The sequence below is a fragment of the Manduca sexta genome, chromosome 12, assembly GCF_014839805.1.
Source record: "Manduca sexta isolate Smith_Timp_Sample1 chromosome 12, JHU_Msex_v1.0, whole genome shotgun sequence".
NCBI lineage: Eukaryota > Metazoa > Arthropoda > Insecta > Lepidoptera > Sphingidae > Manduca > Manduca sexta.
The window spans coordinates 8,038,939-8,111,027 of record NC_051126.1 but is presented as its reverse complement, the minus strand read 5'-3'; the positions used below and the strand labels follow the sequence as shown (position 1 = coordinate 8,111,027).

The window sequence follows — 72,089 nt, the reverse complement described above, 5'->3', positions numbered from 1 at the left end:
CAAATCAATAATTAATCATTTCTACCATTGAAATACATTTATGATTCCAAAATGGAGATTAGGAAAGGTAAACAGTTAGTAAGAGGTACAGTAATCTCACTTAATTGCCGAAATTCAACAGCAAGCTTTCACTGCATGACGGTTTTCTATGACCTAAGTATGTATGTTACTATCCCGGCTCGACCGAGGCCATACATACTGTAGACAAATGCGTCCAAAATCCAACATAAATTTACCAATTTGTAAAATGTAATTAACTATGGCAATTTTTTCAGCAGATTTATTAATATACACCATTATTATAGAAAAAAATCTGTCCGTACAATAAATCAAATCCACATAATATTCTCGTATTCATAAAATCGAATGAAAACATCCAAAAAGAAGTTTTAACCTTCGAGAAAATGTGTTAGAAAAATTATCAGACTTTTTATTACTCACGCAGACAGTACCCACTCAAATTCATCTGGGGATGCTTTGGCACGTGACTTCTAAAAACTGGACCGCTTAATGCTTTTTCATGCTTAAGTTTTTTGATAGTAGAATAGTCATAAATATAAATTGCGTTTTTATGTTTAGACAGTGATTGTATATCTTCTTGGTCGAGTGACTGTATATAGGATATAGATAGCTTGAATTCAAACGAACGGCCCAACGAAAGAAAAGCGCTGGCTTCAATATCAACATATTGCTAAGTTAGAGCCTTTTTTGTAACAATCATAGTTTTAAGATCTTTTTGTATTTTTCGGTTGTTTTTTTTTATGAATGTATCGTGTGTTTGTTGCAAAATACAATTCATTCTTTCTTCTTTCTTTCTATTCGATTGCCAAGTCAGGCAATATTTTATATACATTTTTCTGGTTCCAATTTGCCCGCGATCAGATTGTTCAGAAGGAATGTACGTCAAGCTGGAGGCTAGTCGTAAAAACTAAACTAAATCAAAGAAATTGCTCTAATCAATCACTTCTATGACTTAGTCACCAGCCACTTATCAGTAACGTTCAATATCTACCATTAGACGAGTATGGTATAATAACAATCTAATTTCCATTGGCCGCGTATCTTCGAACTCATAAATCGCTCCTAGACAGGAGAACAAAAATTTATGAGCCCGCTCGTGCCAAGGACCGCCTTAGACAACTACTCGGTCTAAAACATAAGCTGACTGGAAGTGCTCAAGAATGCAATGACAGTTTGCTTGAAATGGAAATCTCAAGTGCATCATCTAGCTGAGTGCTACTTCTCATCTTGGAAATAGACTTCACTGCTGGAGCCGCGGGTAAAGTTGAAAATAAATGCAATAAAACAGTACGATTATTTTTTTTAATTAAAGCAAGATGTAATGCTTTTCCGCGTTGTCTATCTTGACTTGGACACTAGAAAGTAAAATACTTGTTACTAGATCGAGAAAACTTTCGGTATTATGCTCCAGCGTGTCAATAGCCTAGCCCTAGGCCATATAAGAAAATCTATTTTTTTTTATAGGCATGGGAAACTCAGTTGCACCTGATACCATATAAAGTAGGGTCTAGATAGAGTGTTGACTGGCGAAGGATGTTTAACCCTCGGCAGCCGGTACAATCCGCCCCTCGGCCGAAAACCTGATGAGATAACACGTATTGGAGGATGCCTAGAACCAGCAGTGGACTAAAACATAGACTGAGATGATGATGAGTCGGTACAATTATGCCGGCCTACGTGGAATTTTATATACACACATTTTCACACACTCAACCTTTAAGCAAACATATTACTAAGTTTTAATGACTTCGACTGCGTATTTCCATAAAATGTCAATCGCTTGTCATTCGCGAATATAACCGCACTGAGTAACCGCATGTCGATTCCGAGGTTACGGGAAGTTTACAATATTTCACAGCCAGATTTCATCACTTTTAGCACTGTCCGCATACACTTTGGGTAAGCTCACGCCATTTATCTTTGAGTGGGTAGATAGAAAGGTAAGTAAAGCACGTACATTTGTACGAATTTATGTATATGTATAACGCCGTATGCTTATTGCTACAAGACACAAATTCATATACCGAGAAAATTCAACTGTTTTCGGATCGAGAAACCCACATGCGAATAAAAAGCGGCGATAGCCTAGTTGGGTGTGGAACGGACTGCGAGACGAATGTCCGCGGGTTCAAATCCCAAGGGCACACACCTCTGACTTTTCTAAAAAAATCATGTGTGTATTCTTTGTGAATTTATCGTTCGCTTTAACGGTGAAGGAAAACATCGTGAGGAAACCTGCACATCTGAGAAGTTCTCTATGGGAATTTCGAGGGTGTGTGAAGTCTACCAATCCGCACTAGGCCAGCGTGGTGGACTAAGGCCTAATCCCTCTCAGTAGTAGAGGAGGCCCGTGCTCAGCAGTGGGCAAGTATATAATACAGGGCTGATATTATTATTATTATTATTAAACCCACATGTTTAGTTGTCCGATCTGGAAATTGAACCCAGAATCTAATGGTCTAAAATTAAAATACGCTGACATTGGACCCGTGAAACGATACTATCAATTTTATTAAGATTAAATTATACGAACATCTTCGTATAATTTACTTTTATAATGGGGTAGCGTAGCCGAAAGCCCGGTCCCTGACAAGGTCCATCATCCATGTTTTTGGTATTTTTTTGTGTTGAACAAAAACATACAACGATTGTTTTTTAGTTCTTGTTTTATTGCATTTTATAATATGTATTTATATTTTACAATTTAATCAAAAGCTCTTCTTTAAATTTTTTCATGAAACAATTTTGTGATGATCGATTTGAAAAGTAGGTCTTCAAGGGTTCCATTACCATATATGTAGGTTATATTTATTAAAATAGTGCCATAGTTTGCAATATTTTGAATTAATATTATACAGTATGACCACTTGTAACTTAGACCACGTCTAAAGAACCCAAAGTTATCTGTAACTTTACTATTGACGCAATGATATGACAAAGTTCAAAGTGACTTAAGGTCAATATTTCCTTGAAATTGAGCCTCTTACTATTCCTCGTACGTACGTCAATTACTCTTTTATGAACCAGGCCTATATGATGTACATTATGCATTTTCACAGAATGTACAGTCAGCCACATAAGTAGCTTAAAAAAAAAAAAATCTGAAATCGCTTTAAACTTTTATGTTCGTATTAACAATCTCTTTTTCACTAAAATAAACATCATAAGGTTTACCTACTTTATTATAGATAAAAATAAAGGATATTTCGATTAAAATTGATGTGTAGAATCTTTGAATTTGGTCAGCTACTTATGAGGCTGACTGTACATTGTGAACATTGTGATTTCAAACATTTGCAGTAGGTTTAGTTTTTACAACTACCGTGCTGGTGGTATATGATGGGGTCAAGAAGCAAGCAGCTTCTATGTTTTGACATTTTGCAACCATTATATTACTGTTAAGATTACCGATAACACTTGATAGTTCCGGTTCAAGCCACGTATTATTTGGCCACCAGGCCACGCAGCAATATGCAAGCAGTGTTATATTGCATTTTGCAGGACATTATACCTAATGCTAGTTAGAAGAAGAAGAAGAAGTGGTACGCCGTGGCGAATATTCGCAGGATCAATACCCAACAGCACTCATCTTTGTCTTTTCTAAAGTTACGTGTACACACATTCTTTGTTAATAATCTTTTGCTTTAACAGTAAAGGCCAGCGTGTGGACTAAGGCCTCATCTCTCTCAGTAGTATAGGAAGCCCATACCCAGCAGTGGGACAGCATATAACACTACTACTGCTAACACACTACAACTACTTAACATCATGGGACTCTATAAATCGTAGTCGTTTTCTGTAAATCTATAGCGTCGATTTTATGCATATATATTATATTATATTTTCTGCCTATAAGCCGCACGATCGATGCAGTTCTCCCATATCTCCGTAAGCACTTGACACCTGTATAGACTCTCTGAGTCACTACAAGCTCCCCATTCCCTGTCAATGGTAATTAAAATTTCTGCGTGGTGTTAATACTGCTGACAAGCATTCGTAACAACTAGTATATGATCGTATTTTAAATACCAACATAAGTTAAGACAAGCAAGACAAATACCAACATAAGTTAATAACCAGCGATAGCCTAGTTGGTTGTGGAACGAACTGCTGAAACGAATGTCCGCAGATTCAAATACCAAGGGCACACACCACTGATTTTTTCTAAAAAATGATGTGTGTATTCTTTGTGAAATATCGCTTGCTTTAACGGTGAAGAAAAACATCGTGAGGCAACCTGCATACCGTGGTCTCCGAGCCGTACTTTGTCCCGCCCAGGAATGACTGGGTGGAGGACCTGAGCGGCTCGGTGGCCATCATCGCGTCGGCCGCCGCCGGTACCCTGACCCACGAGAGGGTGAAGAGGGGCCAGGGTTGTGTCGCAGCCCGGTTCGGAGGGATAGTCGTAGTGGGGTGCTACTTCTCTCCGAGCCGAACTCTCGCCGAATTCCACAACTCCCTCAGGGAGTTGAGTGTCGACGTCGTCGTCGAGTACGGTTCGCTTCCCGTCGTCGTGCTGGGGGACTTCAACGCCAAGAGCCAGGCTTGGGGTTCCCGGTACACGGATGTACGGGGGCGAATGGTTGAGGACTGGGCCTTGGAGGTTGGCCTGGACGTCCTCAACCGGGGTTCCGTCGCCACGTGTGTGCGGATGCGGGGTGAGTCCGTGGTGGACATTTCGTTTGCCAGCCCCGCATTGTCGCAGCGTGTTGTCGACTGGCGAGTAATGGAGGCGGTGGAGATGCTATCGGACCACCGGTATATCCGGTTTGACGTCTCCACCGATCCCTCGAGCGCGCCAGTCCGACGGGCCCCAAGTGGTCCACGTTGGGCGTTGAGACAGCTGGACAGGGAGCTCCTCCTGGAAGCCTCCATCGTCCAGTCCTGGGCGCAAGCACCGGTCAGGCCGGACGATGTTAATAACGAGGCCGACTGGTTCCGGGAGGCTATGTCCGCTGTCTGCGACTCGGCAATGCCCCGAGTCCGCCGAAGCCAAGCGCGGCGCAAGGTGTACTGGTGGTCGCGGGAGCTGGCATCGCTCCAGGCGGCATGCTATGCCGCGCGACGCCGGTACACCAGGTACCGCCAAATCCGCATCCGGCCTGTGGATGCGGTGGCTCGAGAGGCGGAGCTATACCAGGGGTACAGAGACGCAAAGACGCTCTCTCGGGCGCGATTCTAGAGTCTAAGAATCGCGCCCACCAGGAGTTGCTGGAGTCTCTTGACGCAGACCCGTGGGGACGTCCTTACAAAATGGTGCGGAGCAAGCTCCGCATCTGGGCGCCCCCACTGACGCAGAGTCTCCGGCAGGAACTGGTCGAGGGCGTCGTTGGCGCTCTGTTCCCTGCGCGAGGGGAGCACGCTCCTCCGCCCATGGCTCCGCCTTCGGCGGCGCCCGGCATGGACCACGACGACGACGTCACTGTTCCCGCGGTGACCGGGGTAGACTTGAGGGTGGCGGTGGCCAAGATGAAGGCCAAGAACACCGCCCCAGGGCCCGACGGCTTGCCTGGAAAAGCCTGGGTCCTGGCCTTGGGGGCTCTCGGGCCTCGACTTCAGAGGTTCCTCACGGCATGTTTGGAGAGGGGCCAGTTTTCACTTCGTTGGAAGACGGGGAAACTAGTCCTCATCGCGAAGCATGGGCGCCCCGCGGACAGTCCGTCCGCATACCGGCCCATCGTCCTGCTCGACGAGGTGGGCAAGCTCTTCGAAAGAGTTATTTCAGACCGCCTCGTCGGGCACCTGACGAGGGTTGGGCCGGATCTTGCGGACAGCCAATTTGGCTTCCGCAGAGGGCGCTCTACTGTGGATGCCATCATGCGCGTGAGGTCTCTCGCGACGGGGATGCTGTTTCCCGGGGTAGGGTCGTCTTGGCGATGTCGCTTGACATCGCCAATGCCTTTAATACCCTGCCCTGGAGTTGTATCAGGGAGGCACTCCGGTATCACCGGGTGCCGGCCTACCTCCGTCGCGTTGTCGGGGCCTACTTGACGGATAGGGCCGTCATTTACCCCGGTCGCCAAGGGGAATGGATCAGGCGAGAGATGTCGTGCGGTGTTCCACAGGGTTCGGTTCTGGGGCCGCTCTTGTGGAACATCGGATACGACTGGGTGCTGCGCACCGACCTCCCGAGCGGCGTCAGCGTGGTATGCTACGCTGACGACACGCTAGTTTTGGCTCACGGGGGGTCGCATCAAGCGGCGGTCGACGCGGCTACAATTGGGGTTGCGACAGTCGTTGAGAGAATCCGGCAACTGGGACTCGAGGTGGCGCTGCACAAATCCGAGGCCATGTGCTTTCATGGCCGGGGGAACGCGCCACCTCCGGGTCTCCAGATCACGGTAGGGGGGGTTCACATCGGCGTCGGGTCGACGATGAAGTACCTGGGACTCGTCCTCGACAGCCGGTGGAACTTCAAGGAGCACATCCGCCTTTTGGCTCCCAGGTTGGTAAAATTCACCTGCATAATGCGGCGTCTTTTGCCAAACTTGGGGGGCCAAATGCTCCCTGCCGGAGGCTCTACGCAGGAGTCGTGCGGTCCATGGCCCTGCACGGTGCCCCCGTATGGTCCGCAGCTGTGGCGCGGCGGCAAGGCCGCTTTCTGAACGCGCCACAAAGAGCGATGGCCATATGGCTGATACGGGGATACCGCACGATCTCCTGTGAGGCGGCGGGCCTCCTTGCCGGACTACCGCCATGGGGTCTCGAGGCGAAGGTCCTTGCGTCACTGTATGTGTGGCGCGGGGAGGCGCAGAGCCGGCGCGTAGCTCCGCTACCGCGACAAATTGCCGCGCGGCGGACGGAGCTCCGGCAGAACCTCATGGCGGAATGGCGACAACGACTGTCGCAACCCTTGGCTGGGCACGCCACGATAGCGGCGGTAAGTCCCCTCTTCGAGGTGTGGCTGACGAGACGTCACGGCGTTCTCTCATTCCGGACGACGCAGGTACTGACCGGTCACGGCTGCTTCGGCAGGTACCTGTATCGGATCCGGGTGGAGGATACGCCCGCGTGTTTTTACTGTGCGGATCGGCCGGAGGACACGGTGGAGCATACGGTGGAGGTGTGCCCAGCTTAGGCTGAGCACCGCCGTGTTCTCACAACGGCCATCGGTGGCGGAGACCTCTCGCGTCGGGGCCTGGTAGAAGCCATGCTCCGGGGCGAGAGAGTGGGACGCAGTCACCTCCTTCTGCGAGGACGTGATGCTCGCAAAGGAGGTGGCGGAACGGATACGGCGCCAAAGCGCCCAACGTCCCATCCGCCACGGCAGACTCACAAGACGCGGGCGTCGAACGTCTGCTGAGGATCGTCGGCCTCCGTAGGCGCGGACCGTCGGGTGACGAGCATTGGTAGCTCGTCGCCCGAAACACCCCAACGGCCCATGTGTACGGCGCGTAGTGTTCCACGCGCGCCTCGAAGAGCAGTGTCAGTGTGATTTGCGGGGCCCTTTAGGGCCGGTGCCTGCCTAGGTCTCAATGCCACCGGATCTTGGACCTAGGCACATAGGCAAAGGATGGGAACACCGTAGGTTTTTAGTCAGTAAAAGTCTGACACGCCCTCCCGCCCATCCCAAGGCGGGAGATAGTCAACTGATGATTTACCTACGTAAAAAAAAAAAAAAAAAAAAAAGCAACCTGCATACACGAGAAGTTCTCTAAAGGAATTTCGAGGCTGTGTGAAGTCTACCAATCCGCATTTGGCCAGCGTAGTGGACTAAGGCCTAATCCCTCTCAGTAGTAGAGGAAGCCCGTGCCCAACAGTGGGACAGTATATAATACAGGGCTGATATTATTACATTATTATAAGTTAAGACAAACAAAAAAATGCTACCTGATACACCTCGTAAGGAGACTCAGTCGAGCCTTTACAAAACAAAGTGTCGTAAAACTACCGTCTTTACTTAACTCATAATAATACTCGCGTCGTTTTTACGCATACCCATACGTATTTTTTTACGATATTTTTATATATACTTTTATATATTATTTATAGCTTATACTCCGCAACCGTGTCTTTTTCTAACAAAACTGTCTCCCCAAATAATTATATAAAAAGATTGGTTTGGTGAAATATCATAAAACAATGTGCCATTAACTTTTTGTCTATACACAAGCTTCGAATCTATACGAGTATTCCCAAAGGAGTAGGTTGAGGTGCAACCAGAGCAATCACTTTTCATCTGTGTTCCGTCCCATGACGTGATAGAAGGAGAGCCTATCGCCACATCGAGCACAAATTCCTGACTCCGGACTAATACTGAGCAATAAAACACAATATAACTTTGCCCGAACCGGGATTCAAATTCGCGACCTCAGAGCTTTGTTGCACCGCGCACGCAATACACTACTTCCACGGCAGTCTTAATTAATTCCGTGGCGATGTATTTTATGGTATATCAATGGAAATGTCGGTAACTAGGTTTTCCTCATGGCTTCAACTACATAAAGATTCTTTACGGAATAAAAATAGAATATTTACTTTTACGGTTTAAAATAGAATAGACCTTAATAATACGGGGCATGGTCTTAAATTTCAGTGTAAAATTTTATCCTCACCCTATAACCTTACTCATCTAATAATCACCCAAAACATCATAAAAAAATTTCACAATTATAATATTAGTATGAAGTAAGATTGTATAGGTATCATTTCCATTATACCCACATGAATATTTAGGGTTGACAATGTGATCTTAGCCTCGTAATTGCTACAGTGTAGGACAAGGGTATCCTTCCATTGAATTTGTGACAGATCCTATGACTATCAAATATTCATTTTGAAACTGGTGAGCTCGCTTACCTTTGATGACTATTTAAAATACCTAACTTACAAAGTTTAGATATTGTTAGTCCTGGATTTGTAAATAGGTCGTATAGGCCGCAGCCTATAGGCGGCAGCCTATTAGAGGCGGCAGATTTTAGAGGACGCTCACTCGATTCAATTAATCATTCGTTTATTTAACTTTAGTGCCTTCCATAATACAAACAAATGGAAAATTATTATTTTAGAAACCTACATACATATATGTATGTACCTACCTACATGGGGCGGTGGAAATAAAGTGTCCTACACTTTTAAAAAATATAAATCCGGCACTGGATATTGTTATTTATATATTTTAAAGCTGAAGAGTTTGTCTGTTTAAATGCGTTAATCACAGGAATACTTAAACCGATTTTAAGAATGTATTCACTAATAGGAAGCTATATTATTCCTGAATGGTAACGACTGCTTTCTATACCGAGAAAATATTTATCCCGAAAAAAAAATTTACTCGAGTGGAGCCGCAGGCAAAAGATAGTTCGTAATATAATAGTTGTGTATACGAGATTTCAATTGTTTCAATTCTTTTATTTGAGGATTGTGCATAAGTTTTAGAATTCAAATTTTACCATGTCGCACCCTTAGAACTAATCTGACCTAACTCAAAAAAGACGATTTGTGGGAAACGAATAAAAAAGATTCGAAAAGAAGGCAATGATTTGGGCGGTTGTCGAAAGTGAAAATCTCCGTTTCTATTCTATAATTTTTTCTTTTTCTTGTCAAAAGGTATAATAAAATTGGCAAATATATAAATTTTCGGTTAGGTCTCTTTAGTTCTAAGGATGCGACGTATAAAACTAATATTGAACACTTTTTAGCATACATATATCACGCACTAGTAATTTGCAACTAACAACAAAGGAATGACGTCTGAAAGCGTCAGCTAAATAACATTAACGTTAAACGGTTGTAAATCAAAGGCGGTAAGCAACGTTCGCCTTTTCGATTAAACTCCAGCCGATGAAGCCATAAATCGTGCGGGTCGTTAGAGACCGTCCTTTTAGTGGCCTCCAATCGTCGCTGCTTTTTTGTCGCCCCTACCATGAAGTTAGCTGGACGTTTGTATACCTAGAAGTTAACTTATATTGGCTACGCTAGGTTGTCACTTGATTTATGTAATATTATGGAGCCAATTTTTTCACCCTTAAATTTTTTGGTTTTCAACACTTTTTTACAATTCTTTCATAGCAGATACATACTACGGGCACCGCAAGGTAACTCCACTGTACCTGATCTATAGTCGAATGGGGTCCAGATAGAGTGTTCACTGTCAAAACATGTATAACCCTCGCCAGCTAGCACAATAATGGCACTGAATTTGAAACCGGATATACATAGGCTGGTTCTGGAACGCGACACATTTACATGGTTCACTATACTCTGTGTACGGGTGGTCACTATCCGCACAATCCAATACAAGGATCCAGCAGCAAACTTCAGCAATACTTCACAACACTAAAAGCCTTAATTTGTTCAACAAAAGTAATTATTGTAGGTGACTACAAAGATGAACAAAAATCATTTATATTCATATTAGTATCTATGCAAAAAGCTGCAAAGAAAAAGTATCTGGTATGACAATACCGTGTTTGCTTTTACTAGTTAGAATGATTAGTACTTCGTCTACGTACATACGTATCGCTTCATCGGCAACTCCAATTGTTATTCCGATGACATGCGGGTCTCTTTGTGTTTACTATTCATATATATGTTCGATTTTAGAAAGTAGTTTATTTTATTTGTCTGTACATTTTAAAAATACTCACAAGAGACAATAATGCGGTCAATAAAATGAAAAAATAAAGTATTCTTCTCTGCCTAGCTTAAAAATAGACTAGTGCTAGTGTCCACTTTTCTGCTGCCACGTACGTTTCCACTACTTCGTCTGATCTTAAGCATTTTCCTCTTGACACTGATATGACCAATAAAATAAGTATTCTAAAGTCTTTAACAATCCATGTCAGAAACCGGTTTAATTCTCCTTTTTTGCTCAAAGAACATTAGCTTTCGACGTCAGCCAAGGTTCAAACATTGTCTTGCCTTTAAAAATCCTAAAATATAAAAAACAAAAGCAAAAAAATATACAGTCTCCAAGATTATTGACATAGGTGAAAACTCTTACTTGTACTGTTTACATAGCAATAAAATATGAAAACTCCATAATTGTTTACACTACATATCTAGTATAGATGACGAAATATCTACGTCGATGTTTAATCTCGTCAGAAGTTAACCATGAGTAGTGGTGAGCTCGTAAACGCCATGTTGTGGTAACGACATCAGCCGATGATAAACATACCGCTGCACCGATCCCTGATGAGGGTCAGTCCCCAATCATTTAAAATCTTTAATTAACATCGACTGACCTTAATTCGTGGGCAACGGGAACCTAAGCTACATTGCGCGTCGGGTAGATAGAATTTTAATAAGTGTTTACATTCTGACAGTAATCAGTCATAATAATGGATATTCGACGGAATAAAAAAAATCTATGGCTTAAAAGCTACTTTATCTGAAATAGCCCAAAATTACTGGTTTCTTTTATACGTATTATGTGTGTTATTATTATCAGCATAATAATATCGGGCGAAGGCAAAGCATTAATTTTCATTTTTCGAGGAAAATTGCTCTATTTTCCTCAGCATTGTATAGAAAATAGTGATGCGAAAGTATATTATTCACTTTTATGGCAGCCACTTCCGTGTTTGTTTTAATTTTGTGTTATTTAACACGACAATTTCCTACAATTATATCTGGTCTCATAATATTCTGTTTACAAAACTAAACTAACTTACAAAGAAAATTCAATGCATGAGTAAAAATTGAAAACGAGTTTCTTTGATCCTCGAATATACAAGAATTATACAATAGTTTAGAATTAGAGTTTATTCAATTTAACTGTTACGAGGTAAAAGGTGAAAGGTAACATGCTAACATTCAATTTACTTATTCCCGACCTGATGTGTAACAACTTTTAGGTGCAAAACAGCAAACCGTTTCTCACTATGCGATACGATAAAAAGAAAAATAAAATAAAATTAAACTTTTTGTTGAATTTATAAATATATTTTTTTATTTAATTCTAAATACGAATTTCAAACTTTTATTTGAACTCAAGAACAAGAGAGAAAGTAAACTGTTATAACTCTATATATTACTTATTATAAATCACTCCAAACTAAATAATTTTGTACGCGTAAATTTAATTTCACTAGATATTTTTATATAGCGTATCGCTAATTGCAAGGTGTAACCACAAACACATTTACATGACAATACAACGACCACAAAACAAGAGAATCCAATTAATAAATAATTGGTCCTAACTCTATCATTCCTCACAACTATGCGTTTACAAGAAGTTGGCAATATTCTGATTATATATCCTTTCCTATATCTGCGTAGCAAAGAAAATAAGTAATCAATATACTAACTAAATTAATAAAACTGCACTGATGTAATGGATAAATTGTTAATAATAAAAATATAATACATACCGTAGCAATATATCTTACAATCGGTAACGCTAAAGGAAAAAAATAATATGGACATGACATAACCAATCGATAAGTCTGTCGCTAGGATATGTCATTCTCTTACATAATGTTAACGTTAACGATTGTATATAAATATCTTGTCTACTGCCCCTGTGATACAGAAAGCCGATATAAGTAAACGGCAAAGAACTTTTGACTTAAACGTATAAATTAACCCTCTTAGAAGAAATCTCTAAGCCCATAAGTAAAAATATTCGAAGGCAGTAAACGGATAATACCGGCAAGATTTATCGTTCGATATAAATAACTTTCTACTTTCTGAGAATACAATATTTAAGCAAACAAAAAGGGTTTCGTTGTTCCATGAATTATTACGATTGGTAAATTGACGTGTAACACTTAATAAAATATATTTAGCGTTATAAGTCCTGACAGGTCAATGTACAAATAACCTTTAGGACTTATGCGACCCTGGTAGGATTTTATCGAAGTTAAGATTCACTTACCTATATCACAGTCTGCAATCTATTCTTTTGACACATTAATTAAGATGAGAAATGACTTTCGATAGAATACATTTTATCGATTGTGTTTTCTTACTCGTTATTGATATAATTAAGACATCGAAAAAAGTGGTGACTGATTTCCATCTTAAAAATGACTCAGACGCAGCTCGAAGTCAAGAAGTTGACGGTGTTATACCCCCGTGCCTCGGAAAGCACGTAAAGCCGTTGGTCCTGCGCCTGATCTCTCTCCGGTCATGTCAGATTACCACCTAACCGGATTATGTGAGTGAAGGAACAGATAGTGCACCTGTGTATTGCGCACACAAAGTTGTGCACTATAATATCTCCTGCGTACCTGGCTGATCACAATTGAGATTAGCCACCATAGTCGAAATTCGGCTAGAAGAGATTCATTAGTTTATTCAATTATAGCATATGCTAATTATAATCATCAAGCATCAGAAAGGCTTAAAAATAAAACACTTATATACTTCACGCTCCTCATATCATTCACGCGTCTTTTCATATTTCCGACGCCATATATACTTCTGGCGCTTTATAGAGTTAAAAGGACCTTAAATCGTCAGAAATGCATGAGATTAATAAAAATGGAAGAAGCGAACGAGCGACATACACACATCATGCGCTCCATATATTTCTAACGCCTTATATACTTTCGGCCGCTTATATAGCTACTACTAGCATCTTATACATGCATTACTCAAACTATAGATAAAAAAAATATAAAAGTCTGAATTAGGAATAAAATAAATATCTATAAAAAGTAATTTTAATTTGACACGTCCTAATGCCCCTACTACTACTCTAAGGCAATTTGTCGTAGCAGTTTATATTAATATTTTCAGTCAAAAATACACTCACGCACACGCTACATTAGCATCAAACTACAATGTAATGAAAAAGTAAAACCGGGACTTTTGATGCAAATATTCGTTATTCATGGATGATGAAACAAGAACGGAGGTATTCAAAAATCGACAAAGAAAAACATCCCAGCATATATCAATTAAATAAGAATTGAATCATTCAATAGCTTAATTCTTTTGTAAAACTATTTGTCAAAGCAAAAACCAAATATACAGAATTTAAATTTAACCTGCACAATGCAGATTCAATGTTTAATTTTGAAATTCAAAGTTTCGGCAGTTCGCATTGGAAGCCTGTCAAACATCCACGCACTGTTACCATGTCGACCAACTTTTAACATCAGCCGCTACCACTAACTTGGCTAACACGACTCCATCCATGTTGCCAAAACAAAACTGATTTGGTTTTAAAATGAACGCTTCTGTACCGTATTTCAGATAGCTTTCCTATAATTTGTCTCCGTCGTGAATAATTTCGAGGTGTTTATTCGTTGAAAGTGATTGCGGATTATCCAAATTGTATTAGATGCATAAATCTGTAGGGATATAACAGTTTATTTTTATGTACAATTAGTGATTAGGGAAAGAGCTTTTTAAGGTAAACATTTCTATAATCATATTCTGAATGCAATAACATTATACAGTTTTCTATATTATGAGCTTATTTATACTGTGTTATTGTATATTTTTGTTTCTAATGGTCACTACCATTTGGACTTAATATTTATATTTACAAATGATGATAATGAACTCTTAATAGCTGCAGAGATTCGACCATTAAAAAAAATTATTCAACAATAATAATATCATAATGTCTCTCTAATGCATCTATGGACACCCACATTGATTGTTAAAGTTATTGTCAGCAAATTATTTTCATCTTGAGCAATGTCAAATATATATGTTTAACTAATGTCGCCCTATTCCGCGTACTCATTCATAAATCATCATTACAACTATCATTACCATCAGCATCAGAAAATAAATTGATTTCTTGTAACCATTATATTTTTTTTCAATTAACGGTTGTTTTAATATGTAAATGCTTTGTTATACATAAACCATATTGAAGAGCGCTATCAAATAATTTGGGTTGGCAAATTCAATTCCACACTCAATTTTTGACCTAAATGGAACCAGTTACATTGCCAAACAAGTAAGACGGGAATCAACGGCATAAGACAGGAAAATTGCCAATGTGGGTATTATATTCTTGTTTGAAAATTTTGTTTTTTAAATGCTAATCTCTAAAATCACCTGATAATCGATGTCAATAAAAAAATTGTGTGGGGGGAGTTAGTTCCAATTTAAATCATAGGATAATTTTGGACCCGTTAGGTGGCGCTGTTGTTGACGCCTAAAAGATGAAAGATAGTTTACATAAAATATGGTCTACGTAAAAAGGCGGTCTGCGACTGGACAACGTCTGCTAAGCTCACTAATACATATTTAATTAGGAATATTATCTATACAAGTTTTTGTTTCTAAAACCACTCTATCTATCTGAGACTTTGAAATGAACTCCTCGCATCCAGTAATTTGTCCTTCTTTAAACGAGGTTTAAAAACAGTTCTCACCTCCCAGTAGGCAACAGCTTCGCTGTGCCTCTGGAATTCCTTCAGTCTATGGGCGGTAGATGCTGCTTATTATCAGGCGAATCGCTTACTCTTTTGCCTGTTAAGACCATTTTTTTTTTAATATATATATCAAATTGATCAACTCTGTAACCCACCAATGAGCAATAAACATTCAGGGCGGAAGGCACTAACTGAACCCCTCAGCGTTAGAAAGCCGGCACTAAGCCAAACACAGGGTACCATTGCATAATAGATGCCCTATTTCAATAGAGCGACATAGGTTTAAAGCAACACGTATTCAGTATGAGGTACCCTCGATTAATAAAGGGGTCCAATATAGGACAAGAAGCGTTAGCACGCAACCCTCGCTTGGTTCACTGTACGTGTGTCGAGATATCTTTATTAATCATGAAATAATCCTGATAATATTTTTCTTATTTCTTTCTTTAGCTCATACGATATCTTTGTCATTTAATGCCTTTTAGATTTGATAAAAAAAATATTGCTGTTAATTGTACAGATCTTTTTAAATTCTTACAACCCATTGGAAATTTCTCTAGCAATTTCCAATTGTTGTTTCCAACATTCCATGATAATTTTAGATACATAAATAACACTCAGTGACTGTCCCGGATTATTCGTAAACTCTACACAATGGCGACAGTCACGATCAGTGACTAGTGAACCGGAAGCGGAAATAGTACGGCCGCGAGAGCTTTGATGCACTTCCACAAAAGGGACGATTTTGCACAGCTAAATCCCGTACGGGATATGTCGGGAATTTCCAACGAAACGGCATTTAGTACGATCAATCATAAATGGAGATTTAACGTTCAGTCACTGGTGGGTAAAAATTGTTTTTGTGCCTCTATAGCGTAGTTGTATTACGGTACGATTTCAGTGGTGAAGTCTCAGGTTCGATCCTCGAGTCGGGGATATTGGGTTTTTTACTTGTGGCTCACTCTCTATCACATCAGGGGACGGAAAACCTACCGGAATGTGGGTTCACTAGTTGTGCCTACCCCTTCGGTGATAAAAGGCATGAGTGTGTATTATACATATATGTATGTATAATCATTAATGGTGATTTGCGGTTGAGTAAAAATAAATGTTAAAGTGTTCATCCTAATAAATATGAATATCGTCTCCATTTAAATATGAATTTTGTGTTCGTATATAGACGAGCCGACAATTCAATGTGATAAAAGGACTTACAAATGAATTAACTTTTAAAATGATAAATAATCCCATAACTATTAAAAACCAATACATTTTTCGATCAAAATAATGACATAAAACTAATCACACCACTGTCTATTAAAACGAATCTTCTAAAAAAAAATATTTGAAATGAAAATACATTCTGTAAGACTCGAGTAGTTATTCGAAAAAAAAACTTTTCCATGTAGAAGTAGAAAATCATTTATTAAATTTACAAGTTTCTAAATTCAATAAGAATTATTCATGAATCTTCTTCACGAATTATTACAATAAAAATAACAATACACAAACTTTAGATAAAAAAATATAACTTCCAAAGAAAACCATATTTCAAGGTAAAAAAGGCGTGAAGTAAAAAAATCGACATAATGAAAAAGTGAAAGATTCGCTTTAGGGTTGCGTTACAAAGTTGAAGTGAAAGCGATAAAACATGCCAAAAATAAGTAAATAAAAATATATAACATTATATATGCAAGAAATTAGGTGAGTATAAATAATGTGTAATGGGTTTAAAAAAAATCGTAGATCATTTTCCCCGTATAAAGAGATTTTTCTATCCCGAGCTGGCAATATTGGCAATACTTGCCTCGCTACTGTTCTTCTTGTTTGCTGACTTGAAGTCCTCCTGAAAACTCGAGCTTATGTGCTTTGACAAAGAGTCTGTTTCGTAGCAATGGTATTGCCTTGCAGTTTCAAACAGACATCTGTCATATGTCGGAGAAAGCCACAGTAAGGTTATAGTCGATACACTGGCGTGGAAAATTGGCCGGTAAATCCGACATACCCGCCTTGGCTCACCGGATCGAAGTGGGATCTTAAAGCGATTTCTCCGTGTATAAATCAATTTAAAGTAACCCGTGTTTTCCAAACATTGTCTAATGGCATTTGTACTTATATAAATACTTAATGCGCCTGCGTGATGCCACCCGTTCTATAAGCTATTTACCTAAGAATTACTCTTTCTGTGTTGTGACAAATATAATTATCAATGTTCAAAGAATTTTAATCATTTTCTGTCTATTGAGAACACATTTATTGATTTTAGAAGTCGTGTAAACGCGTATATATATATTCAAAATATATCAATACTGTTTAACCAATTGCTTATAACTTTGACCACAACGCAAATCCATTACACCATCGATCAAAGCATTTCTTATTACATTCGCAGAGAGTTCCTTCCTTTCCTTAGTTCACGGACTAGAGAGATACGCGTAAAATGGTTTGAGGTAATCAAATAACAGAAACCGCCAATACCTATCAAATTAAGATGAAAGGTTCAAAATAAAAGTAATCAAATTGAGAGTATTACGGATGATGCCTTGTTTTTCAATTAGACCTGACATTAGCAGCTAGATGAAAAACAGTTAATATAATGTAATAAAGTTTTTTTAAACAAAGTGATAAAGTAAAATTATTATCTAATAGAAACTAGAGTTATAGCAAACCACGTCTAGAAATTTTAGACATAGAAACGTTACTTTTATGAATTTCTATCATACATTACATTTTTAGTCTCTTCGGCGTTAAAATGAAACAACTAATATATGAATAAAACATTTATTACTCCCAAGAAATAGTTCACTCTAATTATAATTATTATTAAACTTCATTCCTGAAAAATATGTTATTACATTTCCCATTTCTACAACAAATGTCATTCTAACTTTTTTTATTAGAAATAGCTTTGAATAGGAACGGAGTTAGGCCCTATAATATAAAGAAGAAATAACAGGAAAAGACAACCATTCAAAACGACAAAAAACAGATAATAGTTGTCATAAAAGCGAAAGCTGTCATACTTAAAGGCACATTTTCCTCAATTTACAATACATTAAACAAACTTTATGAACAGTTCTACGCCTCAACAATATGAAATACAAAATCATGATTAGATGATATTTTATTCTTATCCCGAAGGAGTAAGAGATATAATGATCACACTCAGTTTTCGTAACCACTTCTGTATAGACTTTTCCTTTACTCCGAATCTGATAGAAATCTTGAACGATTGATTTTTTTGTATACAGATACTTAATGTATTATAATCTCGAATCTAACATTCAAAGTTACTTTAAGGTTATAGCTTAAGGTCCATTTTTCATACATTTTGTTTCACCTTTAATCTGGGTAACTAAACAAGTATTGACAAGTAAAGAATTTAAATTCACGTCTAGTTAGTGATTAGTTCTCGCAGTTGAAAGAAAAACGTAAAAATAATTATTATGCATGGATATTTCGGCCTTTAAAATTTCGTCGTATTAAATTTTAAAGGCCGAAATATCCATGCATATTAATTATTTTTACGTTTTTCTTTCAACTGCGAGAACTAATCACTAACTAGACGTGAATTTAAATTCTTTACTTGTCAATACTTGTTTAGTTATCCAGATTAAAGGTGAAACAAAATGTATGAAAAATGGACCTTAAGCTATAACCTTAAGACAAACAATAATTTTGCGGTTATTTCTTTAAATTCTTCAACTATATTGTACAATCAGAATTTAACTTATTTTCTTAGCATAGAAACAATTTCGCTGCCGAGAAATATTCATTCTCATATTTACATGAATGGTAAAGTTTCAGTGCATATTAGACTATTTAAAGATTCGTTCGTAAATAACCAAAACGTTCTTTATAAGAATTTTGAGGGTTTGTGAACTCTGCGCTAGACCAGCGTGGTAAACTGAGGCCTAAACCCCTTCAGAAGAAGAGATGACCCGTGCCCAGCAATGGGACAGTTTATAATACATGGCTAATGTTATTATAGAAAACTGAAAGGCATTCTTGGCTTGCTTTGAGCAGCGTTAGTTGCACCTAATAGACAGCCTCTTTGACATGCAGCTCGATCATATAGTATTCTCTCTGCCACTGATCTGCCTTTCGAGCTGTGTAAATATTACAAGCTTGTAAGGACCGATCCTTGGGCTCTCAACTCCTAGTCGACATATGGTAAGCGATATGTGCTATAGAATCACGTATCGTCGGGACACTGCAATATCATGTAACTAGCATTGGTAAATTCCGCGTAAGGGGACTGGAAAAGTTTTCCAGAGAAGTATTAAAATTAAAGTGACGCTGGTTACTTTCTATTTTATCAATCTCTATTTGGCTGTTTTCGTTCCTTACGTGATAATTAGCAGCGTTAGTTACGTGGTATTATACTATCCCCTACAATAAATGATACAATAAAATTATAAATGGAAAAGTCTGTGAAGATAACACCGAAACCGAAACGTGTTGGTACACCAATAGACCATGCCCTGGATAAACATAATATTGTTCATCTTGGCAATTTACAATGGGTTTTTATACCAAGAAGGTATCACGTGAGAGAAACGAAGCCACACCTAGATGTAAATCCAATATGCAGTTCGAAAAATACGTACATATTATTAAAAAGTGACAAACACTGGCGAAACGTTAGCGTGTAGCGTAAAAGCTAACGAGCCGTGACGGATTCCATTAAAGATACCGTCCATCAGGGTTGTACTCTTACGGAAGCGGAGCACAAAGAGGTAAGTGCCAAAATGCAGAAATTCGAATGTTTTTGGCGTGTCATCAAATTTTTGCTGGCAGATCGTTTCGGAAGTGGATATCCGGGAGTCATTATCGGACATATGGTTATGGTTTCACTACGAAAATATTTGCTGTTTCTTATTTCGATAGTCAATATAGAAATATTGTATTCATTATTAAAAGTGTAGGTACAAATAATAAGAATAATAAAGAATATAGAAGACGAAACAAATGTAATGTCGTGTCTTTTATAAAATTGGTATTCGAATAAGTTATTGGGTAGCTAGCCCAATAACTTATTCGAATACCAATTTTGAACGAAACTAAACACATTTCCTCGAGCGTACAAAAGGAATTCATTTAATAACTTTACGCTCTGTAATAGATTCTGCCAAAAGTTGTTCTAGAGGAAATTGGACAGCCACTTATCATCATAAATAGAGTTTACGCGGTGACACGGTCACATTAATAACAGTTATTATTCTGAATATTTCTGTACAGTGAAATGTATTAAATTAGATGGAAGAGGTCACATAATATATTACTCAAGTTTAAACTTTTATACTTATTAAATTATAGGTTACGCTTAGAACGAAAATGATATGTTGCTCGATTGATATAAGTACTGAATCTTTTTAGTTCCTAATATTTCATAATTATAAAAAGGTGTGTGTATGTATATGCTTGTCTATGATCCTATTACTATTTGAATAACATTAACATCTACCCCTAGACCTAATTTAAAATGTATTGGCAACAGTCAAACTCAACTCTAACATATGGATAATTATTTTTCCCTTAAAACATAATCATGATTATTATTACAAAATGATCGACGCTTACATGACGCCAAACTGCACCTGATGTCATGACATTTATTAAAGACGTGCTGAAAAATAATTCCCCGTAAAATTGCGTATGTTGCGCGCCTGGTTGGTAAATGTAATTGCCACATTTATCACTTTGCTCATAAAATTTTATCAGGCACATAAGGTTTTTCACAATGTTGATATAGTTTAATACGTCTCATTTTTATCTTTATATTTATTTGTTTAAGGTACATTTATAATCTACGAAGCTGGTGTTGTGTCCCAGGAGTATATCTAAATTTGGGGATCGGTATTTCTCTTTTTACTAATATTACATTACAACTATATGTCGTTACCGTGATATCCTTCTCCAACAAAACTTTTCCTGCTCTTAAAAAGCTAGGAAACAGCTAGGATCCCTTATGTAGTTAATATTGTTGCTCCCTTACGAGCGATCATTACTGTGGCGATTCGGTCACATCTGCTTCTTTACAATATGTCGCCCGTGCCACCGTCCACGTAAATCTAGGTTAGACAGAAAGCGTTAGGATTACTGGGTTAGCATATTTGTTAGTTCTCCCATGATACAAAGAGTTTGGTTAGAAAAAGATTTAATACAGAGTTTGGGTACAAAAACATTTAGAATTATTAACATCTCTGAAATCAATGTTATTTATATTGGATTTATATATATAAAATTTGAAATGTAAAATTTCGTATTTTAACAAACTGGTTGAGTAGTTTCCTTTAATCCCTATGAAATAAAGAGTTAATTTTAGAATCAACATTCTTATGTAATATTACGCGGTACATTGTAAGGAAAATAATATACATATTCAGATTGTCTATATTTAAACATACATTCACAATTTCGTTGAATCATAGTTGTATTGTATTTCATTATATTGTGTAGTTGTATGTTAATTTCTTTTTAATGTCCGCTAAAGAATGTTTCGAAAAATTCAAGTATGTAGGCATTTAATTTTTATTTATTGCACTTAATATACAAATGTATACAGGCGGACTTAATGCCATAGGCATTCTCTACCAGTCAACCTTAGGATGGTGCAGAGATAATCAAGGTAGGTGCATCACATCTCATCACATAATGAGACATTGAGAAAGAAGGTATATATAAAATACCTATAATAACTATAAATACAATATAAGTAACATTGTAACTATCAAAATACATAAAATACATATTATAATTACATAAACACTACATAAGCATTTGCAATTTGGTGATATTTTAAAGCGTTGCGATATACTACTCCGAGTATTGACTTAAAGAAACTTGGTCAATGTACCAATAGAATAAATTTTACAAATAGAAAAATCGATAACCTCATTTTCTAGTCCACATGGCGGTGACCACATACTAAGGTTATCTTTACAATGTTTTAAAGTAAACATATTGAAGCATAGAATCCCACATACTATTTGACAATAAGTAAAGAAAACAAATACTCTTAGTAATAGGAGAGGCCCGTGCCTAACAGTGGGACAGTATATAATACGGGGGTATTTTATCATATTAAAAATAAAAAAAGGATGCTAGAAAGATATGAAAATTAAGGTAGAAAGGAAAAGGAAGCCGCTAGATGCAGGCTTCTAATAGGTCGGTCTGGCAACCATTAAAGCCGGGTTATATTAAACTTTGAATTTTATTAAACTTTTATCAAGCCGGCAAAATTTTAAGAATATGACTTATTTTTACAAATACAGATTTCAATTTAGGTTACGGAACTTGATCTTGATATAATTTTCGCGATTTTAAAAATAACCTTACCCTGGCCCCTGAACGAGTCAATATCTGCACCCAACGTCGTACTTACGGTTGAATACTACTATTTATCGCCAAAACATGATAACAGTGTCACGGAGCCGTGACCTGGCTTGTGTTTTTTTAAACATTTCAAAACAAAACATGCTAGTAATTTGTCGTATTGTTTATTGATCAGACGTGAGAAAATGTGGGCGAAAATAATTTTAATATGTGCCTGGACTATTGTAAGTATTCACCCTTATAAGTTGAATAAGCTTATAGCTCTACCAGGTTGTCTAATTGCGGGCTGACCTAGGAACCATCACGGACCTGCGTTAATCTACATGCTTTTAACACTTGAACATATAGATGGATAGTTTCTCTGGTGGCGTGGGTAAAGCTGTCTATAATATGAAAGTTGCAGGTTTAATGGTTTACTAGTACCGTACATATAGTGAGAAACCCGCCTAGTGACATACTCTTATGTTATGTTGTAGTCAGCCAGTATATACTTGCAGCCAGTATAACTTGGTAAAACTAGGCTGTATAAATCTTGTGACTATACAGAGATAAATCTCCCCTAGTCGACATTATTACTAAACAATTAGCAATTACTATCAAATCCAGATTAGTGACTTTCTCGTGCCTAGAAAAATAGTAGCTTACCTGAAATGCGTATGAGAAGTATGCAAATTAATTCAGATTTTTAACTGGAAGAGTTATTGCATTTAAATAATATGCAGGAAACATATGATCTACATATTTTAAAATTATTTACATTTTACAAAATTATTCACATTTAGTGTAATATCTTGAAAAACTAACCGAAAATATTACAAAACAGGATTTAAAAATCCTTTTAGTCACCATGGATCTTATTTCCCTAGTCGACAATATCCAATATTATGTTCAATACTAGAATATAGTTTTTAAACAAACCAGATTAAAAAAAAAAAAATCTTTTTAAATTAACAAGCAATTCAAATTCTAAATTTAAATTATAAAATACGCAGTTGGCCAGTTGTTTCGACTTGAGCGGCGCAGTGAACGGTAACCGCATGGCAGGAGTACCTCTGGGCATCTCGCACGGCGTCGGCGAGCTGGATGTCGAAGGAATCTGCATACAGCCGGGAATGGCGTGCCAGAACTGCACGCATTCCGTCACCTGCGTTCCGATACCCGGCGGATGGCTCAAGGTATGTTATGCAAATTCCAATCCGCATATTTGTCCACAAAAGTTCCAAAGTTTTAATATTGAAGTTGAGAGGGATTTTGTACCGTCAAATATACCCGTAGTATTTGTGATGTGAAATCTATTTGAAGCTAGGTAAAAGGTAATAAAAGATAGATGCTTAGGTCAGAAATCCTCATAATATATTATTTAACACATTAGTGGTCGGGGTAGTCGGAGTTTGAGGTGATAATCGCAACTCTAAATCTAAATCTGAATTTCACAGAAAGAAAACTAAATATAAAGATCTATACAGCCCTAATAAAATCGACAGAATGTATTAAATATATATTAATTGTATGTTTCTTGCCAGTTGCCTTTAGAAGAATGTCCTTTTGGAACAACCTGCAACGCTCACCAACGAGGCTGTTCTCAGCAACCGGTGCCAGAGTGTGACTCTGACAGCCAACAATTCCAACATCGTTGCGAACAAGTAAGAGTCTGCCATTTAACTTTATTTAACCTGATCTTCGTCTTTTCGCAGTATTTGCAAGGTCATGTCTGTTAACTATTATGTTGTTTTGCATTTTATACAATTTTTTATTTATTGTACATGTATTTCAGAAAAAAACATAGTATATTTATTTAGAATTAAAGTACAACTGGCGGTTCTATTACTCGAGGTAATTTCTTACAGAGAACCAAAGCACGAAGTCAGGGCAAGGAAAATAAAGGCCAATAGAGGTGTACACTGTAATATGACAATTACACACATATAATTACAAATACTTATAGTTTTGTTCACGATTATTGTTTGCATTAAAGTACTAAGTATATGTCTGTTGTCACAGCTCTAGTTGTACCGCAAATAAATATAACTAGAACAAAGAACAAAGATTCTGTAATGAATATAAATATATTCAACTAAATTTCCATCCACAATCAGTTGCACAAATCTCACGACATATACATCTGAAGACAATAACATTTAAAAGCTCTTCATGAATGTTACAATTACAATCTCAATGCGGGTCGATCGTGGCCAATAATCGAATCCTTAACATGAAGAAGATCACTATCTCAAAACCAAAGGTCACTTCGTAATTCGATAAAAATATTAAAGCTGTTATTACAAGTTGTAGATTAATAATTATTATTACAATTTATTGTCACATTCATAAATATATGTTTCAGTATATATAATTGACTCAGTAGTAACGTGCTTGAGCAGTGAAGGTCTGGGTTCAATTACAAGTTTCTCTATTAAAAACAATACGAAACTGCTCGGAATGCAATTTGTGCCTGATACCTACAGATTTACCTGCGTGTATAACGTGCGTTAGTTGCAATCAGCCTACTTTATCGAGAATCATCGTCATCATCATTACCAGTCTATATCTTTGCCCACAGCTGGATATAGGCCTCATACAATCCGTCAAGAATAATAAAGCTTAATAAAAATATTTAACGAACGAAGACGAAAACATAATAATTCAAAAATATCGCTATATTTTCTATATGACTGAAAGGCCACTATTGAAAAAAGCTCATAAGCACGTTGGTAAGCGACAGGTGGTCACTGTCCAAACACTTTGCTTGAATGACATCAGGAGACCGAGCACGGGCGGAATAAAATCTACCATGAAGCTTATTTAGCACTAATTGTCTGAAAACAGCACTGGTCTCAGTAGAGCTTGTGTTATATAGATAAAGTTAACCAAACAACGTAGGTACATCTAAATACCTCATCTACTATTAAGTACATACACCATTACTTTTCAAAGTGGGGAGCGCACCCTTCTTGGGAGACGTGACATCATGTAAAAGGGGATGTTCATGTAGATATTGTCAATCAATTTCCACCCTTCGAGAACAGAACTTTTGTTAAATTAAAGGTACCATATGAACTTCTATACCTCTGACAACGTATAAGCAAAATTCCATGACTACCGGTTTGAGGAAGAAAGGCATGAAAGTATAACAAATTACATACATACATAGTATCACATCTCTATCCCATAGGGGTAGCCAGAGAATAGTCTCCGTAATCCATAGGGATTGCATAACAAATTGTTTTCCATAATATTAGTTATGATACATGGCGAGCCTGACTTCCTCTTCCTTGTATTGAAGATAAGGGGCTGTGGGTACTTCTATTTTAGACAGCAGGGTGGCGTGGCAAAAATGGTAACCCCTGACTTAAACTGTGGCAAAAATAACTGTAAACATTTACATTGCATCAATAACGAATTGACAATCAAATCAAGTCGCTAGTACTTAACGACTGTTAACTTTATCAAAAGTATCGTCTCACAGCAAGAATTAATTCAATTTTTTTTCCACAGGTAGGCATATTCCCTGATGCCTATGACTGCAGGAAATTCCATCTTTGCTCGCCGCCAGAAGGCATACCCGACGGCCGGCCGGCGGACCACAGAGTTGCTCTGTGTCCCAGACACTATGGATACAACCCGCAAACCGCACAATGCTCGGTAAGGTCTATATTGACACTGTAAGCCTCATTGTTCATAAACTATGTTCGTATGCTATGCCATTTACACTGTTTAATTGTTTTTCCATTGCCAGAGAAATTCGAATATAGTATGATTTAACATAAGTAGGTTTAACAGAACTCGGTGATAGATATTCTTTACTGCTGTCTATTAGCGTAATAGGGGGGTTGGTCTACTTGGTAATAAGTCTTGTAAAATTTCTAAGTCCTACAGCTTTTATTTCTAACTAGCTTTTGCAGCTCCGCCCGCGAGTTGCAGTTTTTCCGGGATAAAAATCTTGGTTTATATTTTTTCGAGATAAAAAGTATCCTTTAGCACAAAGGAATGTAGGTTCCTATAAGTAAAAAAATTATTCTAAATCAGTTTAATAGTTCCTAAACTGAGCGCGTTCAAATTCTTAAGTTGGGGCCTTATTCTGTATGATAGTTTAAACGCGTAACGCGGCCGTGTCATGTTATTTTCGAGAATTGTGCGTGAAATGGTATTCTGTAAGCCAAATTTCTATAGTCGTAAACATGATGCGCTGTGTTACGTGCTTGTTACGCACTGTTAAAATAACGTGCGGGATAGAAAATAAGGGCCCTGTATAAATTAGTATAGATTTTTAATTGCAACCTGTAATATGCAACTACTATTTTTTGAGTTTAAACACCGATATACCCATTACCCAATATACTTACCGGACATTATATAAATTATCCTTTCATGTCTCAAAATAAGGCACTGCTGTCTAAGTAGTATTTGCATTACGAATTTCTTAATCCTTACTGTAACCATTTAAAGGTAGTCGTGAACTAAACAGTTAACTTTGAACACAATTATATCTAATTCCAGATACCATTAAGGAACGGTCAATGTGAAGAAAGACCAGTCCCGATTCCAGAATGCAAGGAAGCGGGTACATACGGTGTCTTGCCAGCCAGTCCAAATTTCTACTTCGTATGCCTTTTAAGTCAAGATCAAGTCTTCTATCCACAAATTTTCCTGTGCCCACACGGCTGGTTCTTCTATAATGGGTACTGCTACCCTGAAATGAAAGGAATTGTGCCTGTAGTAACTACACCTGTGGACAGCAAAGAATCTACAGAAAAAACTAGTGAAGTGATAACTGAAACGGTTAAGGATGAAACAACGAGCACGCGTTCCAAAATAGAAAGCTTTTTCTCAACTGAACGAGCCACAACTTACGCCGCCGATACATTCTTGGCAGATAAATTTGATCTTTCTAACTATGAATCCACTGACGATGTAGCTCCAAGCACGAATGACGATTTCGTAAATTCCTTCGAGAATACTAATGATTTTTGGTGATATGTTTTAGTTGTAAAGATATAATTTATTGATGCTCCGCTCCTTTTAGTCATAGCGTGATGATATATAGCCTGTACCCTTCCTCAATAAATGGGGTATCCAATACTAAAAGACTTTTTCAATTCGAACCAGCAGTTCCTGAGACTAGCGCGTTCAAACTCATCAGCTTATATAATAGTATAGATTTGGTAAGAGCGAATATTGTGGATGTGCAATAAAATAATGTTTTATTGCACAATCATTTTCATTTTCTATGTTTAATTATGACAATTTGAATCATGATTACGCGACTGTTCTGCCCTCACACCATCCACTGCAACTCCTGTAACACATGATGGACAGTGGCACGTATATTATAACACCGAGCGGTAAAGATTGGTAAGTCTCGGGGAACGCTAATTAGTCATCACCCGCAATAAAATTAAACAAATAGAAGGACAGACACTTCCCTCCAAAGCTAAGCGAGAGACAAAATTACGAACTAAAAAGTTATTACTATGAATACCGCTTGTAGCAACATCTTATGGTGTAATATAATTATATTGTACTACCTTTTGTTTGTCGCTCCGCCAGCATGAATTTTTTTCCGGAATTAAAAGTAGCAGTAGCGAAGAGTCCATATAAACCGATTCCTGACGGCTTCCCTTTTTTAATATATGTAAGCAAACTATTGAAATAAATTATATTTTTTATAAATAAATAATGAATACTTATGGCATAGTGGCATCTAATTATTATTAGTATTAGTATAAATATTTTGTGTCGGCTTCCATTTCGGAAAATTCTACCCTTCGCCACTGAAGAGTAGCCTATAGCAATCAGGAGTAATGTAGCATCGTATTAGTGAAAGAAATCAAAATCGGTTTAGTAGTTCCAGAGATAAGCGCGTTCAAATAAAATAACTCCAGCTTTACATATTAATATAGATTACAAAATCCTACTGATAGAGAGAGTCTTGTAGCTTGACGTACTAAATATAAGCATATTTTACAAACAGAAAAAATTTAGTTCTAAATAGTGCATAGAGATGATGGTAAACTGTATTCACATTACTTTATAATACGTAAGATATAAATCTAGGATATAAATACATACTGCAAATAGATAGATACACGTACTCGCTTTAAATTCGAAGTGTAGCTCAGAAAAATACAAATAAATATATCCCTTCGGAGTTATCCCTGAAGGCATTAGGCCTTAGTCCACCACGCTGGCCTGGTGCGGATTGGTCGTTTTCACTTACAACTTAAAATTATTATACAGATTTTTTCTATGTATCCAGGTTTCCTCACTATATTTTCCTTTACCGTTAAAGCAAGCGATAATTCCCAAAGAACACACCCATTATTTTAGAAAATTCAGAGATGTGTGCCGTTGGGATTTGAACCTGCGGAAATTCGTCTCGGCAGTCCGTTCTACACCCAACTAGGCAATCGCCATTTATAACACAAATTTAATTACTTTATTTTCAATGTTACACATATATAAACATAACCCATTTTAAAATTCAACATAGCCTACTTTGAATTTTAAACAAACGATCAATCAAAACACTTATTGGACAATGAAAGCTATATCTAATTCTGTCATCGGCCATAACGTATTCAGTTGGAAAACAATTGTGTAGACGATCCGCTAGACCTTTGTCCTGGAAGACACAAAGACGGTGTTTATCGCTGCATCTCAAGACTCGCGCTGGCGGCGTTTGGCACAAAACATAGATTGAAGAGGTTTGGCGGTATTTGAAATGTTTATTTATGAACAGTCCGTAGGTTTAGATTTGTATCTATACAAATAAATATGATGGAAACGTCTGGCAGTGGTTAAGGATAGTAGAGGACTTTGGCAAGTGTAAATACTAATTATAGATTACAATATATCCCGAAAGGGAATATATATGATCGGGCCACTACTCGCTAGTACTTCTATAATACTGCACACGAGTTAAATGGTTTCTACGTATATAACATATTTATTATCCTGGTCTTCATAAACATTCTTGCAGAGCTTATTAACAGCTTCGGATGGAACGGGTAATGAATCGGATAAAACGGGAATCAGGACGTGTTGGGTACATTCCGTGCAATGTGTATGTATGTTGAGGGACTGAAAGCCAATTTCAGTTCCCTGTACCTTAAATGCAGCATATGACTTTGATTTTTCATTAGGGTTAAACTCTAAATTCATTAATTATATTCATATAATACTAAAAAGGACATTTTGCCTTATTATAATAATTTTATATCCGCTATAAACTACGTTATACTTGTGCATCTGTATCTAACCTATTAAAATATTATAAATATGGATCGGGAAACTCACTAAAATGTAAATTTTTATGTATTGATAAATACTTTACACTTTAAATCAAAATTGATCCTAACGAGTTGTAATCACAGAAGTTATTTACATGAAATTTAATATCAAGGAAGTTAAACGGGTCTGGTTACGAAAGTACTCCCAATAAGAAAGACAGTCACTATAAGTCAAGAGATTAAAATGTTTTAAATAATCTTACCAAAAGTAGGTCGAGGCATGCTTCGGAGGTTTAGGAATAGTCTTTAATCCTTAAGTTCCTTATGATACATATAATTGTTCAGACTTTTGTATATCATAACTACTGCGCTCATTCTGCGTAGATCGGACCACCAACAGCTAAAATTTAAAAAGTTGTATAATTGTAAAATGTAGGTAGATATTGTAACTCTGACTTTTCGGAACAACAAAACCTCAGTCCCCTCCGTGACCATGAAGGCTGCAAAGTCTTCGAAAGGTCGGGAGAAAACTAAAATATTAAAACCGTGACAAAATCCGAAAAATAGTTTAATTTTAATGTCTAACATTCGTGTAAACACAAGAAATCATTATAACTACAAACCTTTGATTTTAAATAAGTACCATAATATTATCAAGGATGAACAAACGGACCAATATTTATTATGAACGTGGCCAACACAATACAAGACAAATAACTATTCTTCATTTTGTTAAAATAATATTTGACTTCATACAAATAATTATAAACAGGATTTACATTTTGTCATTTTTGGACATAAATAACCTCATAAATTTAATAATCAATTTTATTTTTAGCAAAGCAATAATATTTTATGTTCTCACATTATTTGTTGATGTTGTTAGCTTATTTTAATATTTATGCAATCTTTAAAATTCTGAAATATGTTAAACAAATTAGATATGAACCAACAACTCTATAGATATTTCGTTATCACCAGAATTAAAATATTAAATAGATATTAGTAATTTATATAGGAAAATTGTACACAGGTGATGGCTTTAGATGCTCAGGTTGCGAGAGGCTGTCGAGGTAGATACCATATTGTCTATTTCTGCACCCAATCAGCTGTGTTCAAACAATTTTGTAAATATTTTTAAGACATTGCAGTCCATGTTATACTTATCATGTTATTGTATTTTACTGATCTTTTAAAAGGAATAATGGGACTGAAATAGGTACGGGTACCTATTTTACGAATCGTTGAGCCTCCTAACATATGTAAATGTACGAAACATAATGGTATAACTACCAGTGTTTTCAGTGTGACAGTGTTATTAACTTGGTCAACAGAATCTTTCATAATTTTAAAACTATCTGCAGAGTGACTATTGCTTTCTTTCCACACAGGGGAGTTCAATGTGGGGTCACCTGGTCACCTGGTCACCTGGTATTGGTTTACAATTTTAAGTGGTAGAGTAACAACTCTACCACTTAAAATTGTAAACCAATAAATAGCATATTGTTACTAAATACGCTGAAGAGCTGTGACATAAGTGTGATGATGAACATGATGATGCAATTGTGGTGTCACATTATGTGACTATACAAATGACAGTTGTTTTCTCAGAAATAATCGATCTAAATACCTACATAACATATATAGTTTATACTAGGTAGGAGCGTACAGATTTCCGATTTTCAGAAAAACAATACTTGCTTTTCCTTAACATAATAAGTTAACACGCATTGCAATAATTTCAGCTGCAAGCTGTAAAGGTTGTTTTTAGATTAACCTTCAATTAAGTAATATTTTTGTTTCTTTTCCATCTATCCTTCTAGAGATTCTTGTAAAGTTATTGGGTCCATTTGAAAATCGACTCACGAACCTTACAGTCTACAATTTATACCTACAATACTATGGTTAATTGAAAAACATTAAAAACCTTAAGTAAGTCTACCGTCATTCATTACAATTATTGACATTTGATTATCTAGGTCATCCGCCACTAGTCAGCTTGTCCACCAGCTATCGCTTATGACTTACGGCAAGCGCCATTTGTGCAGGGCTAACGGTGTACAAAAAACGTACACCTCTGACATTAGACACTGGAATTGCATCAGAGTTAGTGCGATCCGCCGTGGGAAGCTTACCTATAAACGCACATACTATGGCGGCTTTTAACTATGGAGAGGGCTTTTGTTTTATTTTTATTACTGATGTATAAAATAGGTCAGATTTTATATTCCGAATTTGTGGTCAATTGGCAACATTTTAATATGCCTCTTCATGTCGTAGGCTGTAGAATGTCACTACATCGATCAGAAAATAGTTTTTCGTAGTCCTTTTTTACTATTCAACAAATATAATTTTATCAATTGAATACTATGCAAACACTACTCCTAACTTTAGCAGCTGGTTAATCAGAACGCTAGAACTATCGTATATACATTACCGACCACAGCAAATTAGATTTCTTGTTTAATTTTAATTTCAAATTCAAGTTTTTATAAGTCTGTGTTTGAAAACTGTAAAGTATAGTTTAAAGTAAGTCTACATTTTACTACGTCTGTCGTATACGAGAGTTGGTTTATCCAGTTTTTTATTGCTGCCATTATTAGTATAGTATTGTATTATTAAATAATAGACCGTATAATTACAGAGAACTATAACGCTTAACATTTAATCTATCAGAATAATGAGCTCAGTTTAGGGCCAAAACGTAAATGAAAATTCTAAGTTATGTTTCTTCTGTTTATTGGTGATAGTAAGTTTACTGTCGTACAATGTTTAGTTTACTGCAATTCGCACTGTGCCCCTATCATGAATAAAACGGTATCAATATGATAAATCAGACCTATTAATGTGTGTCAAAATTAAGGTAAATCCATTTAAGCGATGTAAGTTCTAAAAGATATGCAATAAATTTTACAAAGAGTTTTAAAAAACTTTAATACTTAGGTTATAGGTATAATGTTAAAAGTATAAAACCTTCAATTATATTTAAATTAGGATGAAGACTAAAGCTTTAAACACTCGAATAAACCTGTCACAAACTCTAAAGAACACAGCTTAGTTGTTTATTACAACAAACACACCTTAGAAAATATTTACATACCTGCAAGGACGAAACTGTGCCCTACCTCGCCTAGGGCTGATCCCACAGGTCTAAATCTGACAACAAAGCAGACTGCTCATAAAGGAATACATTAAGTATTAGGTAAGTATCCCTGACAAAACAACGTAACAAAACTTGCATCAAATGCGCTAACAAGTTGACCTTATCAAAAAAACAACGCAAATAATTCATTTATAACATGCAAATGGACCAATCTTGCAATTCTGGTTCAAATAATACTGACCTTTTATATCGCCCAGCCGACTTTATACTTTGTTGGTTGACAGCGAGATCTACGTCACGATTAAATCAGTATCCTTACCACGCACGTGCAGACTCTGAAATGTGTTCCCGTTTAAAAAGTTGTTCACTACATGCATAATGCTTTCCTTGGTTTGAGCGATGCTATCGCCGTCTGTCATGTCAACTGTCAGGCTTCGATTGTCTAATAAAAATGTGCTGCTCCATACATACGAGCCGCGCGAACATTTTGTCAGCCAAAATGCCAAGTCGATTCGGTGCGAATCTACGGTCCGCTATACAAAATACTGCGATGGACACGTCTTGATACTGGACGAGATTTTACCGCACACCGCATTGTAACGGTAAACTGCTTGTTGGAGATTAAATTTTTATGCAATTTAAATTATCTTATTTGTTTTTTATCTATGAAGTTTAAGGCTTATTGCAATTATTTTATGTAGATTCGACTTTCCCATAGAAGAATTTCAACTTGTCTTAGTAATTGCACTAGACCCTAAAATCTTATTATAATTGTTATTACTTATTTTATATCATATAAATACAGAATATATAAAAATAAAAAAACTTCACCGCGCACTATTGCATAACCAAAATGGCAAGAGCTCATTCAATTGATTACTAGATAAAGTTTAACAGACAACAAAACATTTGAATGTTTACAACAGTAATACATTCCGGAAGTTTTACCAACTGGTATTTGCACAAGGTCGGCAATGCGTCCGCTGTTGACGCGTAGTAGTAGCAACTCACAGCCCATAGGTATTTTTAAAATAAGCATGTTATGTAAACCCATAGACTAGACTTTCTTTTAAAAATGATCGTGAAATTTATTAACGAACTATCAACGAAAAAAATGTGTCCATTTAAATTAAGAGCGAAAAAGCATCAATGCACTCGACGCCGTCTACATTACAAGGCACACATTTACCGACAAAGCCGTTCGAGCAAGCACCTCACTACGTACCTACCATTCATTACGACGGCACCGCACTGCCTCCACTAACCGATGCACTGACACCAAACCCATACCGAATTTGAATTTTTGTTTTTGTATATTTTTTTTTTCAAATCGCATCTGCCGCCAGCTAGCGCGCGCTCCAATTTTTTCCACATTTTGACAAGCTGTCAGTTTCCGCGCCATTTTCCGATTGTATTTTTATTTCCAACCAGTGTTTGTTTGTTTGTTTTTTTAGTCTATATTGTGAATGTACGCGGGTTGAGTTGCATCGTTTTTTGGAACTAAAGGTGAGTTTTAATTTACGTATTTTATCCAATTGATTAATTTATTTGAAATTATATGTAGGAATTTATAGCTTAAGTAAACAGACAATTTGCAAATTATTCCGATTTCTCACGTTCCGTTACTTAGTAAGTCAATACAAATTAGTTTAGCAGTTGCGCATGAATATTATATTATCTTATTATTTTAAATGCAATCATTTTATAAATATAAATTTGTTTACTTGTTATTTATTTTATACTTATAAAAAGGAAATAAGCTACGAGCCATTTAAATATTTGTAACATAATTATGACATTCAAGTCAACGTTTAAATGTGTTTCAAAAAATATTTTGCATTCAACATAATGACTACTGGTGTTATTAAGCATGAATAATAGTGATTCAATTTTATAATTATCTTTAATTGGCGGTCTTGTACGTCGTAGCGAATGAAATAATTAATAGAAAGCTTAACTGCATACATTTATATACTCAAGAAGGAAAAGATTAAAGTGTGAAGGAAGGAGTAGTAATTAACAAATAATGAGATGCAAATGTTGTAAACTCGGCAGACCCATTACAATTTTTTAACTGCACTATTAACGTAATACTGTAATCACGGTTTAATTGGTGTGCATTTAGTAATCGAATTAAATAGCTAGGTAAGGTACGTGTTCGAGCTAAATTGAAACGGTAAATTTCATGTTCGACATCGGTAAAAATTTGCTTTATCAAATATGCGAAGGTCCACAAGTATAGCTTGTTTGCCACACATTGCCACGCAATTAAAGAGTTGTGATCTTGAAATAATCCAGAATTATTTAAATATGATTTATCAATATTTTTTTAAAATGTAAGGTAAATCAAAAATATTTCTTGCGTGTTTTAAAATCTGACCCAGAACTAACACGTTTTCTAACTGAAATAACTATGTACTCTTTTTTTTATTTTTACCAAGCATGGAAGTTTCAATCGATCGTTTTGAATATGGAATTAAATGTTTATATTATTTATTTCCTTCATACCAGTCTTAAAATCTTTTATGAAGAAATAGTTTTAGCTAGATAGTAAGAAATTTATCTATTCGGAACGTACTTTATTGTCTAAGATTGTATGTAAATGTGAACTGATATAGCTGATAGATGCGGAAAAATAATAATTATTATGTTGTTTGCTTTTCATTTCTTGACAGTTTTACTATTGACAGTAATAGTGTTAGTTTTGCAAAGAACTTCAGAATTAATTACGTAATATTATGAACTGTTTAATACTTACAAAACCCGAAAAACAAATGATGAAAGTGTAATCAATAATTAAAACAGATGTAAAAATTATAAATGTCACTTATACTCGAAGTGACAAAGAGTTATTAAAATTTATATTTCGAATTTTCTCAACCAAATCCACAATGTTACGATATTAATGTTAATATAAATATTAATGTCGTTATATTAATAAATATTAGTAGGTATTAATTTATAATCACTAATAGAGTCTTAATTCTATAAATAATATGTTTCTTTTGTTTTTAATTAAGGACATCTGTCCGACAATTGTGAATCATTATGAGATTTAGATAAATTATTTTTATTCTAAGAGTTATGTTTCTGCATAACATCAATAACTGAGAGCATAGATCCAGAAGGGACTCTGAATAGAATTAATTAAATACTTTTAATAATATGCTATTATTGAAATGAAACTATTTTGCTTATTTTATTATATATATTTTTTTAATATAAAAACGGGGATAAAATCCGCGAAATAGTTTTATTTCACTATCTTACATTCGCGTAAACATAATGGACTATATACACACTCACGCACACATAAATAGAGAAAGAGAATAATAGGGACGCACACATACATACTGCGACTGCTAAAACTTTACCGATGTCACAGTGACGGCACAAATAATGGTCAGTTATTATTTACCATCACGCAAGCCTTCAACTTATCTGCTTACCATTAGGTTGCTAACAGGTTCTAAATTAATACTATGATGACGACCCTTAATTTTACTTGTGGGTGGATAACATTGTGGCAGCTCAAATAGTAATGGAATATTACCATTTTGAGTTGCTCGAGTTATTTAAAAAAAACATTAGCAAAACGTATTGATATATTCCATTATTTTATAAATTATACCCGTTGACTGAGATTGTTTTATTGTTTCATACTCGGCTATTTGTTTTTTACTGGAAAATTGTCACAAGTCCCTTTTTTCATGTCGCAGAAATGATATACTTTTGTTTTTACGACCATGCCTTCCCAGTGCCTATTTTCTCAAAACATTCCAATTCTGGACAAATCGAGTAAAAAACGTACGCAGTACCTAGGTATCAAACCAAGGATAGCCCGGTTCAAGATATTATGTTGATGTGTTAATGTTTCGTATTATAAAAATTATGTCGTTTGCTGCATATCTGTCTGCCTTAATATACTTAGTTTTATCTAAAAGACTATTTTAAGTTGATAATTCATATTAGATTTTTTTATAAGTTACTACCCAAAACCAGCCTTAAATTTAATTCTAAAACAAAAATTTTAAAGGACAAAATGATGAATTGAATTTGGGAAGTCAAAGCAAAAAAAAATAAAAATCGTTTAAATATATTATGTGTGTGAGAATTAAAAGCTGTTTGAATCGAGATTTAAATTAAGAATATTTTATGTTATACCGATTTAACATAATTGAGATAAAATTAATATGCAATACTGGCATGTTACGTCAAATACAGCCGCAAAAAATAATCTAGAAAATTAAATCAAATAAATGTTGTTTACTACAGCAAGTTTAATCTAATATATAAAATTTCAAACTCCTCCTAAATGGCTCGACCGATTCTTAAGATTTTGTTTGTGTATAATGGTAGGTCTGATAATCGTTCATAAAATATATTTTAAATCCTAAGTGATAAGGGGGTCTCACTCTATAATTTTATGTTTTATTTTTCGGTCAACATTTTAAAGTAATTATTTTTTATGATTTGGCATTAAAAAATACATAAAATTAAATACATAAAACTAAATTTTCACCTTTTTACCACAATCCCACATTTTTATATATTTTATAGAAATAGTGTATTTACTGCAATACATCGTTTGCCGAGTCTGTTAATACCTATATAAATTTATTAACACAGTTACTTAAAAACAGTGTAAAGCTAAATGCATAAAACCTCGTACTATTTCATGTAGTACAAAATTATATGCAATAATGACACTTGACTAGTTTTTGTCCGCATACTTCATCCCAATCATTTGAGATTTGCGGTTTTAGCGCCACAACTCGTTTTGCCCAGCAACCGCTTAAGATTTGACGACAACAAATTCTAAAACAAACAGTTAAAAATATTTTCCTTAATGTTATAAAACATAGCTAGTAGACAAGATTTAATTGCCAATTTGAAATATGGTACCTTTGTATATGCTATAAAATGAAATATATTCCAACATAAAGAAGTTTACAAATCTGACAAAATACTGCCTTAAACCGTCTACAAAAAAAATGCTATTGAGGTATTAATATAATGTGACATTACTGAAATTGGCAACAAGACACGTTTAGGCCGTTTTCCTATTAATAAATTTCGAAAAAAAATGCAAAAGATACAATGTTGTCAATCGTAAAAACAGGTATCAACCTTGAGCGAGGACCACGGTAAATATGATCTGACATTCAGCTATGAAGGCATACAAATGTTTGACATTTCTGAAAACATTGAAAGTTGACGAGTTTAAACTAATTGTTTTTACTTGTTTTTCCCTCACAGTAGTAGAGGTGGCCTGTGCCCGGCAGTGGGACAGTACATAATACACAGCTGATATTATTATACATTACTTGTTTACTTATATTTTTGTGCAATTAATGCAAGGAATAGTGTTTATACCCTCTTCCCTTTTATCACTCATATGTTATATAACAACGAAAATTTTCAAGCATAAATAATGGGGCTTAATTTTACGACCAGTTACCTATCTAATCTACATCGTATGGGCTATTTTATCCCGGACAAACCGTGTAAGAAAACCCCGATATAAAGTATAGTCGGCCTAGGGATTTGAAATCAGGACCTTCAGGATTACACACGCCGCCGGTAGAACTAGATTTTTTTTAAATGCATGACATCATCGATTGTTGTTCCGGCCAATTTATCATATGAATAGATTTCAAAAACATAAATATGATATAAATCATCTTATAAAACAGTTGAAGGTTCCGTTTTTTAATTCAAGTTGATTTCGAAACTTATATATTCTTAATATATTCTGCCTTGTTCTTGACAATATTGAGGTTCTAAAATTCCAATACAATATTAAAACGAATGAACAATTTACTAGTTACAAGAACAAAAATTAATGTAGTCTTATTTACACTTGATAAAGACCGTGGTCGCCAATAGATTGACAGACTAATTATTTATTAAATCTTGTTTCGAGTGTTATGCAATTGCGAATAAATAATTAAAGAATGTAGTAGTGTAATTAAATGCAAAACTGAGTTATTCCAGATACGAACTTGAAAAAGATTTAAATGTAAAAATAACATATTATGCATATTAAGCTGTTATGTACAGTAATGGAAATTAATCTTATTGGAATTAAATGAAATATATTTCGAATTACATGATAATATTGCCGCTAATATTATTTCTGATACGCGATCATGCTCATAAAACATGACTCTATTCCTTATATATATATATACAGACGTCCTGAAGATGGTGACATTCACACTACATATTGTCTTTTGACAGACAAAATTTTGTTTTACATAACATGAGGGTGTTTCGAAAAAGTATTTTGGTATCTTAATCCCCTTGGAAGGTCAAATCCCTTAAAGAACGGCTAGCTGCAAAAACTTTATCCTCAAAGGGGTTGGCAAAGGTGCAACCAAAGCACCCACTTTTCGCCTATGTGTTCCGCCCCATGATGTGATTGCTCGCCCCGAACCTATCACACTTATTCCGCACAAATTCCTCACTCCGAGCCTGAGTAAGAAAACCCGATATCACTACTCGACCCAGGATCCGAACCGGAGACCTCAGAACCTAGAGCAACATCGCCACCGAGGCAGTCTTAGCTGCACCTGGCTACAATAAATAATTAATATCACTTGATATCACCATCTTCAAGGCCCAAATCGTCATGACAAAATAGTATTACACAAATAAATTGTTTTATCCGTAATAGAATTTAATTTAACTTTAGTAATGGCGGATTATAGTCATTAAACTTTATGACTCTCTCGATGTAATCAACAATTCCTTTCTCTTCATTATTTAAATAGTTCTAAATACTTATTAAGCTCACGAGTGGTGTTATGTTTAACAAATAGTTTAATATCTTGTGAATTATAATGTATAATGTCTTTCAGGATGTTGCGGTAAAAGTTCAAAGATTTATTGTATATTATAGTGAACGTGATATTATAAGCCATTTCGTTCGATAAAATAGTTGGAGTATGTACAGTAAAACAAAACATCCCAAATTTTATTGCTACTTCACTTCACGTACTTTTAGATGTATCTAAATCTAACTGAATTATAAATCCTAGTTACATTACAGAGTAATTAACACCTTATCAGCACCATCCAATCAAACAATATTTAAAATAAATGTTTGGGTCGTATCAGACCCTCGGTGCAATGCTAATCCGTCCACTTCAACAGGAATTTTACTACCGTTAATGTCAGTAGCAACTATAAACGCAATAAATTAAATGAAGTGACCAATCATCATAAAATATCTGTGATATACAACTTTCTACGTTCAAAGACCTAGAACCTAGACTTTCTCTTACACATTACATGCTATATTTGATTCCCACGGTAGCCCTGGACCTTTAAATTGTTTACATTCAATACAAGATAAACTTGTACCGTGATACTTTTTGTGAAGGGGACAGCCCAATGGAAAAAAAAGGTTTTCAAGTTTAAGGAAAACCTTTTAAATACACGTTTCTTTGTTCTTTTTTGTCTATAACTAACTGAATTAATTTTGTCTTTTTTTATTTTATGGACAAGGCAAAGTGACCCCACCGAACCCGATAGTAAGTAAAGTCCAATAGAATGTCGACTGACGAGTGATGATTACCCCTCGGCAGTAGACACAATTATGCCGGCCTGTTAGAACCAAATATACACAGGCTGATTCCGGAACGCGACACACTTACGTAAATATATATATATATATAGTAATAATATACATTTTTTATTAATGTTAATGATAATGGAATAAATTTTACATGAGATATATATAAAAAATATGTTAAACGTCGTAGTATAGATCTTTGTCATGTAAATTTAAATAATTTCATGCTAAAAGAACATTTCGTTCATACTTGATCCAAGATACGTAGCTCCGCTGCGGAAAACTACGTTAATTTCAGGCCTTAACTACGACGGTTAATCAAATTTTAATTAAAATATAACAGGTAAAAGTTTCTTAAGCCAATTAATTAAATTATATCTTTACATGCGACTAAATACTAAGCTGCAAAAATTATTAAGTGTTGGACATACCTAATATACTTAATTCATAAGGTGCCACAATCGCAATAAAAATAAAAAAAAAATAAAATCAAGGCCCTTCGCCTATGGGACTATTGACAAACGACCCAAAGTTTTGTATGCCTATCCTACCAGTCGCTAACAAATTGCCCTATTTTCTGAATTTCATAATAGTGTAAATAAATCATGGAATCTATGAGGATTGACGTGGGTCAATTTATTGTCTAACAATGATTTTATAAACTACGTATAACATGACTAATTTTTATCACAGTGCCAACACTCCGTCACTTTCTTTGTCGCGGCGGATCGAAGGCCAAACACCTATTCAGTTGTAATGATTCATACAAATTACTCATAGCAAATCATATCCCATTCAATAAAGCGAAACATTTTTTCATTTTTAACGTTATACGTCAGAGTAGAAAAAATTACTACAGATAATTTAAAATAATGTCTATTATCAAAATAAGTATAGCTAACTATATATTAGTGGCGTAGGGTCAATACAACCCGATTCTTGTCGACTTCCCTTTCGTAATTCATATAAAATCTAATTGACTGCCTCAGTGGCGTAGTTGTAATTGTACACGGTACGAGAACGACTACCGCGCTGAGGTCCTGGATTCTATTCCTGGGTCGGGCCAAAATAATTGTCAATGGGTATTTCCATCTTAAAAATTACGTCGCAGCTCAGAGTTAGGAAGTTGGCGGTATACTCCGGTGTCTCGGAAGCTTTAAAATCAAAATCTTGTTATCATTAGAACGAATTAGGAAAATTTCCCCTTCGCCACTTCTAAATATATGGGTATATATTTAAATATAAATACTTACAATTAAATTAATATATTTAACGTATCTTAACATTGGAAGGTGCTTTTTAATACCTAAAACTTCGACGAATTTCAGATATGATATAATATTACAAAACATCTCTGAACCATAAATTCCTACTTTATATAGAACCAAAGGCACGTCCTGTCATGTAACCGTTTATCGCGCTATATTTTATAGCTCACCCATTCTCTTTCAATGTAACCTCTATCGTAAAAGGAGTAACATTAACAATATATTTTCAAATTCGTTTGGTTTTCGTAAATTACTAGACGTTCATTAGTCATTCGCCATATCCGGAAAGACCATTTACAAATTTGAAATAGGAAGCTATAACTTTTTTTAAAATTAACGATCTTAATCATACCATATTTTAGGTAGTGACCCTAATATATAAACTCGTCTTCATTGTGTGCATAGGGTTGTCACTTTTATCTTCGTTATAGTTTCTGTGCAGAGTAGTTAAGTTAATCACAGTGCCGCTGCGGCCGCGACCGAGTGGCGTATTTATATTAAATTAAAATATTTTCCATTTTCGACAAAAAGGCGACTACAATTTATCACTGGTTTGGTAGTGAAGGTAACATTTATGCTCGATTTTTCCGAGGTCAAGCATATTACCCACGGATTCAACTGGATCGCGGTTGTCGATTGTGGATTTTACCGTATGTGTTATATAGCGTTATTAAATACGGATATCAATACTTGCTCATTTACAACGTAAGGCAAAATACCTTAATTTATGAATTGAATAAAGTAAAATACAAAACCACAAATACGAATTTAGCTATTAATGGTAACTCAAATGCGTGGTACCTAACTTATTTTTAATGTATTCAGAACCTTAATGACAACAAAGTTCAAAGAAACAAAAATTTGTCATCGTCTGCGGTTTAAGCCGCTTGCACTCCCACCCTACCTTATAACGAACTCCAGTGCTAATTTATCTAAAACGAAAATATGAAGGCTCATATCGATTCGGACTTATAATGCTGTATGAGGTTACTTCGACCTTCTCGTTACGTGATACTATTTCGTATTGAGTATTTTTGATATAAGTACTAGGTATACTAGCTTTCGACCTCGACTAATATTAAATTATATCACGTACTATAAACAGGAAATCGTTTTGATTTATTCGAATTAGGAACGCAAGAGAATAATAATATTTGGAGATAAATATAACCGGCACTGTTTTTATTCGCATTCCAAAGGAAGGTGTCTTAAACGTCATACAGAAAATTTAAATAAGGGAAAAACAACATACCTACATGTTGGATGTCGCATCGATTACTGGCTTAAGAAGCAGTCATACTTCAATTGAACTGGAAAATTCGATGTTACAATAATACATTGATACTCTATTAACATACGTTCTATTTTTGAATGGGTATAATTCTTTAATTTACTTATTTTCAATGATTTACGCTTTACAAATACTTCATCCGGCCAGTATCATTGACATTTAATTATAATTCTTATATAAAACTATTTCCTAAAACTGAATCAGCCTCATTATTCCACTAGCAGCTACAAGTTTCCTTGTTTTAAATGGTGCTGCCTATTACAAGGCAAGAAGCGCCACCGATTATAATATGTTTTTCTTTTAACCCCTTACAATGTGGTAGGAAGTCTTATAGGGGTGAAACCGGAAGTCATAATTTTATTTTTTTATAAGTTAGCTTTGCTTCTGTTTTGGGACAATATATAATATAAGGCTGATATTATTATTATTAAGTTATCTGTTCATAAATCATTGAATAAATTTATTACACAGACCACGGTGAAAATTAATATACGTTTTTTACCTCTGCAGAAATACATTACCAATGGGAGTCTTCCTTTGATCAAACATAGCTGGAATCAAACACTAGTATAATTTCTAGCCTTCTTAAGTCTTTTCTCAAAGGCTGTCGATTTGTCAACATAATAAATTGCATCTATTTTTCTCTATATCTTGTATGGCATTTCCGTTGTGTAGTGAACTCGTTACTCGACCTTCGAAACTAAATAGGAACTGGCTATTCATCATTCATTCATTCACTAGCGGTTTTTACGCCATATTTGTAGATGAGAGTACACCTACATTGTTTAACAAACTTCAACCGTATATTCAAGTGTAATAATTTAAATTTAATTGGCAATTTTATAATTTTAGTTAATTGAGAAATGACTGTAGTCTTTTTTCCAGCAATGCATTATTTACAGACTAGAGGAAATGTAATTATTGTAATGTGTGATAATATCCTTCCGAATTTTTTTGAACTCGAAAATATGTTTAGATCAAAACCCTTAAGCAGCATACTTTGCATGGAGGTGATATTATTTTTTTGTAATATGGTCAATTCTCTTTATTTTAAAGGTATTTTTTTCTACATTTTTACATATACATTTAAAAACAAAACTGTAATGTTAGTATTGTAATATTCAAATTTCTAAATATCTTTTAATAGAAGATTACTGTGGCCTACATACGCTTGCAACCGATATAGATATCACAATACATGCGCATTACGAAACTTACAAAAACATCAAGATTATTTTAAGCAAATAATTTACAATGTAACCAAACATAAAAATATACCTAAAATCAGTATTCATATAAATTCTTTTGTACGACACGTTGACTCTACGAACGGACAAACCGGTAACGCGATTTTCCAATAGTTAAACAAAGGGCGTAGTTTTTGTTCGTATAAAACAATGGAGGTATCATTTCACTCGAATTTTTTCGCAATCAATTGGAATTGGGAACAATGTCCTCGAAGGACTTACAACTGAATTGAAACGCTGGATTTAATTCTGAAGTTTTACTCGAACTCCTTTATTTACTTAGTTTTAAAACCGTCTTCATTACAATCGTCTTCACCAAGTATATAGGTTATGTGTAAAAGAGAATCGATTGCGACGCTTGAAAGGCAATATCTAAGCGACAAATACATCGAAAACTAATTATATAAGTATTTTGAATCGCCATTTTTTTGCGTCATTTGATCTAGGTTTTATAGGTCTAGGACAATTTTAATAACATTAGATATCTATATCTTTATAAAATAAACAGTTGAATTGTTATTAATTTTCATATTAAAATCAAAACTTAAAACTCTGCTCAACAATTTAATAATTGTCGCTTAAATATAATTGCCTTACAAGCGTCGACTTACATTACTTTGCTTCTGGAACGCATTGACATTAATTTGTAAAATCGTTAGTCAACGAATCATTTAATAAGGTAATAAATATTTTCTAATATAATTTGGAGATGTGATAAAGTTGTTACTTCAAAACTACTAGACATAAGACTTAACATCTCATGTCTTAGGATGGCGAGCACAATGAAATACCAAACAATACTTCGTAATTCAAGGTGTTATATGGTGTTTTTAATGTTTACGGGCGGTCGTATCGCTTACCATCAGGCGAACGGTCAGCTCGTCTCGTCATTCAAAGCAATAAAATAATAATAATAATTCGTGACAATCGATAAACTAAAATGATGGTAAATTTATATCACAAACACTATGGTAAAGGATTAAGTAACAGAAACTGTTTGACGTCACAAATTAGACATAAGAGTCAATGAACTCATCCCAAGCGTATCATTGAAGCGATGTTTTAACTTGCGATTAGGAAGCACGCCGTAAACACAACAAAAAGCATATTGTAGCCATTATTTATGATACCCAAATAAGATGTGTAACAAAATTATGTCATATATAAATATTTTATAACCTTGAAGCCTTTAACAATAGAGATGGAAAAGAAAACTACAACAAACATGATTAAAGTATTTATTTTCGACATTTATAAACACATACAAGCACGCCCTCGTTAAACCTACGTCCGAGACATGTGAATTTGATCAACTTTTTGTCACCATTACCTCGTAACCTAAATGCATATTCGATTTTCTATAACACAAAATATTTGTTTAACTTACGCCCTCGCACATACATACTTATAAAATATAAATGAAATTTTAGCTTTGACATTATAACTAAAGGTGAATTTTTTTTTATGTCATAAATCTTTATTATTTATTTCACACTTCATACACGTCAATGTATAAAAGGCGGACTTAATTCCCAAGGCATTCTCTACCAGACATCCTGTGGGTGATGCAGAGATGAAAACAATATAGTTAGGTGTAAAAAAAAACTTCTGTTGTAATTAAACGATCAAATTCAGAACTCGAAGATATATTGCCACAGTAATGTCGTAATCAGAAACGGGATCGACTGGTAAACGTAGAATGTTAACAATATAATAAAAAAGTAAGTTTGCGAGATTCAGATAAACTAAAAACTGGATCGTGAAAGTTATTTAAATGTTGAAAGAATTTAAGCCGCCGTTCTTACTGAAGTTGTATTGGTTATGCTTTAACAATAACATGCATTATACATTTTTGTTAACATTGACTAGGAATTAATTAAAATTTGTAATTTATCTCCATGAAGTAAATAAAAATAAATATAAAACGCTCCTAGACGAATTTCGGCCACGGCGGCAAATCTCAACGGAGATCAGTCAATACGCTGGGGATATTACAGTGCTCAAGTGTGTGTGCAATACACAGGTGTACTCTCTGTTCTTTCACTCTCATGGTCCAGTGAGACGGCAATCCGACATGACCGGAGATAGATCAGGCGCAGTACAAACGGCTTGACATGCTTTAAATAAAGTACTGCTTACTTTATAGATACAATTACTGTTATTTGGTAGTCTTCTAAATACACACACGCGCCTTTTAATCTTAAAGAGATTGACAAACTTACCTTACATTGTGTAATTCCGGACAAGTCTCCAAAATGGCATATCGGGTAATTATTTTTATCCCAGGCTGTACAGGTGCGAGATTTCAAATAAAAAAGGCTAAACTTTAGAAAAGCGCAACACAGTATGCACTCACTAGATTAATGAGGCGATAACTTAAAAAGTTAAGTGTGATGAATTGAAAATGGAACGATAACAAAAATTTAATGAATTAAATATGTAAAAAAGGAAACCTAACGGATTAAATTAATTAGTTAAATAACAAAAATTTTAAATCACAATTAAAATAATAAGTGTGTTCCCAAAAAAAGTTTTCAATTTAGTAGTAAAGCGTATATTTATTTAGATAAGTTGGATCAGAAAGTATTACATTAACCTCTTATGGGGAATTCCCCGGTAGTTCAAACAAAACAATCTTCTCACAAAAAAAAGTATTACAGTTCAGAAGATATCAACGTTAGTCTACTCACATTGTGTTTTGTGACAAAACTATATGACAATATTATTAACCTGTTTGTTTGTGGACTATTATGTACCAACCCTACTTTTTTTCATCCCACCATAAAACCCATAAAAATATACTAAACTGTGTGTATCACAAAATATATAATTCCTACCATGTGTATATTATAAAATCTCTAAGTGCCCCAATGCAAGACTTTTCTAAGTTAGAAAACCAAATTTTCACTGTTAAATTCGGAAGTATGGTTTCTTCTAAATAGAACACGACAAAGTTGGTGAAAGAGTAATAAGAAAGTCTTAATACCCTGACCAATATTAAAAATAAAATTTAACCGGAAGAACCCGGGCAAATCTGTTCCATAATATGGGTTGAGACCGGGCAATATAGGTTGTTTTCCCATCGCAGAAAATGCCAACACTTAGCGGTATGTCCCGAATTGAATGCGCGAACCCGGATGTGGAAATACCCCGTTATACAGACTGAATGTAGTAGCTATTTATTTATTCGTATAAATAGTCTTACTGACATCATAAGTCAAGTAATTTAACTTGAACTCCAAATGTGGAACGGTTCGCCCGGCTGTTGCAGATTAATTGTTAACAGTGATTCTTGTTATAGTATAGTGAGTGATTAATTGAGTGATTCTGATTATCCAGTAAGTTGACGGTTAATTAGTTGGTTGTCATGTTAACGCGTCTAGTGATTATATACGTTCGAACGGAGCGGAAGGGTTCTGGTTTTTATGTCACTATAATCAAATGAAAACATATGACTATATTAATATGAATATTTGTACACGTTCGTTTACTTTAATACGAACCGAGTGTCTAGCTTTGCAATAATTAATTTAATTATCTAGTAATAACAAAAACAACGTTTTTTTACTTTTAAAAACATAGAATTGTACCTATTATTATCTAATTTATTGTAATAAACCCAGTCCCTACAATAATTATTTTTTATCGTTCCATTCTAAGTTACATTGAAAGTTCCATAGCAGCTCGTCTGATGTCCGTAATTAGGGTCACAACGTTACAAATGCTGATCATTAGGCCAACCTTTGTAAATTTACGCACAACGTTAATAAATACCCTGGACATTAGAAATACTAACAATTACAATGTTTTGTTAAACATTGGATCGTTGGCTATATTTCGTATACGACAGCACTTACGTAAACTTTTGTTTACGGGATAAAATGAAAACTATAGGCCTCAGGTATATGAAGCTTTCCATTATTGAAAAAAAATCAACGCTTTTGAATATTGCTATCTACGAGTATACAAACTTTGTAATAGAATAGTTTGACCAACATTTTAACTAATCTTATAATATCGCGATAGTTTGACAAACATTTGTAAAAAAAATCTCTATTTATAGATTAGGATAATTTAACCAATGTTTTCGTCAAATATTGCCAATATGGAACGCACAGCCACGTGCACCGAGATAATAATTAGAATGCATTAGAATAACGGAATGTCCGAGAGTGGATTCCGGATGCACATTGACCTAATGGTACGAATAGATGAGAACCGGTCTCTATCAGCATCTGTCTAGATGAAGGCACAGTCTCGTGTAACAGAGTGCACGTGATATTTCTTACGATGCACATCCTTTATAGTTCTGGTTATAAATAATGAGTTTAAAAAAGAAGCGCACATCACGCCTTTGTCCTTGAAGAGGTTGGCAGAAGAGCAAATGTGGCACACCCATTTTTCGCAGCTTACGCAGGTCACATCGGGCATAAATTGTAACTCCGCACTGTGAGAAGAAAAGTTTGAGTTTATGAGACTGTTGTCAGTGCTTTTTAAGACTTTTCTCAATTTCCTTTTGTTTCATGTTGTACTTATTCATTATTAAAAGTAGCCTATAAATAATGCAGAAGTTGATCTTTTCTTCTAAATCAGTTCAGAAGTTTATGCCTCACTTCAACAAACGTACAATCTTAAGTAGGTGTAATTTTGTAGCAATATTCTCGAATTTAAAATGCATTTTTTGCGGAAAATTTCTCAGTCTGTCTCTAAACTCGTTTTCTTACTGTGCTATTCTATACACCTACTATTGATAGACGTCAGTGCTTTAAATCCTTATACAAAGCTAATTGATGTTATGTAAGTCGAAAGGCTGGTCCAATATATTTTATCGCTTATCACGTTATCAGCCTACATACAATTACTCTAAGAAATATTAAAAATACATCGTTTGTAGTATCTTAGTAAGTATCTGCAATTTCAATATTTCAGACACGATGAGACAGTAACTTATTGACGGCATTGTTATGAATTGAGTTAGATCGCTGTCACTACGACCCATAAATTCGATAACAGTATTTTGTATTAAATTTCACCTTTTCTCGCTATAAAAAAATATCTTAAATTGGCAGAAAAAGTGCATATGCAATTGCAAAAATCACTCAGCTACCACAAGTCTTATTTTAAAATCTAGATATTTTTTCTGGTAAAATAAAAAAAAACACAAAATCGGTTGCAAAAAATTATGTGCATACAATAATACTTAATTATAACACTGGTACACCATTAATTCATTAAAATCAATAACAAATAATTACAAGAACACTACTAAACATTTGCCATTAAATAACATACTGTATATTCAATATATTTAATCTATACGAAGACGGAGCCAAAGAACAATCCATAGCGGTAATATATTTAAAATACATTCCAACCTTAATATACTCCCAAAGGTGAAAATGATCTCTGAAATATGCAAACAGACCAACGTAAAGCGTATTTGCTTACAAAATTGGATCCACAAATTAGGAGAAATGACTTAATTTCGCACAGTTTGCTCGTAAGTATAAAAAGCTATGTCTGCAAATATTTCTAAGTTATATTGGACGACTTATAATCCAAGCCACGTGTAATTTTTCGCTTACACGATGAAACTTATAATAGAATTTTTCTCACAATATAATTATTCGGCGTAACCATAGCTTGAATTTCTGGTGAAAATGATCAGATATATTATCAACGACCTAGTATTAAATTCGAATAATATAAATATATTTTAAACTAATATAACTTCTGTAATAACCTACTTTATACCCGGAGAAATATATAGCGGGGCTTTTACCCTAGAAATTTCTTTCACGCGGCCGAAGCCGTGTGCATAAGTTAGTATTCTATAACAGGAGCCCTGATAGCCTTAGTCCTTATCACGGGCTCAAACTGTCACCATACAAAATTTCAGTGAAAGCCGTTCGGTAGTTTTTAAGTTTATCGCCTTCAAAACGACGGATAGGCGCGGCGGGGGACTTTGTTTTATAATATGTAAGGAGATGTAAAATGCATAAATTATGTATCCAAATCTGAAATCTGTGCGTCATGTAGCCTGCAGGTACTAAGTTAAGTAAATTTAAGAATTCAAGGAAGGAAAACGCAAATTTTAAACTAATTTCTTCATTTAAATACCTTTGTTTATGTCCATTATGCCAAATTAGAGATAATATGTTACTGCAAAGTGAGTAATTATTGTTTGCACATTTTCAATCGCGGAGTGTGATATCATACCAAGGAACAGTGACTGAGTATCATACACTCAACATTCGCCTTAAATTTAACATTTCAAAGACGTAAATGACTACGTTCTGTGGCATTATTTCAGAGCATGTCACTTCACGTACATGAAATATTCAACATAATAAAAGTTATTAATGCTTCTATGTCGCGGCGCAGACTGTATTTACAGTGGCAAGTGGCCGCACTATTTCCTTTACAACTGCCCTGCTTGAATCTATTACTCGGGGTGGACTTTGATATGCAACTATATTGTAAAGTATTTAACATAATACCTTTAGTATCTAAAGGTATCTATTCTATTTCTATCAGAAAGGTTAAATATCATCTGTATTGTTTATTAGTTGTTTTGCAAACTGAAAAATATTTATTTCTAGTTTAATTGAACTTATTAAGTATTAAGTATTGATAAAAAATAATAATGAAGAGTTTTATACGTTAAACTAGTAAGTTTTTGTGCCCAGTATTACCCTGGAATATGGAATTTGTGTTCGATATGGCGATAGGCTCGGCCCCCATCATATGACGGGACGGAATACACGCGGCAGAAAGTGGATGCACCAGTTGCGTCTCTGCCTATCCCTTCTAAGATTAAACGCGTGAGTGCGTGCGTATTTAATATGCTATTAGTAATAAAATGTAGCAATAAATATCATGGATGATATGCATGGCGATAAAATATAACAGGTTCATGAAACTATAATGATTCGAAACGTGGTATTTTAATCTAGAACGTAATCAATACTTATACTTAAACAAAACAATATCTAAAAGCTATTACGGTGACATAATTTATTCAAACCAAAACCCGGACATCCTATGCCGAGTCCGGCACGATCGGATCTCATTTATGCATGTTATGCGAGCCGACGTGACAGCGTGAAAAAAATATAACTCAAGGAAAAGTAGAATGGATAAACCAACGGATCTGTTTCACTAGTGGAATTTGTAACCAGTATATTATAAAGTTAAGCTCGCAGAACTGATGGCCGATGGGGCAAGAAGGTTCTGGAATGGAGGCCACAAATTGGCAAGCGTGGCATCGGACGTCCACCCACAAGGTGGACAGATGACCTCATAAAAGTCAGAGGAGGTCACTGATGATGATGATGATGATATTATAAAGTTCTGAAGTGAAGACCATGTTACAGCAAGCGCAGTGGACGTCCATCTGCAAGATGGACAGACTTGATAAAGGTGGCAGGAACACACTGGATACAGGTCGCTTTGGAAAGATCCGTCTGGATTTCTTTAGGGGAAGTCTTCAGAGCTGGACTTCATATGACTGATGATAGTGAATAATTTTTAAGAGGTGATAATCTAAATATCTCAATGGTGACTGACTGACTGTCATAGTGATCTATAAACGCACAGCCCAAACTACTTTTCGACTGAATGAACTGAAATTAAAGATTGGAGCTACTATGATGAAGACGGTCGCTTAAATAGGATTTTGATAAATTCAACCCCCATGAGGATATAATTAGTTTGAACCTATCAGTACCGGGAAAATATGTAACAAGACTTTTATCATACAGTGAACTTTTATCCCGGAAAACTCCTTCACGCGGGCGAAGCCGCGCACAAAAGCTAGTTTGGAAAAAGAATCCAATACAGGTTCAAATTAAGACAGCTAGGTACATCTGATTTTTGATACGTGATTATTCATTTTAATTATCTTTTGCTTGAACTGGAAAAGAGAATCTATAAAAATAATTTCGAAGGTATATGAAATCTGCCAATTTGGATTAGGTCTAATCAGGGGAGGAATTATATATATTTTTAATCGTATTTCAAAAGATTAATCTATATAAGGTGTTCACATAAGTAAAACTCACTTACGTAAGTATGCTTTTGTCACTCACAAAAGCATACTTACGTAAAATATAGTATTTTTTATTTCTTTTCCAGACAATGTATACAACTTTCTTGACCTAATAGTGATTGGGGCATATAAATATAAAGCAGGGTCATGCATAGCGCTCCATTTTCAGCATCCATAGTCTTTGTTCACTAAACTAAACTAAACCGATTAACTGCACTTTGAAAATAACTAGAGCAAAGTACTTGAATACGTTCTGAACTTCACAGAAAGCCTTTATATTTTACTATACAGAGATGACCTTAATTCCTGATTTGAAGCTACAGCAATCGTAATAGCCGATAAAATTGAAAATGATTTTAAAGAATTGAATTTATTAGCAGTCATAATTTTACATTAAAGTAAGAGAAACGAATTGTCCATTAAAAATAGTCCTAAAAGATAAATAGGGGGTGTGCATAATACCATAATACGTATATGTATTTATTTTTCTAAGTTTTTTAGCCCAAACACAAATAAACATAAATATTTCAACTGACATTGACCTCGCTAGAATACGCAGTTTCAGCTCATTCAAATTCGTGCACTACTTTACCTTATTCCTTATACCCGACCTTGCTCGAGTTTATCCGCTTTATATTACTGATACAGCCAATAATATATGTTGTAGTATCTTACATTTTACTCGTGCATTACATTTTTCTATTCCTGATAAGTTTAGTATTTATTTCAATGTGCAATTTTGTTTGTAAGAATCTTTTATTCTACAAATGGCTTTCTCTTTGTTGAGTAAAAATTCCAAACTAGAGTAATTTATACTTCAATTCTTTCTTTTTTTTCGTACCCTTATTTACGTATTCCTGACTGGCTTTCGCTCGCAGCTCCGCCCGCGTGAAATGTTTCCGGGGATAAAAGTCCCGATTTATATTTTCCCGAGATAAAATGGAGTCTATATTTTTAAGTAGACCTCTAGGAATCGGTGAAAACTGCACTCAATTCCATGCAGTAGTTTATGTGATTCGTACAAACATAATACATACAAAACTAAAAATTGTTGTTTTGGCTTCTGTTGCTTTAATATAAACCCTCGTGTTAGTTATTCTTCAAGATCTATAATGAACAGCCTCTTACAATTTTATTACATTTAAGATATTATATTTATTTTACCGCACCAGTTTCCTGCTCCGCAATGCATTACAGTATTTGCAAAAATATTTTATTCTACAAATCTCTTTCTCTTTATTGAGTACAAAATCCAAACCCACTTACGTCATAACCTTCAAATCAAAAAGTTTCCCACATGTCATTTTACGATCAGGAAACCTATGGCCCAGGATTTCGGTCTCTAAGGTTTACCACTAATAAAATCGTTTATACATTAAACTATCCATAAGCACCGCCATAATTTCACTCAATAATTTATACATAATCATTACTTTCATAGATTTCAGACAAAATATACGATTACATGATTGCATATAATCTTTGTACATTATTGTTTTAAAGTACAATATAATTTACATTAAGTACATGTATGTTAAATCGATCACTTACGTATAAATATGACTACAACACTCGATAAGGATATGCAACAGTTTTCCTTGAATTATATTATTGGATTATACTATGTACACAATTATGGTTTTACCACAAATTTCTCTTTAAACATTACTGTCCTTTTAACTTTAAAGTCGAACAAAATTTATGTATTAAAATAAAAACAATATCAAGGATATTTGATTGTTATACAACAGTTCCTTATTACAACCTTCTAAGAGCTACTCTCATCAGCTGAAACACAAAAGTCGATTAACAGCGAAATGAATTACAGTTAATTCAATTACGTAATAGATGTAGATCAACATAAAGCCATTGCAAAATATATATTATTTAAATCACGATTTACAAGTCAGGGTCCCGAGCTGTCCACCTTCGTTGAGCACGTGAACCTACGCCCAATTATTGGTAAAGTTAGGCTGCGCAATCCGTTCTGCATTAATAATCAAAATTAACGCTTCAATAAATTAATTATGAATGAAATATTGCCGCCCACGGTTCCATCCTGTGGTTTTCACTCGACATTGGAGTCTAGACAAAGCTTATTATTCTCACTGCTTATAGACTTGTTTTATTTGTATAAATTAAAATGAAATAGCTTAAGAGACCGCTAAAATTGAACAGGTATGGAAATTTAACTTAATAACGTTAAGGCATGTTTTTAAGGTATGTTTTTGTTTTCTTTGCTTTAGCGTTTAGTTATTTGAAAATATTTTTGCATTCAAGCAAATATGTAAAATGCAATAGATTGTTATCTACCATTATGAATGCAAGATCTAGGCCTGTATTTATAAATCAATCTCACATTTGAATAAAATTTCAAGTTGACATTTGATATTTTACGCTATTTTAGAAACCAAACTGTCATTTTATAGCTCGTTCTTAACTGAGTCATCACTGTTGAATAAATAAAACTCAACTATCTAAATCCATCACACACTGTAACTTAAGATACCATTTCAGCTGATATGGATCTATTCAGTAGCGACTAAGACTAATTAAGAAGCACTTGAGAGCGAAACTATTTATTTATTATTACGGACCCTATATCCTAAGTTAAAAAAATGGCGTTTGAAAAATGGTAGGGGAGTTATTACACCCACATTATGAACACCGCATAGTTAGTCACACTGTCGGGTATTTACCGATATTATCGGTATCTTAGTATAGACGTTTTATCGATCTGATTTAAAATAATAATTTTAATTGCATTTTATGTAGGTGATACACAAAATCATAAAGTCATTCGAAACAGTGCATTCCGCAAAACTTGTCGACGAACAACATTGGGAAAAAGGTAATACCGCCCTTATCACTCAAAAAATAGAGTGTTTATGTATACACCTTAAAATTTGCGATACATTCACGTAATTGGTCCGTATTAAATTTTCGAAGTAAACCCTTTCAAGGTGATATGCGGTTATGAAGTGGCATATGGTTGAAAATAATCCGCGAAGCGCGAATCTGTTCGGCAGTGTGTGGATCTCGATAATACTTTTTTATGACAAAGTTATTGACTATTTATGTGACAAAACTCAAAAGATTCAAGAAAGTAATACATGAACACGATGTTAAATTATTTCTATGTGGATACTGATGGGACAATAGATTTGTTAGTAATAGTGTCGCTTCAAAAGAGGTACCGTATGTGCGCTCGCTTTTATTAAAGGCATTATAAAAAACTACGTGGTGTACGCGGCTGTACTCATAGTAAAGGCTTTTTACGTGGTATATGTCCCAAAGTGTCTGTATCGATATTACATAACGTAATCTGCATTATGCTAGCGCCGTCTTTTAAAAATTAGCTAATATTAATTATTTTCTATTGGAGAAAGTTACCGTGATAAAAATGTGTTAATCCAGGATATGTGTTTATGGTAATTCATAATAAAGTATATGTGTGTGCCAGATTTTCTCCAAATACGTTCAGCTATTGAGTTTAGTTCTAACAAACATACAAACATTTTCACAAACTTTTGCATTTATGATATAAATAAGATAATAACAAGTCGCTGAAATGTGAGCTAATCCATCATCCACATAGATCTACGTGAAATGGTAAGACTAAGCAGCCGAGAAGAGAATCATTATAATAAGTCAAAATAATATTTCCAAAGACAAGTCTCTACTGTGACTTATATAATTGACGCCCAGTAATCTAATGCAAAATCCGTGTCCAAACACTGGCCCATTTAAATTGGTATAAATAAAAAATATGCCATATGCCAATATTTTCATAATCTATTTCGAAGCCATAAATTAAATGTATATTAGTGACCTGGAACGTACCATTAATTATATTAAAATCTAATGAACTTATTTAAATCCACGGCTGTTTTTTACTCGTGCATACATTTTTTACACATGACAGATGTTTTTGGCGTAATTTATTTAGATTTATATGTATCAATGAATATTTAAAGACATTTTATAAACCTAATGATTACTACAAATGTCATTAACATAGGATCCGCGGGATATATATATGCGTGGACTTTTTAAATGCCAAAATAAATGCCCATATAACTTCGTTCTCACATACTAATTATAAGATTGAAGTTTCTCTTAGCCAGATAAGATTTTATTACACCGTTTAAATTTAGTCTTTAAATTCATCAATTTGTAAACATAAATTCAATCAGTTTAATAATTCATTTTAGGTGTGACGTGAAAAAAGATTTAGTCTCAAGAATTTTTAAAGCTAACATTTTTTACGAAGTACTTTCGCGAGGGTAGGAAAACCGAAGAAATCGTCCAAGAAAAAAGTACTGCGATGAAATTGTCGTAGGGTTGGCAATGGTCCAACTAAACACACCTGTATTGTAATAATTTATAACATAGTCGTTATTCGAACAGTTTCGTTCCACAGCTCTCAGAGGCAACTAGGATATTTCGCAAAGAAATTAGATATTATACACCTTACAAATGTTGCGCTTTACCTCTTTACTCGCTCTGTTTTCAGAATAGGAAAATTCGAGACATACTGTGGTTTCTACGAACAAATAGACATTACAACAAGCCAAATGACATATAGGTCAGATCAGTTTCAAAAATCAAAAGTTTGTTTCTAAATTTGAGTCACCTGGTTTAGATACCTTGGGTGACAAATTCTTACAGCAACTGACGCTATTTTTATAAATATTTTCCAGGCAAAATAAAACCTACGATGATGATGACACATAAGAGGCTCACTATTACAAGGTTCTCCTTTATATAATATGCAAATTGAATTATATATATCACATAATTCTAAGTCTTTTACACTGAAAATTTCTAATAATCCCGATAAATAAATAAACGGGGAAGTATGAATCATTCTCCTCTCTAATGTTTACTAAAATGACATTTTTAAGTCTCATTTTGGCAATACAAGTAAAAATTAACATAGGACCTTGTAATAGTGAACCAGCGGCATAGTATTAAATCTAGTATACCTCTAAGTATCATAAACCGGCATGGTCACTGCTGGTGATAAGAATCAGCCACAACTTGGTAGTCATCGTTATTAGTCTGGACTTGTCACATTTAGTATGCCGAGTCATAAAAAATATACTACCCTGAATACAGCGAATAAGCAAGCAAATAAAATCACTTTATTCTTAGAAGAAAGATTTTAGTGCATGTCTTTCCCCGTTTTAAACACGGCTGTCGACCACCCGTGTCATGAGGTGCGTTGGTATAAAACAGCATTCCTCTATGTCCGTACACTCGACAAAAAGAAAATGGGTAATCCATTTTGACGGAACGCTAAAAAAATCCCGAGCAACGTCGCATGCGCAATTATAGAGCGAAAGCGGTCGGTAATTTTATCGGAAACAGCTCGTTGACGCTAACGAGCGATGCAAGTGTAAACGCTTGTTAATATCTCGATATGTATACATTATCGAGATTAAGTCAACATTTTGTCTATGAGTGAACATTATGCATTATTATTGGGTCGTTTTAATGAGCTGACGATCTAAGGTAAAACACAGCTAACAGATCTTAGGACTCAGTAAGATTTCTACTAGTTAGTAGAATAAGCTTTGTCTGTTTAACTTGATTCTCTATGATATCGATATTCTTACTACACTCCCAAACAAAAACATATTGACATTTAATAAAGCCTGTTTACACTAAAATACACTTTCGTAACTTGATTCTTGACGTTTTTGGAACAAATTGCCATAACACGGAACAGTCATATCAATATATTATGTCTACAAACTGCATAATATATTATGTTGTTATGTAGTTGACTTTATATCAGCGACCCATATCCGGGCTTGTTCGTGCTATATATAAAACAGAAACAGCACTGAATTGTAGTAAAGGTAGTTGAGAATACCCTCATCCAGAAAATCGACTTTCAGGGTCCCAACTATAACTATAACTAAGACACCCTTGAAGTCTCACCAAATTTTTAAGCCTGTAAAAAATCGTATCGTGAAAAAAAATAAGATTCTTTTAAGGTGGTAGCTCAAGGTCCATTTTCATACATTTTGTTTCGGCTTTAATCTGGGTAACTAAACAAGTATTGGCAAGTAAAGAATTTAAATTCACGTCTAGTTAGTGATTAGTTCTCGCAGTTGAAGAAAAACGTAAAATAATTAATAATCATGGATATTTCGGCCTTTAAAATTTAATATGACGAAATTTTAAAGGCCGAAATATCCATGATTATTAATTATTTTTACATTTTTCTTTCAACTGCGAGAACTAATCACTAACTAGACGTGAATTTAAATTCTTTACTTGCCAATACTTGTTTAGTTACCCAGATTAAAGCCGAAACAAAATGTATGAAAATGGCCCTTGAGCTACCACCTTAATATTAAATATTATTTTGCACAACACAAAAAATACCAAAAACATGCATATTGGGCCTTGTTAGGAACCAGGCTTTCTTCGTTCACACAACTTTTCTTATAAATATAAGTACAAATGAAAGCTCTATAGAGATATTAATAAAACCTCACCACCAATAAGTATTAAATAAAAAAAAAACGTGTCAACTAATGGCTCCAAAAAATATATTTGGCAAACAAATAGCAAGACAATCGCTTACAACTTGATCCGCGTCTTTAATTGTCCGTTTTGTGTTACATTTTTACTGTTACTAACTGTACCGGAGCTTGCTACAATTTCGGTCCGTCCGGTTTTTTTTTAATTACCGCACCCGACTACGCCACAGACACCGTTGCGGTATCGCGTATTTTATATATATTTAATTTTTATTATTGCGCTCATTTTGTCCAAACCCGTTTATGTTCGAGATTAAACATCATAAAGTTAGGCTAGGTTGAGATTTATTAATAAAAAAAATTATATGTAGATTATTTCGAATAACAATTAACTTTTGTATCCACGAAATACAAAACTCTATGATATTTTGTAATTAAATTTATCTAATATATTGTTCATTCACATTTTTTTAAACTTATCTTACGTGTGTTATTTCAATTTAATTTTTCCTTCCGATGTTCAGAGAACTTAGTATCTGTCAGTTAAATATAATAACTCCGGACTAAAAGCTCTACCTGGAATTTCAATCGAGTAGGAATCAATCTTGTGCATGAATTTGTATAATTTTTAACATTGATTCCCGATTCACAAAAAGTGACAAACGTCACGTTAAGACCTGTCCTCGGCCCCATTTATTTTTTCTTCGGTATTGTGTTCTACTGTAAACCATTTTTATAATAATGTATTCAGCTCAGGTGTTAGATAAGATCACATTTAGCACATTGTTTCTTTTTAAACACTTTAATTACACTTTGTCTGAACACTGAACTGCCGTTTTATTACTTTGTAATGTTAATCTTGGGAAAGTAGAAATCTCTATCACTGTTTCCAACTCTTTACTTTCCATTTCAATTAAACTCATAAGAGGAAACTTATAATTTGATTCTTATTTCTAATGATAACATTTATGCCGCTCTCAATAGTAATTAGTTGGAAATATACGGTCCTACAATACAATTAAATTAAAAGGTTCCCTTTATCTCAGATCGTTTTTGTACCGCACTTTCTTCCGCAGTGCGGATGTGATCTATTTGGAAATGTATACTGTATACTATAGTACCAGGTATAGTACCAGGCATTTATAAGTTGCTAACAGTTTAAAATATTGTTAAAATGTATGGAAACAGTAATACCAAATAACAGTGAATATGGAATTCGAAAAAAATATTTGAACGTTGAAACTTATTTCTTTAATATTCATTATAAAAAGTTGGTATAAAACGTATATAATTCGAAAGTTTTCGGTGTTCTAGATGTACAGGGTTTCCAGAACTTCGTTTAAGGCAGGAGTAGAGACCAAAAATATCTGGCCCTATGATATTGACAAATTGACAAATATAATTCTTTCATTTACAAATTTGTATTTTTATCTATATTTCTTTTAAAATTAAATATGAACACCTATAGCCAGACAGAATGTAAACGGTTTAATGCACATGAAACAGTTCGTGCAAAAGTTTCCGCCAGTCGGAAACTAGTTTTAAATGTTGTGGAAAAATTCCGAAGGGAGATCGTGATGGATAAGTAATAATGAAGTGACTTTGTTTCGATTGGCTTAACACATTGATATTCAAAATCAGTAAAATATACTAAGGCGCCGCACAGACGCCACCTTATTGCAGGGGAGCAGTATACTACTATAAAACTAACAATTCTTTCAACAGCCTTAGCAACTGGCAATGTCACAGAAGTTGATATTGTTAACGCAACTGTGAGATACGTAGTGTAAGGTAGTGTGACCTCAGATAGCCTGGTTCCTAACAAGGCTCACCAGCCATATTTTCGATATTTTTATTGTGTTCTTGCAAAAACATGTTGTTTTATTATTAAACTTTATAATATATTACTAGTGATATGTTGCAATGAAAGGAAGGACGATATTAAAATGAAGTGTGCCAGTAATGGTTCCTTTACCTTAGTATTTCCCGGCAACAAGTTGATAGAGTCTACGCGGTGCCTTACATTCCTTATAGAAACATCCGGCAGTACTCGCCATCGTCGCTTGTCCGCTTCACTTAGCAACGTTAGAAAGCTATTAATCTCCTGTAGACATGACGTTATTGCCTTATTTTTATTATTTACCGGCACTTTGTTACCTGGTTAATCTAGTTCGAGGCCAGGGTGTTTAATATTTATCATTGTACCTGATTTTCAGCCTTCCAAACTTTATATATAAGGATAAACCCATGATCGATTCACTTGCCGGACAGCGGTGCATGCATGTATAGAGTAGCAACCCTAACCAAAAGTTTAAATCATAAAGAATTATATAAGGAGTGTTCGGGCTTATTAGCCCGAACACTCCTAAACTATAATTCCCTACTGAATATGACACAAATACTCCATTAGTAATATTTCCGACATCGCGTCCAGCTAAAATAGGAAACGCGATGGTACCTACCTAAGACTTTAGAATACAAGACTTAGTTAAAGCAAAAATATATTACCATACCCTAACATAATTTTAAACCATTCCAGGTGTACAGGATGTCTCAAAACTGCAAATCTACGTACACAACCGCCACAACAAGGGACGCTAACAACAACACGCTGTATCACAGCGGCTCCGCCCAGGGTTATGGAGGACGAGGCTATACACCTCCAGGAGTCGCTAGCAATGGCAACTATAAGGTGAACTAGATCAATTTAATTTCCCTAGTTTTATTAGTACTATAAATGTTAATTAGAATATGTAGATATTTATAAATACGTGTAATAAATTTCTTAATGTTAAAATACGTTCTCCAATGTTCTAAAAGATCGACGATTGTGGATTTATTAATTCATGCAGTGGTTTTATGATACTTGATAAATACTTACTTACAAACAAAACTATAATCATTGCCCATAGATTTATTAGAACTCCTAATCTTTCAATTATACTAAATTCACCTGTAATTTGGCATAAAATTATTATTGAACTAAAACAAAATGTTAATAGATTCTTCATTTTCATATTCGGCTAGGTTGCCAAACGACAAAGTTAACTGCAAATGGGTCTTATTTCTTCGCTAGTGTCACTTTGTGGGACAATTCTACAGTTTTCTATTGAACTATTACCGCTACTTCATACTACCTGTCGATGGCAGCGACTTGCTTTCTTTGTAGAAACGATAAATACCACCAGACTCGACGTTAACTCAATTTGAAGTTCTTGTCGGAAGTAGTAGACGTTTTGTATTGAAGATGAATAGTTATCTATAATTTTTTACGTATAAAATGAGTATAGTTTTTTTGTTTTTTTCTTCGTCAATTGAACAGTATATGCTAAAAAATAATGTTCAGGTTTTTTTTACAGTTTATTCCTAACCTTTTAATGAATAAGCACACTGCAATGTTGGCCATAAATAACAATATTGGCCCAATACGCCAACGTGCAAGAATAGAATATTAAAACGTGACGTGAAGCGTGTACAAAGCACGTTATGACATTTGGTCAATGAAGCAGACATCCGCACAGACAGGTGGTGTTGCAAGTTTCCTTATCACTGCATTTTATAGCCATTACTGCATAGAGGGTGTAGCCTTAGCATTTGGTGACCTATATTAAGATCAAGGTTTATGTTATGAAAGTTAAGTCTGTTTTTTTTTGTTTATAGTTTCTATGTGGTTTTTTTATTTCTTTATTTTCGGAGTGGTAGTATAGGACTGCATAACAAAAGAATATTTATAGAGATAAGCTATTAATAAGGTGGTTTTATGCATGTATCCATTTTACATTATAATTATTTGATGATCTTGTAAAACTAATGAATCCATAGTAATTCGAGTAACTTCAACTTATTTCTCGACATTTAAGCCACTAATTAGTCAATTTATATGATAAAAAAAAAAACAAAAACGTCTTAGCCATTATTCTAATAGTCTGTCATATATTTTGAAAGCTGCTAATTTCGTATCCATTATGATTATTATATTACGGCTTAAAAATAATACACGAAAATATGAATATATAATTATGTAAATATGGTGAAAAAGATAAAGTCAATATCCTGTCGTAAGTCATTTACATTGTCAATTTTAAAGCACAACAATAAATTTATTCTAATACAATTAATTAAGAAAAAAGGTAAAGGTTGCTCTGCAATATTATTTGTATCGTTCTATACAGCGAGATACTGCCATTAATAATATCAACAGCTGTGACATTCGTCATTAAGAGAATGTCGCGGCGGTCAGTAGAGAAGTCAGTTATAAAATATGTAGCCCATTGGGACTACCGTCTATTTAGGTATACGGTATTATATCCAAAATAGATTTAAAAAGGTATACTATGTTATAATTTATTCGAAATAAGTTTAAATCGTCACCTACAACCAAAAATTCTGAGAAACATGATTCAATCTTAACAATACAATTAGGTACAATATTTTTTAATATAACAGTTTTGAAAACTGTATTCGTAATAAAAATGTGCAACAATAAACACAAATTCAATTAAAATACAGAGCACAGTTTTATTTGCGATCGTAATGGCAACGTATAAAATTTTTAAACCACTACCGAAATTACAGAACCGCGTAACAGTTCTTATCTTGATGTACATCGGAGAATCAGCCCACTTTCGTCACGAAATTATATTAATATAAGTGTATCAAGTATGATTTCCGGGTAGAGTCAAGTATTTACAGTATTGCTGTCGTGTTTGATTTTTGATGATATTATTGTTAAAGTAAAATAGACTCTAATTAGTGATAAATGAAGATAGGAGTTTATTTACATTTTCATTTCTTGTTTAAGGTGTATATAGAATCAAAAAGTTAAAAATATTACTGTAGTTAATTATTTTTTTTATATCTTGGTCATTTTAGAACAATGGTCGATGTAATCAGTTTATCCTGAATGTATCGTTTCATGCGATCTCTTTTGTATGGAGAAGATAAACTATCCAAACCAAGTATGTAAATATCTGAATAGTACATTTTAGTGCGGTCCGCCTAGCGCCCTATCAATGACAAACGGTGAAGCGGATGTTAAGGCGAAGTTCTTATCCTTTAAATATTTATTAAGTATTTTTTTTTATGTAACAAAAAAAGCTCTTGACAGCTAGATGTTTCATAGGTCATTCATAGAAAATTACAAAATTAATTGTATCATCGGTTCTATCGTCGAACTATCACGATGGAGACTTGATGCACGGAAATATTTAAATGAAAGAAATATATTTTCCTTTACATATTTATACAACATATTTATTTAACAATAGATTTTTTTATAAAACCATTATTCGTGTTCTCTTTTTGAAATTTATCCCCTTTTTTGACAACATGTCCATGAAGAAATTATCGAGCAAATTAGTTTAAAGCTTATGCAACTTGATTTATATGTTGACATGGTTTGTTATCTCTATGTTTTTGCAATTAATGAATTATTTATGAAACACATTAATTTATTAAATTTACCAACGCATGTGAATTATTATCATTAAAATTGTTATAATTATTTCCCTAATATGCTTGTTACAAGATTTATTGCATCACATTAAAAACAAATTATGCTAATATCATTAAAAATAGAACTTCTATTGCATGCAATATATTTTTAGACAAATTTTAAGTTTTTTTCCGATTGATTATAATTTTTACCAAATAAATGCGATATCACCAAAGTTGTATCGAATTCAAAGATTTCAAAATAAACGTGAATAAAAACAATATCATGCTTAAAATAAGTTGTTATTACATGTCACTATAAATTAAAACTCTTAACTTTAATTTACCAACATCTGTTACAAATCCATCGTTTTGTTTACGCATGCTCTCGTTAAATTTAAATTATGATCGAGATTCAATTATTTTTGCAATAAAGACTATTCTCCTTAATGTACCTTTCTCCGTCGCCATAAATGATAATGGCGGACCTAATTGGGGTGCCCCTCGTTAATTTCGACAACGCAGGCGATCCAATTTCCACAACATGTACGTACAGTGCACGCTGGGTTGCCAACCGACAATTACTAATATTATTCCGAAATAAAATTAAAATGTATGAAAAATTATAAATTTATTTAAATTAAAAATAAATAGTGGGTGCATTAACAATATACTTATCCGTCTATGGTAGAGGCATGCGATATTCCTATTTCCTCAGTTTTTTTATTTGTGTACTAAAACAAATATGACTGCCTCGGTGGCGTAGCTGTATTGCGGTACGACTGCAATGCTTACGTCTTGGGTTCAATCTCCCGACCCTATCTAGAATTTGCGCCCTATATGGCGATAGCCCCGCTACTATCACGTCATAAGACAGAATACAAACGGGCTTACATACGGGAGAGTGGGCGCACCAGTTGTGCCTCTTCCTACCCCTTTAGAGATGAAAGCTTTGAGAGTACATAAAAATAATCAAAGCCGACGTTTCTGATGACTGAAATTACTGCGGTCTAAATGCATCCTTTGCATATTTATGACTAGCTCGTCATTATGCCTCAACAATTTAAAACCGCAGACAGGATAACAATTTTGAAAATATACCTACCAGTTATTCGCATCATCTAGTTTATCCTACTTTCTTATTAGTAGGTCACGATCAATTTTAATTGACTCAGTAAAACTTTATTTTGTATACTCATATATACGAGCAAGTGCGTCACCTAAGTGGTCAGGTAACAACTTTGGTGACGCATTTGCTTGATGGAGATCATTTAGCCTACCAGGAATGTATGTATATCCGGTTCCAACAGGCCGGTATAACTATGTCGACTGTCGAGGGGTAATCATCTCTCGTCAGTCGTCATTCTATTGGACCCCACTCCACTTACCATCAGGTGCAGGGGATCACTTTACCATGCCCTTATTAAAAAACGGTAGTGTGTGATAAGTTCCACAAACTGTATACATGCACAATTCTAGAAGAAACACCAGTGGACTGCGAACTTTGTAAAAAAAAATTATGAAGGATAGAGAATAATTGCGCGTCCGATAATCATAATCACCATACGAAACTCAAACTATCTGTCATTTCAGTTACTGTATATCCTTCCATTGTGTTGCCTAGCTACTCTATTACTGTATACGAGTGAGGCTCTACAACTAATATCGTACCATATATGTTTCTAGTTATCACCCCTGCACGAGATATCTCCATTTCCGCATAGGATTATAGAGATCATTGTCATATTATAGTAAGATTTCATTACTTAAATAGAGATGTACCTACTTCGTACGAGATTTGGACCCTTTATGATTTCAATACAGTTTGTTCAATAAAACCCAACCCGTAAAAAATTAAACAGCTAAAAGAATATGATTTTTATTTCTATATGATAATAAAACACTAGACAAAAAAAAAGAGAACTATAATATTATAAACTTATATTCTACTTCACATTTGAAATAATTACCACTCGAATATGAATTTAAATGCTTCATGTATTAAATCCTTTAATTTGTATATTTTTTAATTATACCGGCAACACCGATCACAAGCCGACCACAATGTTGAGTAACCAGAGCAGAATGTTATGTGTTTTGCAACGCGTATTAACTTTGTCGTGTTAATAACACAAGTCTACAGAATTAAATCCGAAAATAGATTTCAATTCATACTCCTGGTCTTGTGGTGTTATATTTTATTAAAACTAAATCAATTATTATGTTTGTCTAAGTTTGCATAAATCAAAACTGAAAGGGATATTTTAACTTAGTATTAGTAGCTAGAGTATACAAAAACACAATAACCCTTTTCGTGATGCTACGGTATATATTGTAAGCTATGGTTTGGGACGTCCTATGCGTAATTTTCGAGTTGTTTTTTTAACACTATTCGCCTCTCAATGTATCCCCTAAGGGTCATTTACTTAAATGTACACGCCTCATGAGACAAGAATACAAGCAAAAGAAGGAAGTTATAGAATTTGTCCAAAAAGGTCCGTAACTGGTTCGAAATACGCAAATTTTAAGTATGCATAGTAACAGGTGGTAACATCTAACAAAATAAAAACAAACTGCATTAGATACTGAACTCTTATGTACGTAGATATAATTGCTAAATTTCTATGTACGAAATTAAATAAGTCAAGTAGTAGTACAAGTTAGAAAACTTAATAAAACACACGCCGCATCGTGTAATAACTTCATACAAGACACTGGACAGAATAAACCGCTAAGAACATGTCAGAGTGACGAAGATTTAAATGCTAAACCAGCGGTAGCAAATCTTTGGCACACGTCTTAATTGTTAATTGCGTACAGGCTACAAATTTATGAAAAAGAAAGCAATCTTATTTTTTTTATATGTTTCTGGTGATTCTGTGATATTGATTGTTTATGAAATTCATTATTTACAGTAAAATAATAAAAAATCAAATTACATGCGTACATTACAAAATCGTAAAATACAATTGTTTATTGTTTACTAATTCTGATCCACAAAACAGGTGCCAGGAATGTACTATTGTATACATAAAAGGTTGATCGCCGCTGTCCTAGACGATCCAATCTCATTACGTGCCACGCGAATCACGGTTTACGATTTTAAATATTTAGTAGGACACGTAAGATTTATTACATAGAAAGGGACTGGGGTTACTAAGTTAAATTGGGTCTTGACAGCCAGTACATTTGTGTATTGGCTTTTGCCTGCGATTGCGTATGTGCAAATCCTGGTCTAAAGTCCTGATTTATGTCGTTAACTATACATAAGTTAAGGCATATTACCGATAGTAATTTATCAGCTAAACTAAGTTGCACTATATGAGTGTGTAGCTTTCAAAGAATTATTTGCATTATATAATATATTATAACTATATTTAAGAAAAACATTTCCATGTAACAAAGACATACCAATAAAAACTTCATAGCATTTTTAAGCAAATCCAAGGAAACTTCATGCTCAAATAATGTGCGTGTAAAATTACATTTCCCTACATATTTTTTCCGGCGTGCGTTTCAGGCAAAATAAATTAATTATAGAAATCAACAACTGTGCAAACAGGCAATCCACGCACATTACACGACAGTCAATGATAAATCTGTTTAATTACGTAGCAAGTGTCGCGCAGCCGCATACGCCAACTTCATTTATAATTCCGCCGTTGATTTTCGCGCCACGAACTCATTAAATCAACACGCCAGATTTATGGCAGTTTTTATTTAAGTTCAACGTTTCGGGCATATTGAAGTGATACCTCTAACAGAGCCCTTGCGAAAAGTACCAAGTTCCGTGGTGATATTGCCTGAAAAATTTAAATGTTAAGCGCTATTACTTGTGGTTACGTCTACACTTTGCGCTTTGTTTATGTATGCGTAATTAAGGTTTTAGTGATGTTTTTGTAATATTCTATATAATTTTACGGGAAACACAAAATGATTGAGCTATCTTATGTAAAAATGATGCTGATACTTCACTAGGATAACGCTGAGGGATAATGTTACGTTGGGTTTAAAAAAATAAATTGAGTTTTGATGGATTTTAAATATTAATATTCCTCATGAACCTCAAATACATACGTAAAAAAATACACTACTATGATAACTTATATTCATAATTTCATGTTCACCAGTTCTAATAATGTGGGCCATATAAATAATACATTTAAAGATCCTAAGAAAAAGCATTTTTAAAATTTCAAGAAGATTAAAATTTAAATAATCATTTAGATGAAATAAAGTTTTAGCATGATTTGTATTGCTTCAGCTTCACTGATAACAATAAACTATATTTTAAAAATTGTGATATTTTAAAAATTCTTTATGAAGACAATGTAATACAAATAAATAACTAAATAATACATATGTAAATGACTGCCTCTTAAAAAGTGTAAACAAAATGTAAATCCGTTATTGGCCTTAAGATAAGTGTATCAGATTGTGTCACTCTAGTATTAAGGGCTGTGGATTTTTTAAATAAATAAATAAATAAATAAACCACCAAAGCCGAAAATAGCGTAAATAAATATTTGATCTCATAAAACTGCCCAAGTTGTTCAGCAATAATAGCACTTATTAGTTTCTATTCGTGACAAATTAACGTCAAATTAAAATTGTATGCTATCGATTAAAATTACCAATAGACACAATGTCTGAAAATATTCATTCATCTCGCGTCTTTGCTAATTTCACAGTTGCAATCAGTTTCTCGAATCTCGCAATTCGAGAATATCCGATGACATTTGTCAATAGCAATTTCAACTGTATATAGCCTGTGCTAGGAAATAGTAGTTCAAATAATACACGTCATCTAGTTAATTAAACAGGAAACTTTAGTCATGTTTTTTTTCTTTTGTTTTGGTAGTACATATTTAAATTATTTAATAAAGTATTTTTAAATGAAACCGAAACATTTAAAATATTTTCTTTATCTATATTATTATTTATGATTAATGTTATCATATAGATTTACAAAAATATTCCCACTTATACTTCACGATAATTATAATACTTACTCAATAAGTTATTTGCATATCTGCCTCAAATGCTTAGATTAATTAATCTTAAGTTCTTGATGTCTAACGGACATAGACACAAATCGAATTGAATCAAATGCTTGATTGCAGCAAGTGACGGCGAAAGTGCTCTTCGGCAGTGTGACGTCGATCAATGACCTCAAACGGCAGGAGAAGGGAGAGCGCGAGGCGCGGCGGACGCATTAGCGCCATCTAGTTGGAGGTAAATTAATGTATTCCTAATTTGAAGTGTAGGTCTGTGCAAATAGTTCTTGGTATTGTTTATAGATGTCGGTATAAAAATATTTCATATCCATTTACATGTTTATATTTATATTATTTCTGTTATAGTAGGAATTACATCCAAACATAATAATAAAATAAACAAAAAAAAATATCGTGTATTAGTAACTTAACTTTACAAATTCTTAAAGTTACCGATAGATGGCGTTTTCCTAACTTTCTATTGTTTGTTTTCAGGCAGAAATGTGATAAGAAAATATCGAAGCTAAGGAGTGATCTCGGAGAACAATGTAGTATCAGAGCCAGATATTACCGTATACTTAACAACAATAAGTAGTTAGTTATAGAACAAAAACGTTAAAAATTACTATTATTTAGATTATTAAATTGTATCTAGTTTTTAAGTCTATCTAAAATAGTATTTTGGATCAAATTAAAAGGTTGCCATGAAACAATATTGCTAAGTCAAAAAATTATTAATATTCTCGAGAAAATCTAAAGTCAACTGTCAATTTATTCACATCACACGTCTGTGATTTGTTGTTTTTCTTAAAAGATTTATAGATTTTTATAAATACAATATGTTTAACTAATACAAGGTCATTTAAATTGATCTAGTCTAGATTTCTAAAAAAAATATATAAATTAATAAAAAAAATTATATGCATAGTTTAAATGACCAAGATATTCGGATTTTTTATAAATCTACATTTTACTGTTAATTCAAACAAATTGTAACGTATAAGAAAATTTATCAATGTAATCTAAGTTCATAGAGTAATACAGATTGATAATTAACTAATTATATAATGTATTCAATTACCATTTCATACTTTGTCATTTTGCTCATCCATTCTCCGTATTTTTATCACGAAATTTTTATATCATTTCCTATTGCACTTTGGTAAATTAATGACAATGATGTACCTATGTACCTAATCATTGGAATACAAACCTTGTTTTTATGCTTAATTCAGAAAAATACCCATAAAACTAGCATTTTATGACAACTTTCTGTAAGACGGTGATATTGTACTGACTAAACGGTCCTGGTTGAATCGGCCTATTTACAGCTGGTATATCAAGGCCTTTCTCACATCAAAGCAAAATGTTCTAAATAGTTCGTATTATTCTTGATGGAATAAAGTTTTGTTATTTATGTCATTATTTATTTATCACTCTGTGTAGTTATATTTTCCTAATAAATTTTATACAAAAAAATATTTTGGACTGAAACAATAAAATGAAAATTAAATGTGTAGTATTATTTATATTATTGTTATATTAAAACCTTTTACTCGTGTAGGTTAAAAATTACTAAATACACAATAATTATGTCTTGAGTCTATAGATTATATTATTTCATAAGACAAGGAGTATATTTCGAATTCCAATTTGTTTTGTTTGACTGTAATTTTTTTACGAGAAGAAAATGAATATATTTTAGGTACTTCCTTTAAATTTACTACTATTTAAATTACCAGGTATAATGATAGTGACAGAATAAATCAAAGAGCATTTGGATTAAAAAGTACAATTTCTTTATGACGAATGTTGAAAACAGAAGGTAATAAAAAAATCTACTAAAACCATGTCGAAGTGATGGCAAAATCATAGTTTCGTTTCGATTGTTTTGCGTAATGTTTACCGCAATACTGTTTAGAAATTGACTGCGTTTAATAAGATGGAGTAATTAATTATTGAGTAATCGTTTTCGATCATGGCAATATTGCTATCTTCAAAACATAAAAGAAATAAGAATAACATTAACCCAGCAATGGCGAAAGGTCCATATAACCCGATTCTACCGGCTTCTCTTTATGTAGAGTTTATGAAGAATTTAATTATCGATTTGCAAAATGCATTTATGCATATTAGTACCTATATATCTTCGAGTTCCCTCTCAGAATATTGCACCTTTCGCCACTGTAACCTAGTATCTATTTTTTGTTGATTGTTCCTTATTATATTCATAATATACACAAATATATTTAATTTACAAAGGTATATCTGTAATTCTAAAACAAAATACAACTACCTCTGTTACGCAGGTAGAGTAACTCTCCATACGAAAGCATATATCTGCTTAATAAAATTCTCATTACTTAGTACCAACAAGCTTAAAACAACAAGTCTGCCAGCGGAAAACTCTATATACAAAATTCTTATGTACCTAGCGTAGATGAACTCTAGGACAGGATAGTTAATCATTCATGATATAAGATAGTTTAACTTAACTTCTTCTGTGACCGGTGTACAGGATTTGTGAAATAAAAATTACATTACCTTGAAAATTATAATATTACCTCTATCCATTATAATTAACGAATTTCAAGGGTGTGTGAAGTCTACCAATCCACACTAGGCCCGCGTGGTGGACTAAGGTCTAATACCTCTTCGCAGTAGTGGAGGCCCATGCTGGTGCCCACCAGTGGGCACTATTATTATATATATTACTATAATCCATAATTCGAATGTAGTATGGATG

At 34.4% G+C, this 72,089-nt stretch overlaps 1 protein-coding gene and 1 long non-coding RNA gene across 2 annotated transcripts; both read left to right on the top strand.

Annotated features, from left to right (window-relative positions):
• The first annotated feature begins 22,757 nt into the window (after positions 1 to 22,757).
• Positions 22,758 to 27,734, top strand: LOC115441553. Its single transcript, XM_030166373.2, has 5 exons — positions 22,758 to 22,873; positions 23,642 to 23,824; positions 24,173 to 24,292; positions 26,145 to 26,291; positions 27,147 to 27,734. The coding sequence occupies exons 1-5, from the start codon at positions 22,835 to 22,837 to the stop codon at positions 27,621 to 27,623; spliced, it is 966 nt and encodes a 321-aa protein (XP_030022233.1). The 5' UTR covers positions 22,758 to 22,834; the 3' UTR covers positions 27,624 to 27,734.
• A 6,425-nt stretch (positions 27,735 to 34,159) lies between these two features.
• LOC115441551 lies at positions 34,160 to 70,765 on the top strand. Its single transcript, XR_003938479.2, has 4 exons — positions 34,160 to 34,487; positions 61,453 to 61,605; positions 69,470 to 69,581; positions 69,839 to 70,765. It is a non-coding gene; the product is annotated as an uncharacterized LOC115441551 (long non-coding RNA).
• Positions 70,766 to 72,089: the final 1,324 nt, after the last annotated feature.

Bases quoted from the DNA above. Each gene is read 5' to 3' on its own strand.
- LOC115441553 (XM_030166373.2), top strand. From the start codon at position 22,835: ATGTGGGCGAAAATAATTTTAATATGTGCCTGGACTATT. The intron at 22,874-23,641 runs GTAAGTATTCAC...TAAAATACGCAG, and splicing joins TAATATGTGCCTGGACTATT to TTGGCCAGTTGTTTCGACTT. The intron at 23,825-24,172 runs GTATGTTATGCA...GTTTCTTGCCAG, and splicing joins TACCCGGCGGATGGCTCAAG to TTGCCTTTAGAAGAATGTCC.